The following is a 72089-nucleotide window of genomic DNA, read 5'->3' on the forward strand; positions in this document are numbered from 1 at the left end:
CAAGTTTAGTTTTACTCTAGTTCTCACAAATCTTTTAATATTTTGGATCTTATCCATTCTAATGTATTTGGTCCTGTAAAAGTTCCTTCAATCTCCAACTCTATATTTTTTGTATCTTTCATAGATGATTATAGTAGAAGGACATGGATTTATTTCCTGAAAAATAAGATACAAGCCTTTAGTTGGTTCAAGGAATTTAAAGCCCTTGTAGAGAATCATATTAGTAAGAAGATTAAGTGTGTGAGAACTGACAATGGTGGTAAGTTTTGCTTAGCAAATTTTGAACAATTCTGTAACGAATGACATATCAAGAGGCATAAGACAACTCCTTATACCCCACATCAAAATGGAGTTATAGAAAGAATGAATAGGACACTAATGGAGAAGGCTAGGAGTATGCTTAGGGGAGTTGGTCTTGAACAAATGTTTTGTGCTAAAGTTGTGCCCTTGTTGGTAAGATACCCATGGAGGTATGGTCTAGTAAGAAGCCTTTAATTAGACATCTTCATATTTTTGGTTGTGAAGCTTATGCACATGTTCCAAAGGAGAAAAGATCTAAGTTGAAAAACAAACCTATCAAATGTATTTTCATCAGATACAATGTTGGTGTGAAGGGATGCAAGCTTTGGGACCCTGCGACTAGTAAGGTGTTGTATAGTAGAAATGTTATTTTTAGAGAGATAATAGCTTCTCCTATTGTGCTACAACCAGATGAAAAAGAGAAGAAAGAAGATATTGTTCAGTTGCCTCCTACCCCTGAGAAGACTAAACAGAATAACTATGTTGGGTATAATGATGAGGAGAGCTCTAGTAGCTCTAATAGTTCAGAAGAAGAGGAAGAACAACCTCAACCTCAACCTCAACCCTTGAGGAGATCCATGAGAGTAAGAAAGTAGCCAAAAATGTTTGGTTATTCTATCTTAGATTCCATTTGTGCTTTTTCTTTGATTACTAACATTGATGAGCCTAGATCTGTGAAAGAGGCTTTGGATATGGAAGATGCAGGTTCCTGGATTGAGGCCATGGATGATGAGATGGCTTTATTGGATTAAAAAAAAACTTGGGACCTTGTACCTTTTCCTAAAGGATAGAAACCTACTAGTAGCAAATGGGTGTTCAAGAAGAAATTTTGTGTAGATGGCAGCGTTGAAAGGTACAAAGCTAGATTGGTTTTAAAGGGGTACTCATAGGTAGAGGGAATAGATTATGGTGAAATATTCTCTCCTACTACAAAGTTGACATCAATTAGATTTATTTTATCTCTTGCTGCATCATATGATTTAAAGATAGAATAGATGGATGTGGAGATAGCTTTCCTTCATGGTGATTTGGAGGAAGAGATTTAGATGTCACAGCTTGAGCACTAAATTGTTAAAGGTAAAGAATCTTTGGTTTGCAGATTAAAGAAGTCTTTATATGGTTTGAAACAATCTCCTAGGATGCAGTACCTTAAGTTTGATGCCTTGGTGTTGTCAATTGGATTTGTAAGATCAAAATCAGATCATTGTGTTTATTTCAGAGTTGAAAATGATCGCCTTCTTATTGTTGCATTATATGTTGATGATATATTTTGTTTGAGAAGGGTAAGGGTATGATTTCTGATTTTAAATCTCAGTTGTTAGCACAGTTTGAGATGAAAGATCTTGGGGTAGCAAGGTACATCTTGGTATGGAAATTAGTAGAGATATGTCTAATAGAAAACTTTGGTTGAGTCAGAGTAAGAATGTGAAGTTTGTGTTGGATAGGTTCAGCATGACAAATCATAGACCATTGTGTGTTCCTATTTCTATGAGAACAAAGTTATCTGTAGATGACTGTCCAAAATATCCTAGTGAGGTGGAGGACATGAGTAGAGTACCTTATGCTAGTGCAGTTGGTAGCCTTATGTATGTTATTGTCTGTACTAGACCAAACATTGCCCAAGTAGTGGGAGTTCTAATCCAGATTATGGCTAAGGTGAGCATTCAAATATTTGAGGGGATCAAATTACTTCATTTTTTATCACGGTAACTCTTATGGAGCTCTGCATTCAATTTATATTCATGGGTTTGTAGATTCAGATTGGGCAGGTGATATTGACAGTATGAGATCCACTAGTGCTTATGTGTTCACTATGTTTGGTGGTACCATCAGTTGGATGAGTAAGCGAAAACATATGGTTTCTTTGTCCACTACAGAACTTGATTATATGGTTGTTACTCATGCTTGTAAGGAAATCATTTGGCTTAGGAGATTGTGTTCTGATATTAGTGTTGATGAAGGATAGATTACTATTTGGTGTGACAGGTAGAGTGTTATTTGCCTTGCAAAGAATCCAACTTTTCATGGCAAAACAAAGTACATTGATGTGTAGTTTCACTTTGTGAGAGATATGGTGGAAGATGGAAAGGTAAATTTGGAGAAGGTAGATACTATAAAGAATGTTGCAGATGCATTGACGAAACTAGTGGGCACAAAGAAGTTCAGATGGTGTTCAGAGTCTATGGGCCTTTCATCCTATAGCAGTTAGTTCATGTTATGTTCATGTTGCTCTTACAAGGTGTTTGACAAGTGGGAGAATCTTAGGAATAAGGTGTCTCAACCTTGGATAATTCCTATTCTTATTATTTGTTTTGTAAATATATTTTTTGTAAATAATGTAATTAAGTGTGAGTGTACATGTCTAGTTGGCATGTTGATGTGTCACTCCACTTGCATGTGTTGGCATCTTGAATAGTGCGTAAGGAGATCATGACTAAAATGGTTATGACAGATTCCTATGATGTGTAAGAGCTATCTTTGGAAGATATGATGATGGGTGAAGACGTGAAGAGATTTGATAGTTGATCATCAAGTACTGTACACTCGAGTCTCCATCTAGCATGCGAGGCTCAAGGCATTGCCCCAAAAAAAATTTGGGTTCCTACTTTTCTAGAGAATGGTAAAACTCTAATACGGTTCTTCTTTGGAAGTTTTCCCAAAATGGAAAGCACATGATATAAGTGACTTTAGGGTTACATATAGGAGAGAGTGAAAAAGTGTATTGTTGGTGGCTACTGGATAAGTCTTCCGTGTCCTGAAAGAACTTGCATTGCAAGTGTGTTCTAACCTTTGTGGTGAAGCTAATACATTGTGCAAGTTTTGGAGGGGTGGGGTTATTTTATCGAAAGGTGTTTCCCCACCAGCATATCTTTTTGTTTATGTGTTTTCTTTCTTTATTTATTTTTTGTATTCATGGTTGACTGCAATATTGTTGTTTACATAATATCGAATCTAAAATTGTAAGGATTTAAATAGAATTTGCACAATACTTTCCTTAAGGGATTAGTCTAGGAAGTTGTTTCCATACCTGATTTTCCTTACAAATTGCATGGCTTACCTCAGAGCATCATTAGAAACATGGACAATAGATTTATGAGTCACTTTTGGCAGGAGTTGTTCAGATTGTGAGGGATAGAGCTCACTTTGAGTACTAGCCACTACCTCCAAACAAATGGTCAAACAAATAGTGTACAAATGGGTGGATGGATGACTCAAGAATTATATAGTAGGATAGCTAAAGGCTTAGGTTAAGTGGATATATCTATGTGAGTCTTTTTATAATTTCACTTATCATATGTCTATCCAGATGTCACCATTCATGGCATTATTTGGATATGAGGCACTCAATTTTTTCATGGATTTGTTGCTATCAGATAGTAGAGTGCCCAATGTTGGAGACTTATTACAGGAGAGCTAGGATATTGTAAAGGATCTTAAGGAAAATATCAGTAAGGCACAGAATCAGCAAAAGTAGTATGTTGATCAAAAGAGGCCTGAGTGGGCTTTTGAGGTAGGTGATATGGTATATTTGATGTTGTAGCCTAACATCTAGTCCACTCTTAAAAAGAGTGGTGCTGAGAAACTTAAGCCATGTTATTATGGGCCTTTTAGGGTGATCAAGAGATTTGGAGAGGTGCCTTACGAGTTCAATTTTCTGGTAGTGAGAAGAGTCCATAATTTTTTTCAAGTGTCATGTCTCAAAAAGGTGTTAGGACACCATATTTTTCCTTCTACTATGCTTCCACTCTTGGATGATGAGAGAAAATTGGCATTGGTGCCAGAGGTTGTCATTGATTTAAGGGAAAGGAATTTGAGGCGGCATACTATAAGGGAGTATCTAGTCAAATGGAAGGACTTTTCAGTAGAGGATGTGACATGAGAAAATGAGGATATTTTGTAGCACCCTGAATTGAAGTTGCTTGAGGACAAGCAATTTCAGGAAGGGCAGATTGTAATGTTCCCATATTTTAGATCCTCGGTGGAGTTCTTAGCCTTTCATTCTCTGAAGGCTAAGTGGAGAAATAAGGAGAAATAAATTAAATTAAAGTTAATAAATAAATAAATCTAACAGTAACTTTATATTTAATTAATTCAATTTTCTAGAAGCACAACTAAATATTGTATTGGAAAGGGAGAAGCTTCTAGAGAGTGCAATGAAATAAAAATTTATTGCCTTCTAGAAGGGTGAAGGAAAAGAATAAATAGAGGTGAGAGCTTCATTATTAGGCATTCATTATTTTCTTATTTGGTTTCTTTGAGCTCTAAGCAAGGGTTTCAGCATTTACCACTAAAAAACAAAATACTTTTGTGTGTCTCCATTTGAGCTAGTGAAGTACCTAGTGAATTTGGTATTGCGAGGACATCATACAAGTGTTGTATTAGAGCATATTGGTGAAAGATCTTCTGAAAGGTTGTAGCTATTGGAGAAGACAAATTAGTCTTTTTATTATGGTGAATTTGTGGCCTAGGGCCTATGTGGAGTACGATTGGAGGAATAAGTTAGATATTGTTACACTATTGTCGCTACTACAGTGTGACTCGCTACATGTAAAATCCATATTTCTTGAGCGATTTCCTAGTTCCTATCCATTTCATTTTGCATTGCATGGAGGATAGATTTAAATATCTTAGGGCATGTTTAAGAATTTAGAAATAATTTGTAATCTGATTTATATCATATTTTTACATCAAAATTTATTGCCCTAATGTCTTATTGTTGTAGATGCATATTTTCTCATTTGTAACCAGCGTTATATGTTTCAAAAAAAAAAAACAAGAGCATTTGCATCTTCATTGTTAGATGTGTTGGAGCTCTTTGCAAGCATATTTATTAAAAGTTTGGCATTCAGAAAGAAGTTTGAATTTAGATCTACAATATATCCCTTGTGTGCAAAGTGTTTGACAAAATTCTCAAGTTAAGAAATCAGAAAACTAAAATTAGAATTTCAAGGGATATATGTGTGTGTGTTTGTGTGTGTGTGTGTTGTAGGAGTATCTTGGGTCTTTCAACAATCTCGCATCAACCAAAAATATTTCTTTTTTTTTGTACCATTATGTTGTTCACGAACTAGTCATTGTTGCTTTTTTTTTTCATGTTATGCATAGTTGTCATCATGTCAATAACCTATCCTAGTTCCTTTTCCTAAGTGCACAAATTCTAATGTTATATATTTCTTGAGTTCTGTGTCATTCTTTGATGTCATATTTTCTTATTGGTTTCATCCTACAAAGTGTTTTATCCCAATTGGCATATTGTCTGCTATCTATGTGGCATATTGCACAGTTAGGAGGTGACTCCTAACACACTTGTGGACCTTCCTTGAAGTGTGCATCATTTCATATTGTCATTTGATTAAATCTTGGTTTACTCATATAAGTATGGACGTATATTGTAATTAAATGCTTGACTAGCTAACTTGTAGCTTACCTAGCTATAAAAGAATCTTGGTTAGATGTTGGAACTGGGAATTGAGATAATTCTTAGAGAAGAGAAGATAGAAGCTATGAACTAAGGCCTTGAGATTGTAAAATTCTTATTTTCTAGTATACCACAAGCCAAAAGACCTCATTGTTGGGCATGTTGTGGTTTCTTTAAATGTGAATTGAAATAATTACACCTACAAATATGTTGCATCTGACCTTGTGCTCTATGTGGTTTCATTAATCTATGTGTAAATTCTATTGAAGTTGATGAAAGATGAACCCCACATCTCCCAAGAATCACTTGTGTGCAAACACCTGTCACAGAAAGAGAGAAGAAAAATCTATGCAGGCTCGAATTGCCAGATCCATAGATGAGATTTTCTTGATGAGAAAAAAGAGAAATTGTTATAATCAAAAGTGAACTGATTAATAATTAAAAAGAGAGATCAAGGAGATTGAAACCATAAAAAGGTCTAACCTAGGATGCATCATAATAATTAATAAAAGAATTAATTATTAGATGCCTAAAGTTTTGCTTTAGCAAACTAGAGTTAATTACGAAATATCTAATTACTCTAACACCCCCCTTAAGATAAACTTAGGGAGTAGCCAAAAACCTAGAAACTACTATAGAAATTAGAAATAGGTCTCGGCAATAAAGTCTAATGAGGTATCCAAGCACAAGCAAGTCTCTAAAAAGAGAAGAAATAGAAAAAACCACATGGGAAAAACCCTACTTTGAAAAGAGATGAAAAAAAATGTTGAAAAGAAACTAGTGAAGGACTAAAGAAGCCTCCAAACTAGGGAATGTCATGGAAGATAGGAACAAAAGATGATCATGAAGAACATCACTGAAGCATGTAGAAGTTGCAAAGCTTTGTCAAAAGTAACTACTGATTTGAAGAACCTCCACTAAAATAGAACTTGACCACGTAGAGAAGACTATAATCTACATTGAATTAGGAGACACACAAAGGCAAACAATTGAACTTGAAGATATAGATGGCATGAAACACCAAAGCCTGAAGAGTTGATCAATCGAACATGGAAGGTTGCAACCAAAGTAGGAACAAAAAGAAGAGTCTCTATATGGTAAATGATCCATCTCACCAAAATGCATAGGTACCCATCCATTACATTTTCCTAGTACATAGGAACAAAAACTAAATACATAGCTTACTCCATCGAACCAAGGAAGCATAAGAAATAACAGAAGAACACCCCCTAATGCAGACAAAGGTGAGGTGATAGGCAACTCGAAAAGTGGGCCAAAAGAACTGCATGTCAAGGAACCATGATCAAGATGCACAAAAGAGTACATATGTGTGTACTGAGGTGATCAATCTTAAACACGTCATGAGGCTAATGTCACATAAGGGAATCTCACTGGACAAAGAAAGATGAAAAATAAAGGAAAAATATCAACCCCCCATGGCACTTTAATCATGAGTAGTGCGTGTACAATAAGGCACAAGATATGATAAATCCCAAGAATACAATAATCTATAGGAGTGTTCTCAGATGACATTGGTCAAATCAGAAGGCAAAATAATTGAAACAAAAAAACAGATAAAATATGGCACTTTATCTTAGTGTGTTTTCAAGAACACATACAAGTGATGTCTAAATAGACTAGAAGAGACAGAAGGTTGATATAGAATATAGTTCAACCCATGATGAATCATCTAAATTAATGAAATTGATCCCCATGCCTAAAACAACCAAGGTATCCACCAGAATGCAAAATGTTCCTAGAGAAAAACAATAAACATCATTAAAAAGAGCTCAAAAAGTCCTTTCCAGTGTTATAAAGAATTCTCAAATCTTAGATTGGATGCTCAAGATATGTCTCCTAGAGTAAAAAATTGTACCCCTAACTTTGACAGTAGAAAATCCATCAAAAGAGAATCAAAATTAAAAATCACATATACCACTATGACGGGCTTGGAACCAACTTTCTGATGATATCTCATTTGCAAAAAAAGGAGTCTGTATGCCCAAGATATGAGAAAACAATGCAAAGGTAGGTCCAAATAGTGCTCGAAGGGCAGACAGGCTGATGATGCAATGTTGACATGGCATTGACATCAGCAAGTGACGAGCCCAAATCTGAAGGTCAATTGATTGTTGAAGCAAAAAAATGTTTGAAAAAATGACCCCTGCTAGAAAAAATCTAGCCACCAAAAACAAGACAAAGATGAAAGAAAAAAAGTGTCGTCGGTAAAAAATGTCGGTGCCAAAATAATCCCCTACTCTGATACCATGTTGAAGTTGATGAAAGATCAACCTCACAACTCCCAAGAATCACTTACATGCAAACACCTTTCACAAAATGAGAGAAGCAAAAGATATGGAGGCTGGAATTACCAGATTCATAGATGAGACATTCATGATGAGGAAAAAGAGAAATTGTTATAATCAAAAGTGAATTGATTAATGATTACAAAGAGAGATCATCTTTATAAAGAAGATTGAAACCCTAAAAAGCTTTAACCTAAGTTGCATCATAATAATTAATAAAAGAAATAATTATTAGATGCCTAAAGTTTACCTTAAGAAAACTAAAGTTAATTAGGAAATATCTAATTACTCTAACAAATTTGTGTGTGCATATGTGAGTGGGGAGTGTTGACTGGTTTAAGTTGAGTTTATTCCACATGATATTTCTAAGTCTTTGTACCTCATCACATCAGGTGGTATCAGAGTGATTTCTTTCTTGAGGCTTGGATCATGGAGAACCTTGTTGAATTTGGTTGTTGGGTGGAAGATTTAGATCTAGACTATAACTTGCAAAAGGTCACAATATTGTAGGAACTATTATCAAGATGGTTCGTGGTATAGGTGTTGATAATTGATTGAAAAGAGATTGTTGAAGAAGAAGATTGTTTGAGAGAGATTGTTGAAGAAGAAGATTGTTTGAGAGAGATTGTTGAGAACATACAAGTACGATCAATATGTTTCAATTATTATTTTGTCACTAATGTCAAACCTGCTATTTGCTGGTAAGAAAACTTCTTATATGATTTAAGTACCATCACTTAGTTGATTGATGAAGAGGATTTGATCAAAAGATGTAACAATAGCACCTAGAGGAAAGGTTGAGTTATGATTATGTAAAGTAGTACAAGAATCAGTTAAGATAGTGATAATATGATGTATTGATAATCTATTTAAGATTACAAAAGTTGGTTACACTAAGAAAGTTTAGAAGAACAAGTTGCACAAAGTTTGTCTACCAAGCTTGACTGAGTGGATAGTGGGTGCCAAGAAAAGGCAATGCAAGCCAAGCAAAAAATTAGTCAAAGCCGAGTAAATGTCTATTCTAGTGTATTCCAAGTAGAACAGTGGATGTCGAGTAAAGTTTAGTTGATGTCGAGCACCAGTAAAATTTAGTTTGTGTCGGTTGATTTCACAAAGGATGTCAAGCAACATAGTATTTGTCGAGCATCAAAAGCCAAATAATGTTGAGCTGCTACATTATTTGAAAGATCATGAATTCAATGGATCTAAGCCAACAACTTTGTTTTCTTGGATTATGTGAATCAGGTGGAAGATAAGATTGATGAGCTGGTAGCACAGAATTCAAGGTAAACCAGTTCTAGGTGAATTCAAAGAGGATTCAAGGAGAAGTTTGTAGAAGAGATATAGAATGTGTGATAGATTCATTGTATCCTACCTAATCCATCCTAAGCCTAAATTGGACAATGGAGAATGAGTGGCAAAAGATCTTAATTTCCTATTTATAAGAATGGTTGGTCATAAAGAAAGGTTGTTATGTGCGAGAACCTAAGGAAGTCAAGGAGACAAGGGTTTTGCTTCATCAAGTGACCTAAGAGAATATTTTCCAATGGCATGTTAAGCTAGAAGGCTTCAGGGTATAAATGCTTGAAGGGTGAACAAGCTATCAGAGCTACAACAAGTGAAGGCTAAGAAGAATGGAGGATTGAAATAGAGATCTATAATCTACAATTGGATTTGTAAGTTGTTATTAGATCAAGCCTTACTGTTACTCTCTAATTATTGTATCAGTCTAGGGTAAATCTTTTGAATTAAGGCTGACCTAATAGTCATTTGTAAATCCTTTAACTGGGTGACATTCCAAGTGAATGGTCTAAAGTTCTCTAACTAGGCTCACTCCTAATAGGTGATTGAACTCCTTTAGCAAGGTCACATTTAATAGCAGGTATTGTAACCTTTAACAAGGTTGGCCTTTCACAAGGCATCACTTCAGAAGAGTGAAAAGAGTAGCATGTTACTAGTGGTTTTTGCCAAATTAGGTTTTCATGTAAATCATTATGGCAAGTTTGTTGGTAAATTTGTTATGTTTCATGTCTACATGTTTCATGTCTACATTTCTGCAAGTTGATTTAATAGTAACCTACAAGTTTTAAGTGATTGCATAATCCTAAGGATGCATGCATGAAGTCAAATGTTTTATGGGTTCACTAAGCTGTGAAAAAATTTATTTATACATCTGGACCTTGGATAACTGATTCACACCCCCCCCCGGGAGTTATTCTAAAGTATTCCAACAATAGGAAACATTGATAATTCTATTATGGGCATGTTAAGGTGTGTTCCAAAAAGGCTTGAAGCTGTGGAGACAACATAGAGAAGAGTCTTATATCTTGAAGATGTTAGTGATGATGAAGAGGTAGTACCAAATCTTAACCTTTAACCTAAGGTTGAACAAGATCATGAAAGACTTTTGAGGGTTTTGTCTAGGGCGAATGCTAGACCTATTGTTGAAGTTGCTTTCTATAATGGAAGACTTGAGACTAATGTTGTATTAGATTGAATCACCGAGATGGATAAATACTTTGAGCATGAGGGTATTCTTAATAATAAGAAGGTTAATATAGCAGTCACAAAGTTGAAGGGTCATGTTTCATTTTGGTGGGATCATTTGCAAACTAAGAGACAAAAAAGTGGAAAAGAAAAGATCAAGACATGGACAAAGATGATTGGAAAGATAAAGAAGAAGTTGCTCCCTACTGATTACCAAGTTAATTTATTGAGAAAGATGCAAACTTTGAGTTAAAAGGACATGAGTGTGAAGGAAGATATTGAGGAATTCTACATAATGAATATCATATTTGGACATGTGGATGATGAAGTTGAGAAAGTAGCTAGGTACCTGAATGGTTTGAGAACATCAATTCAAGATCATATTAGCTATGTTAAGATGGACAATGTACAAGAAGAATATCAATATTCTTTGAAGGTTGAAGAAACATGATCAGATACATAGAGGAAGAGGTGGCAAATATTAGAGAAGCAAAAGCAAAATATATGGAGAAGGTATAAGATCTGAAAATGCAATGCAAGATAAAGGAGAATCAAAATGGAAGAACCTATTAGTAGAAGAGGTAATTACATTAGATATATCTATACTAGTTACACTAGGAATAATAATGATGAAAAAAAAAAGATCTTGATTTAAGGGTACTTTTTATAAATGTGGAGAAGAGGGACATAAAGCTTTTGAATGTACTAACTCTGGAAAGTATGTTGGAGGTAATAAAAGAAGCACTTTGGCTTGTGAGAAAGTTGTTGAAATGCCAAATGAACTTGAAAAATGGTGAGAACCTGGTGATAAGAAGGATCTTGTGGAATGAGAAAATTGATGTAGAACCTATTTTGAGAAGAATTTTGTTCAAAACCAGATGTAAGATAGTTGGATAATGTTGCAAGGTAATAATTGATAGCGGAAAATCTTATAATTTCACATATGAGGAGTTGGTTAACAAATTGTAGTTGCGGAGATTGAGACATAGTAAATTGTATTATGTTTCTTGGATCCAGAAGGAGCATAAATTACTTGTAAGTGAGCAATGTCTTGTTAAATTTAAAATTGAGAATTATCATGATGAATTCTTGTGTGATATTATGCATATGGATTTTTTTCTTATTGTTTTGGGTAGACCTTGGCAGTATGATAGAAAATATTTGCTTGATGGTATGTTGAATCATTATACTATTTGGGTTGATAGAAAGAAACAAATATTGTTTCCCTTGGTAGAGAAACCTAAGTAGAATCACTCTACCACAGTCAGAGTATGTTTGGTTGATGGTAATCATTTTTTTTGAGATATGAAGGAACATAGTGTTTATTTTTCTTTGATTCCAAGAAAGATTGAGAAACAAGATGGGTTAGAGCATGCACCTAAGATTGAATCCTTATTAGCGAAGTTTCAAGAAATTATTTCTCATAATGTACCTAATGGTTTACCACCCAGGAGAGAATAAGTCATTATATGGATTTGATACCTGGGGCTAGTTTTCCTAATAAAGCACTAGATAGATTGACACCTGATAAAAAGGTTCAACTGAATAGGCAAGTGTAAGAGTTTCTTGAGAAGGGTCTGATTAGAGAAATTTTGAGTCCTTATATGGTACATTCTATGCTAGCACCCAAAAAGAATGGAGAATGGAGAATGTGCACTGATTCTAGAGCTATAAACAAGATAACAATGACATATAAGTTTCCTTTGCCTAGAATGGATGACATAATGGAGAGTTTGAGTGGAACAAAGTATTTTACCAACGTTGATTTGAAAAGTGGCTATCATCAAATTAGAACTAGAGAAGAGGATGAATGGAAAACTTCTTTTAAGACTAATGAAGGTTTGTATGAGCGGTTGGTTATGTCTTTTTGTTTAACTAATGCACCTAGTACTTTTATGAGGTTGATGAATGTTGTTTTGAAGAGATTCTTGGGTTTAAAAAAATTGTATATCTAGATAACATTTTGATATTCAATAAGACTATGGAAGAGAATCTTGAGCATGTTAGACAAGTATTGCAAAGAAGAGAAATTGTTTATTAACCTGAAGAAATGTTCATTTATGAAGGAAGAAACTTTATATCTTTGTTTTGTTATTTCAGTTGATGGTTTGAAGATGGATCCTAAGAAGGTGGAAGTTATTCTTGACTGGCCTACACCTAACAATGTTGGAGAGGTAAGGTCATTTAATGAATTGACAAGATTTTATAGGAAGCTCATCAAAAATTTAGTTCTATTTGTAATGTTATGGCTGAGACTATGAGAGGATATAAAAAGGATTTCAAATGGACACATGGAGTGCAAAAGAGTTTTGAAACATTGAAATAGAAGATTGTAGAATTGTCTATTCTTTCTTTGTCTGATATTAGTAGAGTTCTTTAAGTTGAATGTGATGCTAGTTGAAGTGTTATTGGAGCTTTTTTGAGTGAAGAAGACCTGTAGCTTTCTTTAGTGAGAAATTGAATGATGATTAGAGAAAATGTTCAGTTTATGATCAAGAATTCTATGCTATTGTTCAAGATTTGAAGAAATTGAGACATTATTTGATGCCTAAGGATTTTGTGTTGTATACTAGCCATAAAGCTTCATACTAATTTGGAAGTTAGAATAAGTTGAATCATAGACATATGAAGTGGGTTGAGTTTTTGCAGAAAAGTTCATTTTTATTGAAACATAAGAGTGAGCATTCAAATAAGGCTTTGAGAAGAAGAAGGAATTTTCTGATAGAAATGAGAGTTAAGGTACTTGGTTTTAATGATTTGAAGTATTTATGGGAAATAGATCCTGATTTTGCAGAACCTTGAAAGGCTTGTAAGGAATAGATGGTGAGAGATAATTAGACTGATTATTTCATGCAGAAGGATATGGTGTTTAACGAAACTCAGTTGTTTATACCTAGAGGATCTATGAGAGAGAACATCATAAAGAAGAAGCATAGAGGTGTACTTGCTAGACATTTTAGGATTGATAAGACAATGAAGTTGACCTATAGTCCTTGATGACTATGCTCATCACAGATACTCCTACATACATGAAGCATCAAGATTTAGTCCAGACAAATAATGGTGCTTTGTACCACTAAATTGATGCACTTTCTGCATCATCTACTCATAAGTAGGCAGGGGCATAACCCTAAGCATACCTCACAAATATTCAAATGTATCCTTAGGCAAAGGCTTCATAAAGATATCTACAATCAACTATTTTATATTCACATACTCTAATCTGATTTCTTTCTTTGTAACTCTCTCTCTCAAAACATAATAATAGATATATGCTTACTTTCAGAATGCAACACAGGATTCTTAGACATACTTACTATACTTGTGTAATCACAATGTGTGAAAATAGAGTCTACAAACTCTATCCCAATGTCCTTTAGCATCTAATTCATCCACATGATTTGATAACAATTGTTTGTTGCTATTACATACTCTGCTTTTGTTGTACTCTGTGAGATACAGTCATGTTTCTTTCTTAGCCAAGAAACCAATCTTCCTCCAAGGAAAAATGCTCCACTGTTGGTGCTCTTTCTGTCATCCATACTACCTGCCCAATCTGCATCAAAATATGCATACAAAGTAAAATCACTTGATTTGTCTTACCATAAACCAAAATCAGATGTACCCTTTAAATATCCAAATATTATCTTTACTGCTGCATAATGTGCTTATTTATGATCTTCTTGAAAGCTTTCTACTATCCCAACTACATTTTATATATCCTTTCTAATGTAATTCATATATTTCAAACCTCCAATCATAGAAATGTACTTCTTCTGCTCAATTGTAGATGTCTCATCTTTGCTAGAAAACTTGTGACCAGTTATCATATATGTACCAACAAATTTACAACTTTCCAAGCCAAATCTTTTCAACAAGTCTTTTAAATACTTAGCTTGAAAATACCATCATTGTTTTGCACAATCTATAGACCTAAGACATATTTCATTTCACCAATCATACTCATCTCAAATTCACTTTGCATTTCATCAACAAATTTGTCACTAGCTTCATTATTTCCTCCACAGATTATTCCATCCACAAATATCACAATAATCAACAATTCACTCTCAATTTTTTTCAAATACAAATTTCTATCTATCCTACCTTTAGCAAATACCAACTTTGCCAAACATTTTTCCAATCTTGCATACCAAGTTCTAGATGCTTACTTTAGACCATACAGTGCTTTCTTTAATCTACATACCATGTCCTTTTCTTCTATCAAAGGAAATTTTTTAAGTTTCTCAATGCAAAATTCTTCTTCAATTTCTCCATTCAGAAATGGTGACTTTGCATTCATCTAATACACTTTGAACTTCTTACTTGTTGCATAAGCCAAGAACAATCTTACTGCTTCAAGTCTAGTAATAGGTGCAAATGTCCCTTCATAATCTAGACATTCTTGTTGTGAATATCCTTCACATACCAATCTTTATTCATTTCTTACAACCTTACCTTGTTCATTCATCTTATTTCTAAAACCCAATTTAGTTCCTATAGCATTCTTGTCTTTAGGTCTATGAACCAATTCCCATGTCTCATTCTTCACAATTTGATCTAGTTCTTCCTTCATTTCTTGAATCCAGTTATCATCATTGCATGCCTTGTTTGCATTACTTGGTTCAACTTGATAAATCAAGCACAGTTCATCATGCACTGTGTTTCTTGACATGACTCCTTTTTCTTTGCTTCCAATGATCTGATTAGAAGGGTGATTCTTTGTAAAATTCATGTTCAGTGTAGGTGTTGTTTTTTCAACTCTTGTTTCTTCTCTAGGTTCAAACCTTGATTCTTCTCTTTGTTCAACAATTTGAATATTATTTTGCAAATCATTGTTAGTCTCAAGGAAAACTTCAATATTTCCTATAACAAGTTTGCGATTATCTTCTTCTTCATCAAAATTATAATCTAACATTCTTTCTTTAACTCCAAATTTTTCATCCACTTTTACATTTGTGTACTCAATAATAGTTCTAGTTCTTTAATTAAAAGTTTATAAGTTTTTTTTTCTATGAATGGATAAAGAACATGCCTTCATTTCTTCATGCATCGAACTTACCAATATCATCATCTCTCTTTATGTAACAATTACTTCCAAAAATTCTAAAATATTTTACTAAGGGTGCATGTCCATAAGCACAATTCATAGGGAGTCGTGATTGTACCTTTTCTGATTTGCACTCTTTTCAATGTGTGTATTGTTGTATTGGTTTCTTCTCTCCAAAATATCTTTGATACATCATAGCTCTTAGTGCTTCTATTATAGACATGTTTCTTCTTTCAGCGATCCCATTTTGTTCAAGGGTCTTAGGTGTTAACAGTTGTCTATTGAGGTCATTCTCTTCACAAAATGTGTTAAACTCTTTTGAGATAAACTCACCGCCTCTATTTGATCTTTAAAAAAAATTCTTTACTCTAGATTTATTCTCAACGCTGGTTTTAAATAACTTAAAACTTTTCAAATGCCTTAGACTTTTCTTTAAGAAATGCTACCCACATCATTCTAGTGAAATCATCAACAAAAATCATGAAGTACCTTTCACCATAGAATCCTCTTGTTATGGTAAGACCACTCAAATCGGTATGAATAATCTCCAATTTTGCTATGGTAGTGAACTTTTTTTAAAGGAAAGGAGACTTTCTTCTACTTAGCCATAACACATTCTTTGCACACAACATTAGTAGGCTTTACAATTTTAGGTAAATCTTTGACATCAAATGTACTACTAAGCCTTCACTATATTATCAAATTTTGTATGACAAAATCTTCTATGCCATAACCAATTGTTATCCACCTTTGGAGCCAAACAAGTCATCTTTATAGGGTTCAATTGAAAAACATTACCTTTGTATTTTCTACCAATGCCAATCAACTTACCATATTTATCCTTGATAATCCATGTCTTCTCTGTGAATTGAAACCAATAACCTTTATCAACCGACTGTCCAACACTCCATCTATTATGCTTTAATTCAACAACAAAATAGACCTCATCATTAATACATAGTCTATATGACCTCATTCTTTGTCTACTACTATGTTAGTCTCCACAGGAAACAATACTATGTTGATATCAATGACAAACATGGTCATGAATGCAACATGTCAATCATGCTAATAGTCTATCTAATGCTTAGGATACTCCCCAAAAAGAATACCATCAACATTCATGCTAACATTGTTTAGTGAAGACAGTTCAAAAAAAGAAAAATAAAAATAAATAAATTGGATAATTAGTTTACTCGACTTTCTATCAACACCTAATAGGGTTGGAACAACTCCTAACTAGATTGGAATCTCCTAACAGCGATTCATAGTCTACTGATTGTATTGAATTGACTCCTAATAGGGTCACATCCTTTTGCAAGGAATATTTATATTTGTACATCATCTTGTGGGCATTAATCCCACCGAGGTTTTCCCTCTAATCAAGGGTGTCCTTGGTTAACATATCTTGTGTCATTGTGCATGATTATTATCTTATGGTTGCATCTATTGGCTACACGTTTTGGGTTTGATAAAGTTATAAAAGTTGTTTAAGCCTTTACTTTCTAACACCTCTTCAGTCTCATGCAACACTTGCATATACCCCCTCCCTCGTGCTACTCAAGGCCTCTACAAGGACATGGTCTTGGGCATCATCAAACATGCAATATTGAGCCTTCTAAGGAGCTCCTAGATGCCACCAGATGAATATATTTGTTTAATGGTTGCCTACTACTTTTTGCTCCAACTTGTGGTCTACAAAGGTATCCAATCCCATGAAAATTTTGGTGCTCAATTTTTGTTTCTATGTGTATGTCTAGAATAATTTCTTAGGTTAGCTCTAGATTACAATACTCATTCTTTTGTATTGTCTTTGGCTTTTCAATCATTTTAGTCACTTTGTTTTAAACAAATGCTTTCATGATCATTTTGTAATCAATATTTTCATATTAATATATAGATGTATGTCTTTTGTTATATATTTGTGTGTACGTGTATGTATGTATGTACATACATACATACATATATATAATGTTGATAATTTTCAAATTATTTATTCCAATATGATCAAATAACTTGTTCCTCTAATAATTGCAATAGGGGAAACAACCTAGTAGTGTAATGACCCTTTCCAATAGGCCACTAAACAAAACCCTAAATTTAATACATTGTTAAAATATATTGCTAAAATAAGAAAATAATAGTGCCAAAGTATTCATTCAATGAAAACCAAATATTTTTACAAATGATATGGCAATTTTCAGCACTGAAACATTATGACATGGCACATTACAGACAAACCCTAACTGGCTGTATACAATTGAGAACTTGTTACAACTACAAATTGAAATGAAGAACCTGAATTGATCAGATATTAGAGACTTACTGCTGAAGATGATATGGTGAAAGTGCAACTCCACTTGAAACTCCAAACCAGCAATTAAGCACAAGTGAAAGGACTAAAATATCCTTCCCACAGCTACAATAATTCAGGTGATCTTTCACACCCTCAAAATTGCGTACCAATTGAGAGTTTTCGTTTTCAATGGCCAATTGTGACCACTTGCAGAAACCCTAGGCTCCACAACGCACATTAGCAAAAATCAATAATAAATCTTGATGATAGGCAATGAGCTCTCAATGCCTATTTATTCTTTTTTCCTTGATAGGTCGGCCTCTTTTTTTAATTATTTCTCTGCTCCTTCCAACAACCTCTAGAACATTATTTTATTTAATGACTTTATAAGATACATCACTTAATTAGATATTAAGTTACCTTGTAATATTTTTTTTTATCGATAACTTTATAAATAATTAACTCCTCCAAAATGGGGACATTACAAGTAATTGCCCAGACTAACTTCGTGCACCTACAGTTCCTAATTTGTATTTCAAAATTTATCATTTTTTGGTAAACCTTCATGAGTGAGTGAATTGGTCTTCCAATTTTACTTTTTGCACAAATGAACTAATCAACGACCAAGAAATTTTTTAAAATATCAATTATTGCTAATTGTGTGATCAACTATTAATACATTTTTTGGAGCTTCTTATGATCAATAATTAAGCTTTTGACATAATAGTCATTCAAACATGAGCAACAATTAGATCATTTCCCCTAATCCAAATCTTATATTTTACAAAATTCTTAATATTCAATTCAAAATATATATTATTCAAACCTTCTAATAATTTGACCAAATTATTTGAAACCTAAACAACTCAACACCAACCAAAAAAAAATAAACTAGTATAAATATCTTAAATAAATCTATCTAAAGAAATGTCGATAGATATCCACTACAAAATAATTATAATTTAATTTAATACATGTAGAATTATCTCCATTTATTTAGTTTTTTTGCTAATTTAAACTTTTTTATTTAATTTCTTAAAAAATGGATGATTTATATTTCCAAATATAATAATTTATATGAACATTTTATGTGGTATTTATTAAATTATTTTTAAAAGTTCATTCTATGATCTGAAGCACCTATAGTAGTTGAAAGGTTAAAATGGAGTTGAAAGGTTAAAATGGAGAACTGGAGTTGCCAACCACAAATATTTAATTTCCAACTACAGTTGTCAGCCTAAGTAATATATGTCTAACTATAGCTGTCAGCAAGCACTTATTTCCAAAGAAAGATCATTCAAAACTGTCAAACAATAGTTTGTATTTATTAGAGAACAAGATCAATGAAAAAGTCAAACTGCAGTTGTCATTGGCAAATATGTATCGCTGAATAACTATTGTATTTAATGCAAAAAGATGAATTGAAAAGTCAAACTTATATTGTCACCAACAAGTACTTATGAAGAGAACAAGATCAATGAAAAAGTCAAACTGTAGTTGTCATCGACAAATATGTATCGCTGAATAACTATTGTATTTAATGCAAAAAGATGAATTGAAAAGTCAAACTTATATTGTCACCAACAAGTACTTGTGACTGAATAAACATAAATACGGATTTTTGATGATTCTTCTTCCACTATAGGAAATGCCTATCGACGTAATTAACACAGTCACACCATCTCACTCCCCCATTAATTAATTAATTTAAGATTAACATGATAGACATACATTTTTAAATACACCAAACTCATGATACCCACCCACCATCTACTATTAGAATATTACTCTTCTATCATACAAAATACACTAGAACCTTGACATTCTATTACATGAGAAGTGCTATTTAATATTAACAATAATAATAAATTAACAACTATCCACTGCCATTAAAAGGGATATCTTTCGTTGCGTGGCTTGTTGCCCACCCTACGTTGCCTTAAGATGGTAGACGATGAAAAGGTCACATGGGCGGTCGACCCATAATAACAAGACATTTAAATGTGAGGTCAAAGGGGTTTTTTTTTTCGACAAGCTAACTAGAATTCCACAGAAAGAAAAACATGGGGCCATTCCATCAACGAACCGAGGAACACTAAGGTCCCAACGCTGGCCGTGCTCTACAAGCCTCATTTGCAGAAAATGTAGATTTCTCCTCCTCCAAGAAAAAACAAGAATGTGCATGTGGAGAAATAAATTGTAACATTTTTTATTCTTTGTATTTATTTATTTGTTTATATGGGTAAGATAATATTTTTAATAAAGATTATAACTATCTATTTTAGCTAAGTATTATTGTAATGAAAATAAAAGTTTCTAAATTTTTTATATCAAGTCAAACTGATAGGTAATTTTTAAAATTAGTTTATAATAAATTAAGAGGATATACAGGAGAGCTAATTTTTAGAATTAGCTTATAATAAATTAAGATGATATATAGAGGATTTTTTTTCACAGCAAGTCAAATTGTGATACTGCTATTACAATTTAAATGTGTAATTTTTTGGTCATTGACTATATCCTAATAGCAATATCACATGATTATATGCGCTATTAAGACCTAAATGTATTATTAAACTATCTTTTCATTGAATATATACAGCTTCGCTTTGACCTCCCAATTGAAATGCAATTTGTCCAAAGTGCCATGCCACAATAATGCAATTTTTACAGACACATACATATTAACTTGAGCTTAATTTCTCGCCTCACCAAGTGCAAGTGGGCCCTTAAATCATCATACTAAATCCACTAATCCACTTGCTTTTAAACTGATTTACACTACGAGAACAACCAGAAGCTTACATTAGATAAATTGCAAATAAGACCAGGAAAATGGCAACCTCAGATCTTGAAAGGGTAAATTTCACATTGCATGGCCCCTTCTATGAGAATAAGTCCAATAGTCAAGTTACTATTAGATTAAAATACCCTGTGAAAACAACCAGAAGCTTATATAGATGGAAGCATATTAGACCCGATGAATTTAAAAAGGGCAAAGTGAGTTCTCTACCTGGCTGAATTTAAATTGCATTGAATCTTTGACCAAAGCATCTCGTGCGCAGTCAAGACCATGGATCTAAACACGCAGATTGCACCAAATATGTTAATGAAAACTGTATATTAGGAAGCTTTCACCTGTAGAATATTTCTAATTTTTAAATTTATAGGCTCTCATTTACTAGCATGGGGAAAGAGGTCACAGCGACTTCATCAGAATTGACCAATAACAGCATAATTTTTCATAAATCTAACAATAATATCGAATTTTTCATTCAGTGTGTTTTTAAAGATATTTGTTAAGAAACCTTATCTTGCATAAAAATTGAATTTTATCAAACATTGGAATACAATCCTTATGCATATTTCCATTATAGGTATTTGCGCCATATTCATTACAGACATCTTTTAATATGAAGATAAGTAGGGCAGACATGGGGGCACCACGCGAGAGAGTGCTCATATCAAACCAACAACACAGAAGTGTCATTATCAATCCAACAAACCAAAAGTGCCATCCAGAGCCTCTGAACAAAGAATCACTGCTATACATGCAAAGAAACAAGTTATGTATCTCGAACGTACGGTGGACGAAATATCTATTACAACACAGCTTCCATATAAGCTGATAAAAGCAGCATATCCTTCTCAACTTATAGAAATCATCATGCCTAGAAATTTCTTTCACATGCATATTTTGATATAATACAAATAGTATAAATACTAAAACCAGACAAACCCTACAAGACAACATATAACCCTTGGAACGTACATGACTGTTGCTTGCATAGAAACATACACTTCTTAAGGAGATCGAAGATTTCCCCATAACGCCAAGATACAACAAGAACAATGGAACATTCTTTACCTTCTTCATTTTTGTACATGACGTAAAAAATAATCTCCCTTGTGTTCATCCTCATTTCCAGTTAGCCTGAGACTGTCCAGCAATTCATTTCTTCCATTCAAAACAATCTGGAAGAAGTCATTGACCTGTTTGGTAAGTGGATCTAGTCCCTGGGCTAGCAATTGCACACCATGTCGTAGCTTTTCTGTAGCAATTCTTATTTTCTCATAGTTGGAATCCCCTGTTTTTAGACATGTGCCAGAAGGCAGCTTCTCCACAACAGAGTACAAGCTTTCAATGGGAGCACCCAAGATCTCCAAATCTTTCAAAACTGCTGCACCTTCCTTGGCGAAAGAAGCCTTTATTTCTTCATGGACCTCCTTCTGCAAACTCATGAAAACAGCTGCCCACAAGAATTGATCAGGTACCTGCACTTCAGTCAACGGAGCAGCAGAGCCAGAGAGTGCTGATGCCACAACACTGCAGACAAATATTGTTATGGCCTTTACTCCATGCATAGCCCTCAGAAAAACCTTGCCCTTTGTGGAAGATTTGACCTTCCCAAACTGAAGCCCATTTCTCAGACCCTGTAACATGAGAGTGCAATTTTCAATCTTACAATTTCTATTTGAGCTTGCACCATTTTCCTTTTTCCTCCTCCTATCGGATTTTTCCATCAAGTCACGTAGAGAACCCTTGGCCCGATCTAGCTTATCGGGGCAAGGAACACCACCTTCAGAGACAGCCAAGATGTGCAGGACATACTGGGCAAGAAGCTGGGACTCCTGGAGCCTTGAGATTTCTCCGTTTAATGAAATACAAATGTCCATGACCTTGAGAGTATCATCCAAATATTGGTCCATCCATTTCTGCTCCCACTCTGTTGCAGGATATTTAAGATCCCCAATTAGGGTCTTCAGATCCTTGTGCGTTGCGGATAATGCTTCCATGGCCTGCCGCATCCATGATAACGTTAAGAAGCCCTCGCGGTCCTTATTCTTCAGATGATTCAATCTTTGTGTCAAGGCAGTCTCAAAAGCATTTAATGTTTGATCCATGTTTGAAGATTGATTCGATGGTCGTTTAGGACCGACCATTCTAAAGGGACTGGAGAAATATGGAAACATGGAATGACCATCATGTGGACGACTCATGACTGAATCTGTCACAAGCACAGACACGCATACAATAAATCAGAACAAAGAATCATATAACAAAAACAAAGCCTTTCTAACCAAGCATCTGGACTTTAAATGCAAGAAAGCTTAAAAAGATAAGCGACAAAGCCTTCAAAATATTGAAAACTTTACCTAGCACAGGTTGCGCAATCTGTTTTTCTTATTGGTTATAATAAAAACTCTTCCTGACCGCAGTTTAAGCAAAACTCTCTGATTTGTCGATGTCCACACCTACCGAAACCTAACGTGTTAGTTTCGCACAGATATTTCCACGCCAAAAAATCTGGATAACCTTCTTAGTCGAAGAATTTATTACCTGCATCCAAAGACAAGATACCAAGATTGAGTACTATATAAAAATTTGGACGAAGAACAACTCTCCGAAGTTGACTATAAAACTAACCGCAGTAACTCTTTTAATCACGCAAACCCTACAGTTACACGCATGCGAGATCTTTTCACAAAAAACGTCACAAAGCAGCATTAAAAAACCCCAACTACAAGATGGTATCCACCAAAAATTTCTCACAATTAACACTAATGGCGGGTTGTCATTGAAGCATCGATCACAGGAATGGCTTCAAATGCAAATCAAAACATAAAAAGAATTATAAAACCCTTAGAAAAGGCATTTGTTGTAATACAATGTTAATCCGCCTCTCGCCAAGCAAAGCCGTAGGTTTTCAACATACAAACAGCTGTCCAACAAACTTGAAAACAATATGTATCCGGCAGAAACACAATAGAAGCCTGGTTTTGATGCAAGATTGCACTCAAGCGACAATATCCAAGAACCAACTCGGCTATTTAAATTTCCCTTGCCACGACAAAATTTAACAAAAGCTACGCTACATCCAGAGGTTATACTGGATGCAAATAAGCCGATGCCCGTAACGGCTATGAAAAGTGCAAAGAACTGTAAAAGTTTCAGAAATCTCTCCTGACGGCACAAAGATAAATTTCCAGAGGCAATTAAAAACCACACTTGTAACATTCAAATCACTAAAAGAAAAGCTCTAATTTCGACATCATCCGGCAAACAAGATGTGCAATAATGAGATGCAAACGATTAACGACTTCTCAAAAATTCCTTACCATTGAAAACTTTAAACTCGCTGCAACGACGAATAAACATATGTGCACGACAAAAACATAAAAATCGCAAAAATTTGCAAAAGATTCAGAAAATATCTCGAGACGACACAAAAATTAAATTCCCAGAGGCAATTTAAACAGTACTTTTACATTGAATCGCTAACAATAAAGCTCAATTTTCATCTTCACCCGGCAAACAACATGCGCATTAAAAAGGACACAAAAGATTCACAACTTAAACAACTCTTTCCCACTGATCACTTCAAACACACTGCTACAACAAAATACGCAAATTCCTGCAAATTTGCAGCAAATAGAAACAACAATGTCTTCCAAATCCTACACTAAACTCTCTGAATCTAAATTCAACCAAGGAAAAGAAAATAATCTTAACCAACAAAAAAACTTCAACTTACCAAGATTCTGAGAAGTTGAACACAAGATTATTCTTCTCCTCTTCTGAAGCGTTCAAAAATTCGCTCTGAGAAGACTCTAGAAACTGCCTGAATGTGTGAAAAGAGCTTGCAAAATGCTGAAGAAAATCCCAATCTGTATACTCTGTAACCGGCTTTCTAGGATACCATTCCTGGTATAGCGTGTAAATCGTGCGCGGATAATCTCCTGTCTAATGGTTTGCTTTGTGGGAAAAATACCAATTCGAATTTCATCTTTTCTGTGGGCCATTCATTACTCTACATGTGAAACGGTTTCATGTCCACGTCAGCAACAAGAAAAATGTTCGAGCCGGTCCTATCATGTGACCTTCCAGCTATAACACGCAACGTCCAGATTTTTTTGATTTCCGGAAGTTTCCTAGAACTAATTTTAAAAATAGAATTAATTCCTTAAGCCGGTGGGGTCGGTGACTGGGAGAACGCGGCACGGTCACCTACCGGTCACATGGTTAAAGGTCGGGCATGATGGAAGAGTCCGATGGATGAGATTGGGTTAAGTGAAAAAGAAACGGCATCTACGAAATCGTATCCAACAAGCCTTTTGTATGTTAATGGGAGGCGGTGTTGTGTGGGAATGTTTTTTGCTTTTATAAAATGGTGGGTTTTGCCGGATTTGATTTAATCTGGATAAAGCAGAATCGAGATATTAAATTAGAATTTATTTAAAGCGGCGGCCTTTCCCACTGTTTTGGAATTAAGAAACAAATTACGCGTAGTTTAGTGGGATGTCGGTCATCCCAAATGCGTGGGCACCCAATACAAAAGGATTTTCTTTCTTTTAAACATAAAGAAAACAATTTCCTTCTTCTTCTTCTTTTATAGAGTAGGTACTTTGTCAATAGTTCACAACTGGCAATTCATCTTCAATGTCCAATAGACATTTAGCTTTTTTATTTTGTTTTTATAGTTGTTTGGTAATTTTTAGGAATATGAGAAAAATCTTTAAGAGGTGGAGTATTTCTCTTGATTAAGCTTAATAACTAAAATTCCAATCAAGTCATACATAAGCATTCTGTGTATTAAGGAGATCAAAATTTCACATCCATGAAAGTTATGGTGCTTCGTTTCTAGATTAGATTGTGTTGAGATTTTTACCATCAATGTTTCGAATCACACTACGTGATCCATCATTAGGACGAGATCAACATTTCGAATCACACTATGTGATCTATCATCAGGATGAAAGCTTTTGAAAATGATCACATAGTGTGATTCAAAATGTCGATCTCGTCCTGATGATGGATCACATAGTGTGATTCGAAATGTTGATGGTAAAAAATCTCAACACAATCTAATCCAGAAGCTAAGCACCATAACTTTCTATGTATGACAACAACAATCGCACCTTTTGAAAAAAAAGGGAGGTTTAAATGGAGAGGAGAAAATTCAACCCTCATATGGATGTAGAAGACAAGTGTTTCTCATGTTTAAAAGTTAATTTTATGAATATTTTATTAACTAGTATTTGTACTTCATAGGTCTAAGGGTAAGTGATTGTCAAACCAACCAATTTATCACTATTTCAAAGATTGTATTTGATTTGGACGACTCCAACCAGATAAAAGAACATATCACACCTATCTAGATATACAAAAACATTTTGTCACTCAAGACCATTTATTAAATGTTGATATTGTGGCTACTAATCATGTAGTGGGTCAATTTTAGAGGTTTCCCTAAAATGTTGTTATAAGCGGTTTAGATGCATAATGCATTGTAATGTTGGTGTACATTTTTGTTGGATAATAGAAAGGTTGAAGGCTATGTAGGTGGGCATAGCACAGGCCTTGGGTGAACCACATTAAATTTGTGTGTTATTTGTGCTCTTTGTGTATTCTTCTTGTGTTTATGCATATAATCGTTTATTCTTATATTGTTTTGGAATTGTCAAACCCTAAAATTAAAAACTTGAGCATCAAACATTTTTTAGTGAATAGATATGATGTTGTCTTGCTCTTAAACCTGAAAACCGATGAATTTCAATGTCTAGTTGTCAGGGTTCACTTTGGAAGAAACACCAAATATGTTGTGGAATCATTGGTGATGGTCAGTTCGTCAAATGCCAAGACTCTGGATGAAATGGTTGATTACAAAAACTAAGACTCTCCAACATCCAATGGTAATTTGGAGATGAACACAAAAGTTATTTCTAAAGAGAAATCGTGTTTCATCGCATGACTATAAAGCTAGCAAATGGCATTAATATTGATAGTGAGGAGCAAGAAGTCGTACAATCAAAGCTTAGTAAGGTAGGGTTCATTTCTAAAGTATGGTAATATAATTGTCTACTTTGAACCACAAGAAATATTAACTAAAGTTATCTTGGCTTCCTTAATGCTATGGTTTTAACGTGAAAAATCTATTAGAATGAAAAACTATCCATTAGAATGGAAAACTATGATTGCAAATGTACATTCTCTATGATAGCCATGCATCTAGAAACGCTAATATTGTTGAAAGATAATATATATGTGTAAGTTTTTAATTTTGTAGTTGCAACTTAACTTTAACCATGTCACGTATCTAGCCTCAAAATTTTTTGAATAAGCATAAGGGTTTCCATTATCCCAATGTGAAATGAACAATTCTTTTAGTCACATGTCACATATAGATTAATAATAGATATCTAAAATATTGATGTACAACCTACACTGACATTTCAAGGTTAACTTGTCTAAGTAAATCTTAATGTATATGCAATTGGAAAAATGATTTATGCATGTTATCCTATTAAGTACCTTGCATAAGAAAAATGTGTGTTGCCTTAGAATTATAATATTACATGGTGAATTTGTTATTGCCAATTGCTCAAATGAATTGAAAGAAAATTAAAATGGGAATCATACAACAAAAGTAAAACTCAACAAAAGATACTGCATTGGACAATCAAATGTGGGGAGACTATGAAACTAAGGAACTACATTGCCTCATTTGAGAATATACATAAAATATATACAAGAAGCCTAGGTAAATGAGCCTAGTATTCTTGAAACTTATGTAATAGTCGTGTAAGCTTTCCTTAATTTGAAACATGCTTCTCTATCTCCCTTTTCATTAATTAGTTGTACATAAATGTTGTATCTCTGAAACACTAAACTAACATGGATTGCATGTTCCTTAAAATGTTTACCTGAACTCAATGATTAGACCAAATAAGGACTTGCTTAAAAATATATTGAGCTATTGTTACTACTCTTCTTCCAGCACACAATTGCTTAGAAGCAATTAAATAGGGCAAGGAGATAGATTCTCAAGATCGTGAATGTTGATCTTGTACATAATGTTACAGCAGGTTAGGGGAATGAGATTGACTAGTTTTTCCAATACATAATCCACAAAACCCTTTTCATTTGATGTTAAGAGCACAAAATGCAAGACAAGATGAGTAAAGGTATTATTAGATGTATGCAAATTGTTAGGATTAACCACAAACAAAAATAACAATTACATGTAAATATAATTAATATTATGAATAATAAATCACATAGAAGAGAACACAAGACACAAAGATTTAACATGATTCACCCAATCTCTAAGCTATGTCCACCAACAGCAAGTCCAATATTATTATCATCCAGTGATTACAATCCATAATCTCTTATAGCTCAATACCACTACAAGAAGTTATAATGTCATCATACAAATTATGAAATCCCTAACCGTAAGCTATTTTATACAAGCTTTGTGTTGCTTACAAAATTAGGGCTAGAATAAGTTGTCTAATAGAAAAATAGTAGGTGATACCTTTTACAATCATAAATTCATTTGAGCCTTTGAGAGCGGTGACCCTGAAAATCCCCATAGGGGTGTTTCCCCTTGAGCCCACCTTGTATTGCGACAAGGAGCGCACTTGAGGCTCTGCCCCAGGACCCTGCAGGGGATGCTTCCCCTTGACCCCGTAGTAATAATTTGGGGGGAAAACACGTCAATTAAAGTGAGAGTCCAATTATCCTCCAAGTTTGATAAGGCTCCACATCACAACACAAATTCCTCTAAGTTTCTTGTAGAAACACCAAATAGTAAGTAGACATGTTGATTCTAATAGAATCAAAAGTGAACAATATATAGATGTTAATAGTCATGTCATTTCATTCATTATTGTCATGTAGTATATACATTAAATATAAACAAGTATAACTCACAGAAAACTCAAACACTTATATTCATGCTCCTTCAATTTTGAGTTTTCACGTAGGTGAAAAAATTACATAGCTTGTTAATGTTTAGTAAAAAATGAATTTTTTTTGGGTCAAAAACTAATTTTCCATTCATAAGCACACAATTGCAGACATGTATATAGCATGGAACTAGCACCCAAAAACCCTCTTTCAACAATGTTTTTATATTTGAAGTATTTAAATAATTAGAAATAAAGCTTTCATGACTTACATAGAGTTTGATGGAATCAAATTTTGGTGAAATTTGGGAAATAGATGAGAACAATAAGTTGTGTTCTAGTGCTACAAGGCAGAGGGATTCCGAGTCTAGCCTCCAAAGGATTTCTTCCACAACAAATTTTGAAAATATTTTTTGAGAAGACTTGTGAAATATTTGGTGATCATTAATGTCTATGAGACCACATTTCTTTGAGACATTTTGTCAACTAGCTCTTGGACATTCTGCATACATGTCTAGAAGGATAGCAATCTTCAAATTAAAAAATTGATTAAATATTATAGGAAAATATTAATAAATTTAAGTAATAGTGTGGATGCTTAATGTGTCTATTGATTGTTGAAAGAAAAATATTGAATTCGAGATGATAGTGACTTTGTTTTTAAATTAAAAAGAAGCCAACACAAGGGGGTTGGCCCATAAAACAGTCAAACTGGTGAACCACTAGTAGATTACCACCTACCAAAATTACCCCCTACCACTTTTAACACAAAAACATTGTTTGGAATCACAAAAAAAAAAAAGTATCAATAGGCATAACATAGCTACTACATGTACTAGAACTAATAAAACTAAGAAAACATAAAAACAAAGGCACTACCACCTTAAACTTAGCAAATTTCAACAACCAACAGGAAAAAAAAATAAGAAACTAGGAGGAAAGGGTCATAAGGCTTCTTGGCATCCTTCCTCCCCAGGAGGATTTTAGCTCAATCTTCCATGAGGAAGTCAAACAGTATCCTGGAGTCCTTGTTACTCAAATCACCCTCCTGGTCCTTTAGCAGATGTAACATGGTAGCAGCAACATGCATCACCTTGATTGTAAATTTAGTCAAGAGACACATTCTTTCCTCCAAAGAATAGATTCTCTCCCATAGCTCATTGTCAACCATCTTCCAAACCTCTTCGATGACCTCCTACTTACCACAATGGTAGCCATCCACCTACTCCTTAGTGACATCCTACACAATCGACATAATGACTTTGTTATGTTGGTTGAATTAATTCTTGATGGGCGAAGTAAAAGCCTGGTAATAAGCCCTAGTTCATAGGATCACTTATTAATTCCATATTTATCAACTAAAAATAAAAATAAAATAATTGACATGAAATGAGCCAATTTTCAAACTCTTGAATATCAGGAACTCTCCAAACATAATTCAAGCTACTCTAAATATTTAATGTGCTTTTAAAATCAACAATTAAGTTTAAACTAGTTAGTGATTAATTTTATCGAACCATCAATATGATTCCTCTTCTCTTTATGCATAAAAAAAGATTTATGGGTTGAAAAAGATCTCTAGATTTGGGTTAAATGAGACAGCCATAACAAACTTGGGGGTAGAAAGGAGTATGGTTGCAAAGTGAGATCAACTACGACACACACATGTTCATCGTCAACATCTCCATTATCACATCCATCATGTCCTTGCTCAAATAGTCTCCCCTTCCTCTTTCCATACTCACATTTTTCTCTTTCTTCCCCCTCTGTACATTGTGATTGAACAATGGAGATTTGAAAGAAATATTTTCAAGTGTAACTCAACAAAATAAAAGGTTTTCTATAAGTTTCTCACTTTCATTTGCAATCTAATCATTGCCCATATTGTGGTGTTGTTAATCCATATATCTAAATAGTATCACTAATCCATAGTAATCGACCACAAAACTTTCTTGGTGTCCAAATAACTCCTTTTATGTTGTCGCTTACCACGAAGCAACCTTAGTTGGGTTTTGTCAATAAATTAAGAGTTAAAAATTAAGGTTTTTTAAAGGATAGGAGTTTATTGAGCATAGTATTAACATCTTGTTGTAATATAATATTTGCAATCAATTTTGGTATTTTATCTAAGACTGATTTTTTTTTAAATGTGAGGCAAGCAAGGATGGATTCAAATGTGCTAGTTGAAACATTAGTAGTCAATATTGTGAGTTCTAATTGATGGATCATGAGTCTATTGCAAATTAACAAGGTACAAAAAAATGGTCAACCAATACTATGGTGAAAAACAGGATGAAGAAATTGCTAGACTAGACAAAGAAAACCTTGAAGAATGACATGAGAAATGGAGGTTGTTATTTAAAATTTTAGTTATCAAATGATATAATGGACTTTATTGTTGAATACTAAATTCTTTCTATGTTTTCTTCCTAAAGAGGTTACCCACTAAAATAAGTTTATACAAATACACTAAAAAAAATTAGGAGAAGAGGAGTTGGAAAATATTGCACATAAAGGAACAAAGAATAAGCTATTGAACATGCATATTTAAGTCATGCTAAAAAATTCTTGTTATATGATACGAGGATTATTTATCTATGGACAAGTTTGATATCTTTGACTCTAAAAATTTAAGTTTCATCTTAAAGATCCATCTCATTTACACTATTCCACTTGCTTAGAATTTGTGCACCTAAAACCTACCATTTCATTCATGCTATAAAGATATTATAACCAACTTAGAAATATCATTTGGTGAAAGCATAATTCAAATATATTTTTTTGACCCAAGAGTGCAACCTAGGATTAGCATGGAATTGATTTAGAAGAGCCTTTACTAAATGGCTTTGTATTAAAATGACTAGGATTTAAAAGGGGGAGTGGGGGGATTATTTAAATAAGCCAAATGCATGTTTCTCTTGAAAAAGGCATTTGATTCATGATTGCCTTGACAAGAAAAATATATTTACTTAGTTCAATGCTATTTCATCCCCCTAATTCCAACCTAGCATCCTTCTTCTCAATTCTCTTCCTATCATTTAATCATGATCTCATCAATTATTATGTCCCTATTAATCAAAGATTTTTAATTATTTAGTTGAGCTCTTCAACTATAATAATTAAATAATATATTTAAATATCCTAATCATCTTATATATTAGTCAAATATTTTAATCATTTAATTAACTTGTCATTACCTATAGTATTAGTTGAATAGTTTTATTATTTAATAATTAATTAGCTAACACTTATTCCAAAACTAAATAAATTTCAAATTTCTTTAGTTTTGTTTTAATTTATTTCTCCAACCATAATCTATGAATTTGATATCTTTTAATTTGTCCATGTCATTAATTTATGCTAATTTAAGATCCCACTCTATCTCAAAAAAACTATAGATTAACCTCTAATTAATCTTTGCCTTTGATCAAATGTTAAGCGAAATGTATAAACAAAACTCTTCACAAATTACTTCACTCTAGCTACATTTTATCTATAGGAATTCATCTTGAGCATCTAGATCACTTTACTATCAAGAGAACATAATGATTATCAAGTAACCTATTATTTGCAAAGTCTGAAGCATCAATCATCTATTATCAAGCATTAAGTTATCATCACATACTCATATTATCATGGTTACACTATTTTGAAGAGAAACACACATTTTGAGTATTCAAGAAAATGTCAAAAGAAACAATGGAACAATACAAGGTCTTCTATATGTATTTATTGTTCCTTATTTAATTGTATACATAGATATTACACTTTATAACTGGGTGAAAGTGCAAATTTTGGTTTTTTCATAGCATTCATAACTAAATAATTGTATACTTTATTTAATATAATTGTATACATAGATATTACACTTTATAACTGGGTGAAAGTGCAAATTTTGGTTTTTAATTGTACTTCTGCAACAACAAAAAAAGTTTTTGAGATTTCATGAGAAGATAGGTGTATTTGATTCATCCTATAATGTATTTAAGTCAATATTCATCACATTTAAGTTAAATTTCAATGCAACTAATTTAGAAAATGGTGCACCAAATATATTCATCATGCAACATTTTGTTTTCAAATATTTTTCCATGGATCTATATAATTGGTAATACTCTGATTGGTATATAAACAAGGTGTTGAGTAAACTATCACCTCATCCCCTCAAGCTTGGGTGATGTGTTGTAATCTTAGTATGAGGTAGGTAAATATCCCTATGATTATGGCACGATCAAGTAGGCTCTTAAGTGAGTGTTGCATGTACAAACTGATTGGGAGGACTCTATGTTGACATATTAGTCAAGTTTTTTATTAGTGACACACACTTATTCAGATTTTGTATAGCTACCAAGCTCATTGAATAGTTGACAGTGTTTGCCATGTAATTCAGTAGCCACCAAGTTTTATAGTTCCTACTGAGTCTTTTGGACTAAGTGGTTATTGAGAAAATTCAGTCAATGTGAAGTTCAATAGTTCAAACAATGTATTACAGTGTATACCAAGTTTATCAATGGTTATTGAGTTCGTAGTTCATGTGATGTGAAGCCTATGTTTACAAAGTATTGCAGTATCTACTAAGTTCACAGTTCAGGTGATGCGAATCCAGTGTTGACTAAGCTACTTCATGGTAACCAAGTGATTCAGTGTTTTCCGAATTGCACAATATCTACCGAGTCACCAGTGTAGACTAAGTTCAAGACTACTTAAAAGTGATTAGTATGGACCGAGCTTCTACGTCTACCAGGAGCATGACGATGTTGAGTAGTGACCATGGATGCCAAGTATCAGAACCTCACCAATTTAGTCTTCAAAACCCATGCATCTTCATGTGGGCCGACATTGTAATATTTGTGTTAACTTGTGTCATGGTCGACTTTGTAATTTTGTAATTTGGATTGGTATATATATGTGATGTATTGTATCATATCCAATGTAAGAAAGAGAGTGAATATGAAAAGTTCAAGTTAAAATAGAAGCAAATAAAGAATTATAATGCCATAATAGTATAAGGAGTAGTAGTGACAAATCTATCATAGAAAGGTGACCAATACACTAAGGAATCTCTATCAGCAAACTCAGTTGCAAACCAGAGATCTATTGCTCCATTCGAATAGGTGAACCAGTCAAAATCCTCTAACAAGGTAGACCATACAGTCTTATATAAATATCTTTACTAAGTGCATACTTCATTGTATGTTTGTAAATCCTCTCACAAGGTGGACCTAGCAGTCTTATTTTCTCCTAACAGGGCAGATCATCAGAAGTGATCAATGTAAGCCTTAATAGGCCAACTTTATGCTATAGTACTAAAGTTTGTGGGTATCATCCCCACCCCAGTTTTACTTTCTATTTGGAAGGTTTCTAGGTCACCAAATCTTTGTGTTCAAGTGTTGTGCATGCTTTCATGTTTTTAGTTTCTCATGTATGCAATTAGATCAGATGTGATGAATTAAGTACTAATTGATTTATTGGATTATGAATTGAAATTGTTAAAGTTTTAGAAGTTACTGATTCACCCCTCCCCTCTTAGTAACTTATCATAGTCTTGAATATTTCCAAAAATTGGTATCAGAGCTTTGTGGTTCTCAAGAGAAAGTTTAATAGCTTGAGCAAAGATCAAGGATATGGAGATATTCAAACTTGACAAAGCTATTGATAGTGAAAAGTTGGATCAAGAAATGGCCATTGCCCAACTTAAGAAAGCTAAAGAGAAACTTTCCCAATCCCTAAAAAGAAGAAAGGAACTTAAAAATCAAATGAATGATCATCTCTACATTGAAGAAAGAATTGAAGACTTTCACCCTTCAAGCAATTCAAATGAAGCAAATGATGCAATCAAATAACTCCTAGAGAAGAATGGTTCCCTACAAGAAGAAGTAAGAAAGCTAAAAAGAGAACAAGAAATTTAGTCAGTAAGGTTATGTGAAGTTTTGGAACAAAGAAACAAGATAAAAGAAGAGATGGATGGAAGGAACAATGAAATCCATAACCAATCCCTTCAGCAAGCAGACCTTATTGATCAGCTCTCCAATGCAAATGAGGAAATCATGAGCCTAAGATTTGAAAATGAAAGAATGAGGAATTATCTAAATTCTAAAAGGAAAATCAATGAAAGAATTAAAAAATGAGCTGAGACCTGAAAGATAAATTAGTGAAAGATTGAGAAATGATCTAAACACTGAGAAGCAAATCAATGAAAGAATGATGAAATCTCAAGCAGACATGGATCAACTCAATGAGAAAAACCTCTATAGGCAAAAAGGAAAAGCAGGAATTGGATACAAAGAAGAAGGTGAATCCTCCAAACAAGGTGCTCAAAAGAATCAAAGACCTACTTGCAATCACTATGGTAAGATAGGTCATACATCAAACAAATTTTGGAGTAATGGAAAAGAAAAATTCAATGGAAAATGCTATAATTGCAGTCAGCATGGACACACAGCTAATGAATGCAAAGAGAAACCAAGATTTGAAGGCAACTGTCATAAATGTAAGAAACATGGACACAAGGCATCATAATGCAAAACAAAGACACCGAATCTTGTAGAACAGATTGTGAAAGTAATATTTGGTTGGGATTACAATGCCTAGTGTAGATGTCATTACTATAGATAATTTGAACACATTGGTATGAATTGTGTTAAACATCATATGAGAAAAAGAGATACCACTAAAAGATGTTTCATTTGTACAAAACTTGGTCATCTTGCCAAGAACTGTGAATACTGGTAAAATTGAAGATGAGAAGAAAGCAAAGGCTGATAACATTTGAAAGCAGATGAGACAACAATAGATTCCTAAATCTATTGAGGATACTGGTCCAAGTAATGATAGTCAAGTCAATCTAAAATTGGGTGACTCTACCATTTCTAATTAAGTTCTCAAGGAAGAACTAAAACTAGGTTATCAAAGAAGACATCTAAATCAGTTCCAGTTGAAAGATGACAAAGATCCAAATCTATATACAAGATACAAAGGGATCATTGAGCAAGATCAGTATCAATTATTATCGAGTTACCTTCTCTACCGAGTGAGGTTAGGTCATAAACTCTACCGAGCAAGGTCGGGAGTAACAATGGCACTTATGATCACTGAATCATGGAGATGTTGTCGAGTGATCAATGACAAATAGTGGATGACAGACTGCCTGCATAATGTCAACTTTTCTACCTTTGTACTTAGCATTAATGGAAAGTTTTTAACAAAAGGCATGGAATCAAATTCATTTCTTACTGTGAATTTTTAAGTGCTATTGCAAAGAGCTATTTTTAGTGCAATCAAGCGACTTGAGTTAATTTTTTGCAAGAAAAATTTGAAGTTCTCTCAAGCTACCAAGTGAAAATGGCATCCAACAGCAGCAAGGTTAAGAAAGGTTTGGACATGTTGGTTCGAGGTGTTGAGTGAAAAGTGTCATATTTCAAGCTCATGCTCGTGGTTGTTGAAACCCTACACCCAAGTGAAGCTCAATCTCAAACTCCTCCCAAGATACTTCTTGTTAACAACATTCATACTCATTTTAAGTGTGTTATTCAAGAAATTAGTACTCTAGAGATGGATGATTCCCTAGGTTAGATATGTGTTGATGGAACCCTAAAACTCAAGCATCAACATTTGGAAGCAAAAGGATTAACACATTTTCCCCATATGCCCCAAGAGTTTCAAATTAAATGGATTAGGTATATCCTTAATTGGGTACATAACAGACATCTATGGTTATAACAACCAATTTTGATAAAAAAGAAGATGATTCATCAAATCACTGACCTCCCCAAGCTTGCCAAATCCAAAACAAGTAAAACCCTAGATCAGGCAGAGTTGGAGAAGAAAACCCTAGCCGAGTGGGATGACAGAGGTATGAAAATAAGCAGTGTTAATGATGCAAAGTTGGAGTTTGGAATTCATGTTCTTGCTAATAAGATATATAGTTCAAGCTGTCTTAACAGCATGTCATGTGAAGCCATGGACCTGGAAAATAAAGTGGCGAAGAACAACCTATCTTATGACCTTGTCGAGTTATTGTTGAGGCAATTCAATAAGAATATGGAAAGTATTAGAACTTCCAAGAATAACCTGTGCAAATTTGGTTCTCTGTTAACCTATTTGTTCTTCTGTGTCCAAAAGTTCTTCCCTTCCAAAGGCACTGTAGTCTAGAGAAAAGATGTGCCTGTAATTTACCAAATAAATGAATATATTGGAGAAATGAGTGAGAACTATGCCAGCATCATGGACAACTACTTCAATGTGTTCAAAGATAAAATGAACAATAGGTTTAGAACACCAAAGAAGTTAGTTGAAGACTACAACGATGATGTGTGCTTCATGGTGGATTGTGACAAGGTATATATCCATGCAGTTAAGCCTAGAGTTTTGTGGTTCAAACCTCTTGGCTATGAGGTGAATATTGATGAGACCAAGGATATCATTGAAGCCCTTGTCAATGAACCTGTTGATTCCAAGGCCCCTTATTTTGGAACCTATGATGAAGCTAACGCAAGAATAGAGCTAGAGATAAAGCTCCCACAAGTGGTTAACAAAGGGAAAAGAAGGATAGCCAAACTGAAATCTAGTGCACATCTCTTGTTAACCAAGGGCAAAGGTGATGATGAGGAATAGGCAGAGGATGAAAAATAATCTGAGAAAGAAGAACCTTTGAAGAAAAAGGGCAAGGTGATCATCACTAAGCCTACAAAATCATCCACTGTAGTCTTCACAAGGAGGTCACAGAAGAAAGGAAGTGACATTGTATTCAGCAAACTTCCATCCACCTTCCAAGAAAAGTTGAAGCAATTAGAAGGAGCTGGAATTAAAAAATTTAAATCTTTGAAATATGAGACTAGGATAGAGGTAGATCAAAAGTAAGTTGAAGAACTGGTGCTGAGAAAAATGGGTAAGTGGAAGTACTCACTAGACCAGATTGCTTCTCAAGTCTCTAGTGAATTGCTGGAGAAGATAAAGCCAAGATGGGATTTTCTTGTGCAAATAGTCAAAGAAATATATGCACAAACCCTGAGGCAGTTACTATCAAGCATATCAGATGCTGAGGTGAAAGAGTCTTTAAAGAAAAATGAAGAAAAATTGGTTCTAAGGTTTAATACTTGTTTAGTTTTGATTAAATACGTAGAGCATGTTGTTAAAAATGTTAGAAACAGTTTTAAAAAATTATCATCTTCATAAACCAAGTGAATATCCAATTGAAGTAAAGGATGTTGATGAAGAAGAAGATAAGGAGAAAGATGAGGAGGAAAATGTTGAAGAAGTGACTCATTTTGATAATGAGGAAGATGAAGAGGATCAAGGCAAAGAAGCTATCGAGGAAGACAAACAAGATGATGAGGAGATTAACCTAGTCAAGATAGCTGCTACAGTTATTGCCTCACTTCCTCACTCCCCGAGCAAACCATTAACTACATCAAGTATGGCAATAGCTTCAACAAGTTTGGTTGTGACTACTACTAATACATCAAATGTCCAATCACTATTTGCACCAACTCAGCTCAGCATATCATTGACAAAAGTGACTTCCACTTCATCAACCATGCTACAGACTCCTTCATCTACCAAGTTGAGTTCTTCAGTCTTCACTCCTCCAATTTTGACTTCTTCAATTTTGAGTACATCCATGGTAAGCTCTCTAGTTGTGTTCACTTCATTTTGGATTCTACAATTTTGACTTCATCAATTTTGGATTCTTCAAGAATTTCTATAAGTATTCCATCAGTCAGTACTATATCAATTTTTACTACAAGTTCGAGTATATCCACTATTGTTTCCATTTCGGGTACAAAGGCAATAAGTACAAGGATAGTTGAACCTAAGGTTCAACCAAGTATAAAATTTTTGAAAGGAAAGGAGATAGAGGAAGATATAGATTTGGATTAGGAAATAGAAGTTCCCAAATGGGATATCTACAATCTTTATGAAGATCAAATGCACATATTTGGTGAACTCCTCTAGAGAAAGGTCAAACAACAAAGATTGAGAGAGGAAAGAGATAGAGAATATAAGATATTAGATGATGCCAAGAATATCTTGACCAAAGCAATTGGAATTGAGATTGATTCTTCTCAACTATTGTGTTTTAGCTTGGAGAAGTAGTCCAAAAGTTCAATGAGGACACTGAAGGTCAAGAAAAGCTAGTTGAAAAGGCTGAAAAGAAATTCAATAATAAAGTGCTAGAGCACATTACTCAGCAAATAGCCATTCATCAAGTTGAGCTTTCAACAATTTTGGTCAATCTTGAGGCATCCTGTTCAAATGTGTCATCACTTTTTGCAAAACTATGTGATGTCGTTGAGTATACAAAGGAAGTTCCAAAATTGATATAGATCTTAAAGCAAGTGCTCAACAGATGCAAAAAGTCCCTAGTTCAAGCTCTACACATTTCAAGAAGATCAAATTTTTGTCAAACTTGCAAGCTGAATTGTTAAGAGAAGAAGCAAGGATCCGTTCAACATTGGTTGATATACAAAATATAATCCTTCCAGTCATGGATGCTATGCAAAAACACATTGTATATTCAAAGACTCTGATCCATGATAACTATTGTGGTCCCACAACACATGCCCCATTCCTTAATAAAGAATGGGACCCCCGTTTCTTTCTCCAATTCCTGAACAAACCATTCGGGAATCAAAAAATTTTGAAGTCAAAAATTTTTAAAAACCCAAAAAATTGAAAAAAATCCAAAAAACTAGAAAAATGTAAAAATTATAAAACTCAATATTAATAATAATAATCGCATGTGTGCGAACTCGTGAGGTGCACACCGTGCAAGGGCGTGCCACGCACCTCGTGGCAGGGTGGGGTTATAAACCACCCCCACCCCCCCCACCCCTCACCACCTCAAAACTTCATCATTTTCCATTTTCAATTTTTTCTTCGCCACAACCTCACTAGGTAAGCACACTCTTGAAATGCATGCCAAGTGACGCACAGTGCCTAGTGCGCCAACATGCGTAGGACATGTCACGATGTGCAACACTATGCCTCAACACGCACGCACCCGTGTGCGCTCTGTGTGGCCGCGCGCACGTTGTGTCGCGCGCTCGCACTGACACATTGCACTCTCGCACTCCTATCTTCAACACACACTTCCATGCTTCCAAAAGACACACTTTTTTTTTTGCGTATTTTTTTTGTCACTAATTGGTTAATTAATTAGAGAAATGCTTTTACGTTTTGAAGTTTTTCATTATTTTTAACTAATGAATGCCTTTTCTTGTGTCGTGTAGAGATTAAATGGCATCCACATCTGGAATGACACCCAAGCCCGTCATATTCAAGTTTCAAGGTGTACCCTCAAAATTGAGGTTCCATGACAATCATGCAGAGATCAAAGACACTAACTTTGGGCACATAGATTTGGGAGAACTCCTCAAAATCTACAATAAACCAACAAAGAGATCGACACTAGTATCCTCACTAATTTGTTCTAGGTTGGTGAACGTAGCTTCACATCTTGTATTAGTGCAGTCAGCAGAACTAATTATGACACTAGCGCAACATTTTATGCCTGAAGAAAGAGTGGTCAAGATTGTCACTAGAGAAGCTGTGTTGGACCTACGACCTGACGACATTGAGAAGTCTTCCATCTCCCAAAGGAAGATCAATTCATTAGACTCTCATACGAAGCAGTAAAGAAATGGTACAGGGAACATCAGAAAGAGGCAACAGAAATTATACAATCATCCTACCTCATTGACAAGCCTCCTTAAGGAAGGATAACAAGCAAGGTGGATATGGCTTGGGGATACATGAAGGAGGGTATTGGCTATTCCATCTGTATATGAGCAATGTTAGTATGCTAATAGAAACCAAATTTAAATAAAGCTTCTACAAACTAAACAAAATTCATAAACTTCAAGATAGACTAAGATGAGCTCTCAATTGAGAATATGAGCCATTAATGGGCTCTCTCAATGAGAAGCTCTCTTGTTGAGTAGCTTTGTCTAAATCGATAGGATGTATGCTCAAGCTTTATGCTTCAAAAAGAGCTTCAAATAGAGTTGGAATTTGGGTGTGAGTGTATGGTTTTGATGTAAAATGGCTTTTCAAAATGGCATTATGACTTTACTTCATGGATTGTGTTATTTTGCAAAGGGGAAAGATCCAATTTATAGGCAAGAGGCTTGAGGGATTGAGGGCTAAGATGCAAGGATGGGAAAAAGCTCATGGAGGGCTTAGATTGCATGAGAGGAGAGCACATGGATTGTGCTTCCTTACAACCAATCAAGGAGTGACACATGTCACAGGGTGAGAGGATGGAGGAAAGGGCAAGGATGAGTCAACAAAGGAGGCTCAAGAGATAAAATCTTCATAAAGACCCTTCATAAGTGCTTTGTAAGAACATTTATGACTTTGTGGGCTTTATAAAGTTTTGTGGTTGAAGATATTTGTGAGAGATACCATGAAATTCGAATTTGAGGGTTTAGGGGGGTTTTAAGCTTGCTTAGGGTTGTAAAAATGATTAGAGGAAGGGTTAGAGATGGCTTAGGACTAGGCAAGTGGATGGCAAGTGGATTGCAATTAATGAGGGTGGGTGAAGGAGGAGATATTTGTTAACTTTGGCTTGAGTTAGCAAGTCTTAACCCATGTTTAGGGAATGTGACAAGGTTAGGAGGGGATTAGCATTAGGGTTAAAGACATCTTCTAGAAGAGTCTAGGCTTTGGATGAGGATGAAGACTTTCTAGAAGAGTCTAGAACTTCCTAGGATAAGATTTTATGAAATAAATAAAGTTTTATTTATTTCAAGGGTTTGGGTTGAAGAGATATTTATTAAAATATTTTTAATAAGCATGAGGATTAATATTTAATCTTGATTAAATATTTTGAGTTGGGATTAGGGGTAGGAAATGATGGGATTAGCCTTTAATCAAAATTAAAGAAGGATTAGAAGATTTTGGAAGAGGTTAGTGGTTTTAAGGAAATTGGCCAAGTTTTGGACAAAAAATAATTTTTTTATTTATTTTAGGATTTTTGGTCAATTTATTAATTAAATAATTAATAAATAAGGAAATAATGTTTAAATAAGATTTAAACATTTTTGGGAGGGATTCCTTAATTAAATATTTTTAATTAAGATAAAGGGATTTAATGGCATAAAAATTAATTAATTAATTAATTAATAAATGATGATTTCATCAGGGATTTTTTTCAGAAAATAAAAATATTATTTTCTAAAGGATTTTTAGGTGTCTACACCATCATTCTCTTGACTAGAGTTATGGGTTTACCTATAGCGGGTCACCTCAACACTTTCATGGTCAACTTTATTGAAACAATCAGGGCAACAAAGATACCACTAGACTAGGCCACCACACTAAGTGAAAACTTGTGTGAGCAATTGAGGGCAGTAAAAGACAAGAAGATATTCTATATGACTTCTTACGTGGTATAACTACTTGTAGCAAGGGTGACAAACTACCCTAGTTTATACAGGAAAGGCAGTATGTAGGATCCTAATGCATGGCCTTACATTGTCTACCCTCAACTGGTGAAGAAGAAGCTCTCAGCACAAAGCAAGGAGTATAGAATCATGAATGATGCGTTCATTTTTGCGATCATCTGATTCATCAAAGGAGATTATGGAAAGAGGTTATCTAATTAAGCAAAAGCACAGATAACAATTCTCGAGCCCTACTTCATCAAATTCAAGACATTCACATATCTGTTAATAGTTGGTGCCTCGATCAACCCTAAGAATCTCCCTAGATACCTTAGTAATAAATTGGTGTTATTAGAGATTGCCCAAAAAATTGAGTCAGCATATGAGAAGGTGGAGAGATAATAGAGCCCATCTAGGCATGGCCTTTGGTCATAGGACCATACCAGGTGAAAGAGAAACAAGATATTTTTTCCTTTGAGTGGGAGTGGGAGAATTATCCCCTTGAGGAATACAACTCTTCCCGACCCTATTTTGATAATATCAAGAAAGTGGAGAGTCTGGCAGGAAAGGAGTTCCATCATGAAGATGTTGTTGAAGATCACTGGATGAACACAACAAATGACTACAATGTCCACATAAGGGACTATTGTAGAATGACTTTGTATCTAGAAGAGAAGGCTCTCAAGCTAAACATTCGAAAGGAGATAAGGCAACAAGATTCAAAGGAGCTACTGGACCCCCTATTCAACTCAGACAAAATAGGAGAAAGGCCCATTATGAATGCTGAGGTTGACAGGGAGGAGGTTGATGATATTAATCATTGGGCAAGGCATGTCATTAGAATGATGAATGATTGGATCAAGAAACCTTTTCCACTTGATCCAATACCTGACACAGTAAACTTTCACGCACATGCCCACCCAAAAAGAGGTAGAGGGAAGAAAGTAACAATTCCTACCTTTGTGGCCTAGTCTCCTATCAGGCCAGAGACAGTATACCAACTTGATTGCTCGGTTGGATACTATCACCCTCCAGAGAGGAAGGGAAAAAACAAATGGAAGAGGACCTCCCCTTAAAGGATTCAAACAGAACAAGCTAAAGAAGAGGCACCTCCCTAGTAGCAGGAAGAGAGTGTACAAGGGTCTGAGGATATTGGAGCTACACAAGTTCAAGATGACCCTCAATTACCTCCTATTATTTCTAGCTAATCAAAAGAGGGAGAGATTCCATAGGTTTCCATTCCTCCTTTGCAAGAAGAGCCAGATTCTCCTTCTGTCTCCAAGAAATGAAAGAAGATTAAGATCCAGATGAAAAAGAGACAAATGATCAATAGAAGATTAGTGCCTTCCCCTTCTATTCTTGAAACCATTTCAGAGGGAGATGAAGAGGAGGAGGAAGAAGAATTAGAAGAGGAAGAGGAACAAGTGCCCCTATAGGGAAGAACTCAGCTAGTTAGAGCCGCTGAGCTACAAAGGAGAAAGAGTGCCATGGGTACCTCGCCATCCACCCAAGCAGAACCCTTGGAAGTCTCTTCTTCAGAAGATGAAGTACAATAGTGGGTGGATGAGAAAACTGAAGAGGGTGATGACATTTTTAAAATGTCAGATTTTGATTTTATGCCCGTCGGTACAGAGCTAGTTGGGGATAAGATCACGAATACCCCTACAGGTGAACTTCAACAACAAGACTAGATGCAAATGCCACCAGATTCATAGGGTCTTGATCTTATTTCCACATCTCCACCACAAGTCACAATGGTAGATAAGGGCTCAGTTACTCCTTCACCCCAGAGTTCAGAATAGGAATAAGTTCAAAAGGAACCATCACAAGGGGAGGAACTAGAACAAAGGGCCACTGATGAAGTGGCAAAGGAGGGACAAATGGTGGAATATTCTCAATCACCTTCCCAAGACACTAAGGTGCAAGCTACAGGGTCCATTGAGACAAAGGCCATAGAAAAAGAGCCATCATAGAGGGAAACAATTCCAATGAGGAGCGATAAGGGGAAGGAGGTAGTAGAACACACCCCTTCATCTTCAAGAAGGTCTTTAGCTAAAAACATCCCAAGGTGGCTCCAAAAAGAAGTAACGAGGAGTACCCGACCTCAATTCCATGCTACTGAGGAAGACATTTATGAGATTGCTGAAATTTTGAATAAACCTGAGTCCCCTTCACATGAGGCAAGACCGTTGGCATTTTTCACCAATACACGGGGCCAAGAATTGTTTGCACGAGTGGTTTTTCCTCCTAAAAACATGGATGTAGAAAGCCTTGGTCCCAAGGATTATCAATTGAAAGAGGTTATGTTGGGAAGACCTACACAGGATACAACCTAATTAATGATGACCATGGGAGTCAATGAGGTCCCCAAGAACATGGAACAGGATGAGGTTGAACTCCAAACACTTCAAAGGCAGGTTGAGATCCTAAAGGGATATTTAGCCAAAGTAGTTGGTCCTTTGGATTCTGAGCGCCTCGAGTAGACTTTGAATACTATACTTAGAGAAGGGGGAGGTGTACATCTTGACCCATTTTTCAAAGCCTATCAACAGTGGCTAGAAATTTTTTAGGAGAAAGGTGATCTGATCATCATAGGGAATTTGAAGTTACTGCATGCTACGTAGGAGAATTTGAATAAAATCGTAGCGATTTTGAAGCAGGACTTCAGTATTATGGATGAAGTAAGGGCCTAGAGTAAGGATTTACAAACTCTGCAAACCATAAAGGGGCAAAGGTACCATATTTTTATTGATGTATATACAGGAGAAGAGCTAGATATGATTGATGACTAGATAGAGAAAATAGTGGATAGCAATAAAGTAATGGGAAGGTTACATGAGGAAATTCATCGGCTCAAGGACCAAGCCCAAGAGAAAATTTTGGAAGCAGAGAAACACTATAGCGATGCATGCTTGGATATTTTATAAGATGAGGAACATGAAAAGTTGTTTCCTATAGAGACAGTGGTAGAGAATTTTAGGAAGATTTTTGTGGAAGTTGCTAATGATGAAGACATCTGAAAAGCCTTCATGACTGAAGAAGCATTGTTAGAATTGGATATCAAACTCAGGGATTTTGCTAACACCTAAATTGAGGTAGACAATTACAGACAAAAGGTCAAGGAAAAATATAAGGCTTTGGATTTACTAGATGCAGCTAAAATTATTGAGATTATAGAGAAATTCAAGGGAAAGCATCCAAACATAGCTTTGGGATGAAGAAGGACAAAACCCAGATGCCAGAATTTCAGTTTTGACACTTAGTAAAATTTTGAGATTTTTGACCATTTTGAGGTGCGCAGCTCCGTAGGTTTGCAGCTCCATAGGTGCACATTTTTAGAAAATTTCCACTGACAGTTAACTACCAGTTTAAAAAATAGAGCTTTCCATGCATCAGAAACACATTCTGACGGTAGTTTAACTCCTAAAAACACCCTGTAAAGGATCGACTTCTATTTTTGGCACTTCTAGACACTTCCACTTCAACTCAGAGCTTTCCCATTCTTTCTTCTCTCATAATTTCTTTGTTTTTAACATGTAGAGGCTTATGCATCCAATTAATGAATATAAAATGGATGGAGTCCTACTAAGCACCAATTAGATTGTAGTTTGTATATAATTAGTTTGTTTTATTGTTTAAAAAGTATTTTATTGCATTAATATATCTCTCACTCTTAATACAAATTGAGGAGATGATTTATTATAAATACCTCATTGTAATATGTAATCAGGGTCGTCGTTATTTTGCAATAAAATTATGCTTTCGGTGCTCGCATTTGGAGTGTAGTAATTGTTGCCTGAATGTGTCATTATTTTGTGAATTTTGTTTATGGAATCGTGATTGAGCCAAAGGTTTATTGCTTTGTTTTTGGTTGTGTAATCTTTTAGTTTTAGTGTTTTCTACAGTTTGATGAATTCTACTGACATAACGAGCTTGAGAAGAAATCATCAAATTGTGCTTGCATAATTTTTCGTCTCGCATGAGCGCACTTTCCATGGCCTTGTGATTTGATGAAAGGTGAAATATCATATGATCATTAAAGTTTCTCATCGATGATTACATCAATGGAATTGAGGAAGCATTGCTCCTACTTTCATTAGTTACCTACCAATCTCTTCGAAAGCTTAACTTGTAGATGTGTTGTTTTCTATAGCTTATGTCTGTTAGGATTTCACTTTCACACTATTTGCTTTGAATTTCATGTTATTTGATTTAAAGTTATTTTTATTTGCTTTATTAATCCCATTGATTAGAATAGGATTTCATACTAGCTGCACTGTTAGATTGCATTCATAAAAAACATAAAAATACAAAAACAAGTTCTTTTTTAGTGTTATTTTTGAAACAGTGTGCAGATTCTTCATTTCATCCGAAATCAAAATGAACCAGCAAAGGTCTCCTTGTGAACATTCACATTTATCTTCAACTAAGTAGATTCCAGTAGGTCACAAGATCACCTAGAACCTTGGAGTCAATTCACAAAATCAACTTTTCAAGAGAGGATTTCACAAGAATTCTTGTCATTTAGCATCGTATAAAATGACAGCTCAACAAAAGTGGCATAACCCACTTTGCTAGCCGACCTATGAGTGCTATTCTAGAGAGCATATACTTGAGAGGATCAATTTTGGATACTAGTTGGATGGTATGACTTAGCATGTAGTGGCGAAGCTTTTGAGTTGAGAAAACAACTGCCAAACAAGCTTTTTCCATAGGAGTGTAATTGAGTTCATAACCAACTAGGGTTCTACTGATATAGTAGATGGCTCTTTCTCTACTATAATCATCATGTTGTGCTAGAAGCACCCCTAGAGCAGTAGGTGTTGCTGATATGTACAAGATCAAGGGACGACCAAGAACTAGGGGAACCAAGATAGGGGGATTGGCTAGATACTGCTTTAGCTGATCGAAGCTGCACTGACATAAAGGATCCCACTTGAAGTTCTCATCCTTCTTTAGTAAATGTGAAAATGGTGTACACTTATCTGCAAGCTAGGAGATGAAGCATCGAATGGATTGAAGCTTTCCCTGAAGAGAGCGAAGTTGTCGTAGTGTGTGGGGAGGAGGCATGTCTAAGATAGCCTTGACCTTCTTGGGGTCGATCTCTATACCTCGTTTAGAAACTATGAAGCCTAGAAGCTTGCCAGATGTGACCCCAAAGACACACTTCTTGGGATTTAGCATGAGATGATATTGGGCTAACCTATCAAAGACTTTCTCTAGGTCAGCGAGATGATCCATGAAGGTGTGAGATTTGACTAGGATATCGTCCACATAATCTTCCAAAATGCTATGGATAAGATCATGGAAAATGGCTGTCATAGCTCTTTGATAGGTAGCCCCAGCATTCTTTAGGCCAAAAGGCATCATGGTGTAGCAAAAGGTTCCCCAAGGGGTAGTGAATGTTGTCTTATGTTGATCCTCTTCTGCAATCTTGATCTGATTATACCCGAAAAATCCATCCATAAGGGACAAAATTTCATGTCCAGCTGTAAGATCTATAATCATATCTATGTTGGGCAAGGGAAAATCATCCTTGGACAAGCTTTATTAAGATCTTTGAAATCAGTGCAAATTTTGATGTCACCGAAAGGCTTAGTGATAGGGACCATGTTGGAGATCCACTCTGGGTAGTCGATAGGTCGGATAACCTTAGCAGTTAACATTCTTTCTAATTCAGCTTTGACCAGTAATGCCACCTTGGGGTGCATTTTTCTAAGCTTTTGTTTGACAGGCTTGATCTTTGGATCAACTGCAAGATGATGAACTACAAGCTTTGGATCAAGTCATGGCATGTCCTGATATGACCATGTAAATCGGCCAATATTCTCTCTTAAGACCTCAAAGAGGAAGTCAACTTGGTCTTGTGATAGGGATGCAACAATGTGAACAAGTCTGGGGATCTCTAAAGAACTGATGTTGACTTCCCTAGTATCCTCAATTAGAATAGAAGACACCTCTGGTCAATTATCTTGAGGAGGCAATGCTAAATCCTCATGTTCTGCTTGTGGCTCTAGATTTTCTTGCTGAGGGGTTCTCTTTGCTACCTTAGCTAGTCCTAGATTCACCTTAGTTCCAGTTTTGGGTGTATCGGAACTAGGTTGGGGATTTTCTCCAAAATACCCCTTGGGATCTAGCTTATAGATATAGGAAGAATCTGGCTTTGTCTGCTTGTGAGGTGTTTCAGCTCCCATGAATCTTAGAAGCGCTTCCTCTGATGCGAACTCATCAATGTGTATGATGCTTGGTTGGTCCCAATCTATGAGTTTTGGATGAGTGAGTGGTAGGTTAATGAGATGGATGGATAGTTCTCAGAGAACAGAGTCTCCTAGGAAGATTTGGTCTGGGATATCGTTGTAGGCTCTGTTTTCAACTTCCTCAGGAATGTCTTCGATTTTGACAAGGTTGCGATGGATGTTCGAAAAAGCATGACCGTTCTCATTGGTGCCCCTAGTTGTGGGTATGCCAAAGCCAAGACTTGACTTTGTTTCCCACTTATGTGCTTCGATGGGGCACTACATGCCTCTTTCTTCTGGTCCTAGACCACCTCCTTGATAGTTCCATTTTTCAGTGATGAGCTTATGTTCTTGGGGATACTTCTGGCTGAAGTGGTCAAGGCGTACTTGATTTCTTGTAGGTGCATCCTTATGTAACCAATTATTGATATCTGGAGTGAGCTCTTCATGAAGAGGAGTTTTTGAGGATACAAAGGTGGTTGGGCCAAACTATTTGTATTGAGAAGGTGGAATCTCCTTAGCATTGTGATATGTTGATCGTCCATGGGCATGTGGATCAAGTGGGAGTGCCCCGACAGCAAATGCATCTGACAGACTATACTCTCCATAGCCTTTGTTATTGATCTTCAAGGTAGATAGGGTGGAGGCGAGGATGGTTTCTGGGTCATTACAAGTGTGGGATGAGCTGGCGATGGCTGTACCGATATCAATTCCAGGGCAATGATTTGTATATGAGGCTTCAACCGCATTACAGTAAGCAAAGGGTTCTGGATCGGCATGGATGGTCACCTCAGTGCCCTGATGCAAAAATTTGATGCACTGATGGTACGTGGATGGAATGGCTTTCATGGCATGAATCCATGGGCAGCCGAGGAGGATGTTAAATGGTAGGTTTAGATCAATAACATGGCAAACCGTCTCTTGGATGACCGGCCCAACCTTGATTGGCAGAAAAATAGTTCCTTCTGTGGTTCTTTCCAAGTTGTCATAATCTTTGATGGTGATAACCTCACTAATCATATCTGCCTCAGTATATCCAGCTTGTTTTATGAATTTTAGGGTGCAAATATTCAAGGCTGGTCCATTATCTATCATTACTCTTTTCACGAAAAAATTGGATACCATGATGGCTATGCAAAGCGGAAGGGTGTGATCTGGCTCGACCACGGGTATGTCGGTGGGTTTGAATGATAGAGCGCATGAGGAGGATATGTGTCCAACGAGATTACGAAAATAAGTAGCGTTGATATCTGAATGGACACGAGATTCTATGAGAGCACTATCAAGGATGTTTTTGTACACAGGACTAGTGCGGAGAAGGTCTAAAATGGAGATTTGGGCTGGCATGTTCCCAAGGTATTCCAAGATATTGTACTGACTTTTTGATGGAGCTAATGGTACTGATGAAACTGGTGGGCCTGCGATGTTAAATCGTGCTCTTCGAGTGGTGACTACACACTCATTGTCTGGTCCTCAGATATTGATAACATTGATAGAAGGCTCTTTCTCGGATATACAACGTATAAGGCTACCATAGTCTATATAGGATGAAGTGTGGTCATTGTTCTTCCCATGATTTTGGTATGGTTGACGGTTGTTGGTGTTGTTGTTGTTTTGGATAGGTGCTTTTCTAGGATTTTGGTTATTGTGAGGAGGAAACACATTTTGATAGATCTGCAAGCCTACATTGGGAGAGGTTTGTGCTCCAACTGTGATTTATTTTTGATCAATGAGGTCTTGCACATAATCTTTCAGTTTCATGCATCTGAGGGTGGTGTGACCTTTTACCCTATGAAATTTGTAGTACTCGTTGTCTTTGTACCATGCAGCTTTGGATTAGCTTGGGTCAATTTGCTGGGTAGGAGGAAATTGGATGAGGTTTTCCTTGACTAATTTCTCAAAAATGACATCCAATAGCTCACCAAGGGGTGTATAGTTTCTAGGTGCAAGTTGGAATTTGGGCTTTTGCCCTATAGCTACATTGATGGCATTAGCTTGATTGCTAGATCCTTGGAAGTTGGGTCTTGGATTGTGGTTTTGATAGCTTTGGTTACTCTGCTGTTGGTAGTTGATAGCTTGTTGATTGTTTGTTTGATATGGTGGGTTAGATTGATTTTGGGAAGGACCAATAATATTCACATGTCTGGTGTCAGTGACGCCATCTGTTGCAACATGCTTGTTTTTGTTCCAATACCTAGACTTGTCATTGGAATGTCATTAATTTTGTTTGGTTTCCTTGTAAATCTTGACTACACCATCTTTAATGAGTCCTTGCTCAAAGATCATTCCTTTCTCTTTGATATCTTTATAGGTCTACAAATAGTTCATGGTCATGTGGTGAGCCAAGCTGGGATGGGCATTATCAATAAACATTTTCACCACATGGCGCTCTGGCAAGGTGCAGGATATGCGGGTGGTAAGGGTTTGCCATCTTTGCAGGTATTCAGCAAGGCTTTCTCCACCTTTTTGCTTAGTGTGGACAAGGTCAACTATTGATAACTCTGTTTCAACAAGATGGGCATATTGGGCTACAAGTGCCTCAGACAATTCAGTGAAGTTTTTAATTGTTCCATATGGGATTCTATAGAACCATTCAAGAGCTAGCTCGGCCAAGCTTTTGGGAAAGAGGTGTAAGAGGAAGACGTCACTATATACCACTTCTTGGCAGTGCATGTAAAATTCTTTGATGTGGGTGACTGAGTCTCCTTTTCCTCTAAATTTGTCAAATTTAGGTACCTCAAAATGCTTGGGGAATGGAGTCATAGTAATGGCTATATCAAATGGATAAGGACACACAGTCTCAAACTTGAATGTCTTCGGATCATTCCCTTCTTGGATGGCTTTCAGAGTTATCTTCATTTGCTCCAATTCTGAATTGATAGGCGATGGTTGGGGTGCCCCCAATGTAGGAGTGCCTTGAGGTAGGTATGCGCTAGATGGGGCCACTGAATATGGATGGCTGTGAGGGATTTGCTGATAGGGATTGTACATTGTTTGGGTAGCTGCATGGTGGATGACGGGTTGCTGAGGTGGAGGTGGCACATATTGTTGCATGTGCTACGAGGCTTGCTGTTGATATGGGATTTGAGGTTGGGATTGAGGAACATAAGCTGGCTGTGGGATAAATGGATTTCTTTGTGAAGGTAAGGTATAAGATGGTTGTGAAGCTTGGGGAAAGGATCGGGGGGCTTGTGGGGTTTGACCAATATATGTGGGTTGCACCCCCATTTGGGATGGTATTTGCAAATAATTGGTGGTTGGTTGGGGTGGTGGATTACCTCCTAGAAGTGGCATTCAAAAGTAGTTGGTAATAGGAGGTAATGGATTAGTTGGTGGTGGAGGTGGTGGGAATTGAAAGCTTGGGAATGGAACTGATGGGGTTTGATAGCTTGGTAGCTGGATTTGAAAGCTTGGTAGAGTGGTAGCAGGAGCTTGGGCCACCTGATAGCTTGGCAGAACATTGGTGGTAGCTTGTGGGGTTTGATAGCTTTGTGGAGTGAGGGTAGTAGCTTGTGGATTTGTGGCTGATGGCACTAAGCTCCAAGGACCTAATGGAAATGATGGGATTGTGCTTTGGGCTGCGGTGAACAAGCTGGGGGTGATGAAAGGTTGATTACTTGGCCCCATGGGTGGCATCCCTGTTGTATATTGCTGAGGTTGGCCAAAGATGCTAGCACTGATTTGGGAGATGGGTGAATTTGGAAGGTTGGGTTGGGGAGCAACAGCAGTAATAGTGAAGGGAGTGAACGGTGAGGTGTTTTGGGTAAAGGGGGTTTGGAGTGGAGAGGTATGAACCAAGGATGGCGTGGTAGTGGCTGGATTGGCTTGCGGAATGGAGATTTCAACTTGGGTGGAGGATGGTATGTTTGGGTCTGTTGGATCAAAAGGATTGGCTTGAGGCTCTTCTTTTGGCACATATTGAGGATAATTTGGATCATATGAGCCTATGGGTGGTGGCAGCTGCCCAAACAACGGGTGAGATGGATCTGATAATGGAGGGGGTCTTCCAAAGTCAAAGGTTCCTACATTGTCCCTTCGAAAATTAGCCATGATTGTCTCTTTGTGCTTGTCTATAATGGCGTTTACCAACACTGCATTTCCTGGTTGGTTCATGAAAGCTTCAATGTCAGTAGGTGATGGCATAGCTTTCTTTGGGCTGAAGGATGGCTGAGTGCTCAAGGGGGGTGATGCTATTCGATCCAAATGATAGGGCTTCATTGTTTCTTTCTTCTTGGCTAAGCGAGTGACGGGTGGCATGAAGATGCAAAATATTCCTAGGGATGAGATGCAACAATGCTGATGGATGCAAAGGGGGAAGGCTTCTCTATGCAAATTATTTCCTAGGTTGAGGCAAAGCTATATCCCAAACCTAAGTGAGGATTGGGTTGGGAATTCTAACTTTCAAAGATATGTTGCCAAAGTATGAAAGGTCTGCCTTCCTATGTGTGAGCTTGGTGGTGATTGTGTCAACTTAAGGATAGACTAATGATCCTTTAGGAAGAACACGAGATTGACCACTTGTGGATCCCAACCTTTAGCTCAAGGTGATGAGGGATAACAAGTGACAAAGCTAGATTACCCTAGACAAAGCTCTGTCAAAGGGATAATCTTGGTGAGATTGGTGGATTTGGAAGATTTTAGGAATGGCAAACTTTTGGCAAGGTGACAAAAATTTGTGAAGCTTAGATGTGAAGTTTTTAGATTGCTGGCTAGATGGTTTGGTTCTAATTGAGATGGATGAGCTAATAATGTTTAAGGGGATAACCTAGGATGGCTGGCTTTTCTACAAAGATGACTCTAAAGTGAAGCTTATCCAAGAAGATGTGGAGAAACAAGGGTTTCTAATCATAGAAATCATGCCTAGTTGGTAAGGCATAAGCAGGATCAACTCCTGGATGTTGGCTAAATTTGATGGTGCGCTCTAACCAGGCCTCTTGAAGTGCTTCGTCTGTAGCTTTTTCCTCTGCTTTGTGGAGTTTGGCAATTCGCGGTCTCCGTGTTATTTCTTTTCTCTTGGCTGAAAGTTCTTGGTATGCCAGAGATGGCTTGAGTTTGACTTTGTGAAACTTTTGTTTGGGTTTGGGTTGTTCCAACATAAATTCTTGAATCTGCTGAGCTTTGAGAGATCTCAGTTGTTTTGCTTCAACTTGTTCAACTTCTAAAATAGGCAGTGACTACGCTAAGTGTGCCCTAAGCTAGGGTTAACCAAGTTTGGAAAACATTCATTCAACAAGTAAAATAAAATCAAGCAATAGATAGGAACACCCAGATAGAAGTTTGTGGTTCTCAGAATGTGATACTTGCACTGAGGAGTGTGTATGTTCTACAAATGTTTCGATCAGTCACTTCAAACACATTAACATCCTAGATGGTTGTCTGCAAGGCTGACAGTTGGTTTAGCCAGGGAGTCCTCGATATACCCAAGGTATGTGAGGCCCAAATTCGTAGATGAGACCAAAAAGATGTCACACAGCCGAGAGGAGCGGTAACCCACTTCTCCTCTTTCACTTCTCAAGGGTATAAAGTTCTTTGAGGCTTAGCCCGAGTGACAAAATCTTGATCCCAAGAGAGGTGTCTTTCGATTCACCTCCCGGTTCTTATACTCCGTCGGAACGCTGGAGTTGAGGTCATCCAAGTGGTGATGAAATCCCCAAGCTGGCCTCCTAAAAAGAAACAAGGTTTTGGATCCTAATCTTATGCACCCAAGATGGCCTCGAAAGACAACAAGGAGAGAGAAGACTTGGATGACCTTGGGCTAAAAAACACGCTTGTTCTTTTACCAACTGACTTTTATGTGTGCTAATCTAGACTTTGCAAGCACTCATGTTTAAGAGACAATGTTCAATTCCAACTTGAAGCGCCAACAAAAGTAAATTGATCGAAGAATGCAAACAAGAAGAAGATTTAGGGTCAACAAAAGAAAACTCGCACGCTCGAAGGCCCTCCACGTCAAGTATCGATTAATTTTCTTTAAGGCATTCAAGATTGAGTGTGAGTTTGTTTTAAGCCCAAAACAAAAGTGTGTGAGATTCGATTTCAAGCACGCGCCCGGAGGCTCTCCACATCAATTGTTGTTCAATTTTAGTGCCCAAAATTGAAGTGTGATCGATTTAATCTAGAGTTTTGGTCATTTAAGAATTTTGATAAAGTTAAAGCAAACGTTCAAAGACCAAGTGAGTTAGTTAGATTGTGAAACATTTAACACCTTTTTCAAGTAGACCCATCCCCATAAATGGCGCTGAGATTGCAACCAATGGTTGAATTGATGGGTGATTAGAAAAGAGGTGAGTCCAAAGAACTACTCAAATTGATTTTTGTAAATTTGTATTTAACTTAACAAAGTTTCTTAATTGTCCAAAAATCAAACTTTGCCTATATTGTATGCAAAAGAGAGATTTGTTTGTTCTTTTTAATGCACCAAAAATTGAAGTGTGAGATATTGTAATGGTTAATTGATCTTTGCATTCAAGATTGAGTTGTTTGTTTTAAGCATGCATTCCAAGAAAAATTGATTTTAATCCATGGCATTCAAGAGTGTGTTTTGAATAACATATATTCAATGAAAAATGTGTTTAACCATTCAAGTTCATTTTAGCAACATGCATTCAAAGACAAATGATTAAACATTCAAGTTCATTTTAGCAACATGCATTCAAAGACAAATGATTAAACATTCAAGTTTATTTTTTAGCAACATGAGAACCTGCAAGAAACATGGTTAGTGGTTTCATATGTGCTCTAACCTACAATGAGACAAAAAAAAGCAATTTGGTTAGTCACCCAAAATCTTTCAAAATGAAAGCTTAACTATGGAAAAAAAAAATTTAACTTTTTTTGCTATTTTTCTTACGCATAAAAATGCTTAGAATGGTCTAAATCCTACGGAACCACTAAAATTCAAATTTTGATTTATACTCCTTTTTTTTAAAAAAAAAATAAAAAGTGCAGGAACTAATATGCTAAAATAGAAATGTAACATAAACAGGCAGAGACGACATTTCATCAAGCAAAGACGCCAAAATTTGGAGACGTTGATCTGCGAAGACGCCAATATGCGGAGACGTCGAAACTCACAGATGACAGTCTAATGAAGAAGGTAGCTAGCAGCGTTGGAGATGACAGTTTGTCTGCAGGCGGCGGCGGAGATGACAGTTCTAGCTTTGGAGGTGGTGCAGACAACAGAAGTCAGGCAGAGACGCTGAAACTTGTAGACGCTGATCTGTGTAGATGCCAAAATTTGCAGATGACAGTTTAGGTTTCGGCGTAGACTACCAAAAAACAGGCAGAGACACTGAAATTCATAGATGATAGCTTGAATTGGCGAAGACGACGGTTGAACTTTTGCAGACGACGTTCTGCGAAGACAACAGGCATAGACGCCAGTCTACGAAGACGACAAGCAGAGAGGCCAATCCGCGGAGACGACACTGCGTGAAGTGAACCGATGGACACGAGTTTTTTCTAGAATTTTTTTGTTTTCTTGGTTATTTTCAGATTTTAAAAAGGTACGTCTATCTCTCTAGTGCGTCCTTCAACCTGCAAAAATAAGAAAAAGCACCTTGCACCCACTCAAATCTCAAAAAACATTAGATGGTTAGTTTGTAAGCACAAAATATGGATTGAAAAAGATTAAGGAATGACCCATAGTGGGGTCCCATCAGGCGTGCCAAAATGTAGAACTAGATCTTAGTGTGCATGGAACATTAACATTAAAGAAAGCATTCACAAACCAAAACTAAGTTCACATATATTCTTAGACAAAGAAAACAAACAAGAGATGCAAACTTCAAAAGATGAAGCACTTCATTGCTTTCTTGATTTTGTAGATGCATCCTTTGATGTGGATGTATGCTCAAGATGCTCAAAGTTGCTTCAATGGTGGAGATGGGTAATAGAAAATTGGTAGCTTTGTGAGCTCTCAATTTGGCATTATAAGGGTATGGGTATGGATTTTGGCTCTCAAAAGGGCATGATAACTTTAGCTCAAGGATTGTTATTAAAATGGCTGGAGATGAGATTCAATTTATAGGCTAAAGGCTTGAGGGATGGAGGGCTAAGATGCAAGGAGAGATGAAGGCTTAAGGAGGGCTAGGATGCACTCAAAGGAGAGCACATGGATTGTGCTTGTTCAGCACCAATGGGAAGGTGACACTTGTCACAAGGAGGATGAGTGTGAGAGGGTAGGGTAAAGGGTTGGTTAAAGGCATGATGAGTGGGGTTGAGTATGTAAGAGAGATGTAAGAGGAATGAGTGTGGAAGAGGGAAGAGTGTGGAAGATGGATGTAAGAGTCATGACTGGGCTTGTAAGAGTCTTTTATGTTTTGTAAGAGCACTCATGACTTGGTGGTTGAGATTCTTCAGGGGAGACTTTGGTTTGGTTTAGGAAAGTCTTAAACTTGCTTAGGGAATGTGACAACATTAGGGGGTGGATTAGGCTTGGGTTTAGGATTAGATTAGGAATGTTAGAGATGTGCAAGTGGATGGTATTAATGAGGATGGGTGAGTTAGTGGCTAATCTTGGTTAGTATGGGTGGATGGGGTGGATTAGGCTAAATGGAAGATTATGGATAAGTTAGGGGTTTTTGGATTTGAGGATTTTATTTTATCAAATAGATTTATTTAATAAATGGGGATTTTTGGAATTAGATAGGAGGATAGGATTTAATTGATAAATAATAGGATATTTGATTTATCAATTAGGACTATAGATGATTAATTAAATTAATCAGCTAGGGGATGGCAAAGGATTAATTAAATAGGAATTTAATTAATGATGCCTTTAGAGATGGTTAAATTAGATTACCAAAGCGGTGTAATCAAATTTAGGTGTCTACACCTGGAACAATTCAAAACATTCATCAACCCAACTGTGATACATCAACAATTCATATCAATCAAAAGGGACCCAGCAGAGATGGTTTCTCACTTCAACCATTGCTTTCATATGGCATATTGCAAGCTAGAGGCATCATACATCAAACCAGTTTAAGCCGCTATTCAGATTTATCTAAATGCTATGGATTATCATACTACTATTTTCCTGAGAAGACTTCCTACAATAGATATTGACACATTGGATAAAGTCTTTGTAGAAGCAATTACCTTCACTAAGCAAGCTAATCCTAACGGAGGAGGATTAATGCTTACAACTCCACCTATTACAACAATGCCCACATACCCTACCAGAGTACCAATGATGCCTAGTCAATTCATACCTATAAATCTAGTTCCATTACAATATGTACCCACTCCGCAAAGACCCACTCTAATGTTTCCAGGGTTTGAACCTCTGAAAGATGCCTTCTTTGAGCAAAAGCCAACAACACCCGTTGAAGCAAATAATGGTTTTGTTTCTGAATTTGGTCAAATGAAAAGGACTCTGTCCCAAATGAACAATGAACTAACTTGTCTTAGGTTGTCTCAAGGATAAAACAACAACTTCCAAAGGAAAAACATTGGTCCTTACAACAACAATTATGGCCAAAATTATAATAGGAACTTCGGTAAAAACAACAACAATAATGCAGGAAACAACAATGGGGGTAACAATTTTAATCCTCCTGATCGTAATAGTGGCTTCCAAAGATAGAACTGACAATGGAACACTTGGCCAATAATAGAAGAATTCCTATTGACAACAACAATAACAATGTTCAACATGCAGATATTAATCAATACGACAACAGTCAGAATGCACCCAACAATAATGGTTCATATTATAATGGGAATCAAGAGATGAATCAAAGCTCACAAGAAAATGGCAATTCTCCTCCTATACAATTTAATGCTATGCTACTAGAATCCTATGATTCTACATAGAATGTGTAGGTAGAAAAACCAGCTAGTGAGGAGTTCTCTTTTCCATTCAGTCAGGAACCTGATCTTTAGCATGATGAGATATTTGCTTTTCACAATGGAAATCGAAATACATATAATCTGAGAAATAGAAAGGAACCTTTGATGGATGGGATTCCTCCAGCTTTACAACCAACTCCTCCTGATCCGAGAGTGAGTAACAATCCAACACCAAATAGGCCACCATATAGAGGACAACAGAATCAGAATCAATTGAATGTACCAACAATATTGAAAAATCCTGCTTGGTCTACTGAAAAGTATAGTGTTGTCAAATACTTGAAATGAACCAAAGCAAATATGTCCATGTTTGACATGTTGCAAAATTGTCCACAATAATGAGAAGTGCTCATGAAGACTCTGGATCATACAAAGCTTCCCCACAATACGAATATTGTCCCTCAAAAGACAGTGTCTCAACAAGTCAATGTTGTAGAAGCAATGCCTACTATGTTTAAAGAGAAGGTTAAAGTACCACTATTTTTTCTTAGCATCAGGATATATGGAAATAATTTCCACAATTGCTTGATTGATTCGAAAGCTTGATGTAATGTCATGCCACTATCAATAGCACAAAGGTTAGGGGTATGTCGTCAACCTTCCAATCGGATAGTGATATAGTTGGACAAAAAAGAAGTAAAAGTCATCGACGTGTTGAAAGACATTTGAATACAGTTGGCAGTCAATCCCTGAATTCAAGATATCATTGATATACATGTGGTGGACATTCCAGAGATGTATGGGTTGCTCTTGAGTAGAGAATGGACAAAATTTCTAGGAGGATGGTTCTCTACGAATTTCACTCAGCTATGGTTAACATGGAAAGGATTGAACAATCAAATCAAGATAGATGAAAAACCCAAATTGAAAATGATGATTATAGAATACAATGTCCCAAATGAGATAGAATTCTTACAATCATATTTGGGTTCATACAAGGTGATGGCATTCGACACTATTCCAATCAAAGCAACCCAAGATAAGGATAAGGAACTCAAGATATCAATCCCAAAGGATGAGATCGTGACACAATTCATAGATAGCATGGTGACTAATTTGCAATGCTTGGGAGAAGAAGTTGATCCTAGTATCTTACTCCTCCCAGGATTTTTCCCATTACACAAAGATAGCCACTCTGAATTTGAATGCTCATCATGCCAAGAAGAAGTCGCAAAGGTGTTAACACATATGATGTAAGGCAAGGACAATCAAATTCAAAAAAAGAGACTCATGGTAGATCAAATCCCTATAAACTCAATTGAGTCAACAGAGAAGATCAAAGAGGAAAATAATGATCTAAATTTATTATATAGTGATACCTCTTCAGATGGTGGAGGTTTTTCTTCTCCTCCCCCAAGAATGATCAAGATTCAAAGAAGAAGACAGTATGTGAAAGGCCAAGGGTGGACTTCGATTTTCATTCATCCTGAACCCAAAATAGATGATATTAAAGAATTGATAGAGGAAATTCAAGACAAATAAGGAAAACATACATTTCCTCTATCAACTTGTTACAATTGGGAATCATCAAGTCCACCCCGTGAGAAGTTGCAATGGGTTCCAAAGAAACAATTTTTTAACTCTCAGGTGAAAGAAAAGTGAAGAATGAACAAACACAAGCTTAGAAAGCCCAAGGAAGATCCAATTTGGACACTTTTCTTTGACGGTTCCAGATGCAACTTAGGGGCTGGAGCAAGTGTAGAATTGGTTAATCCAAAAGGTAAGTCCTTTTACACAGCATATCGATTATAGTTTAGATGTACTAACAATGTTGCAAAATACAAAGCATTGATCCAAGGACTTCTCTTTGCACTCGAGAAAGGAGTCATGGCTCTTGTAATCGAAGGAGACTCTTAATTGGTTATTTGACAAGTAAAATCATTATACTCTTGCAACGACAAAAGGTTACTTTCTTACAGGAAATGAGTATGGGATTTACTGGATGATTTTAAAGCTTTAAACATAAGGTCTCTTCCAAGGAGGAAGAACATGGTGGCAAATACTCTCGCTATTTCAGAAAGTGCATTACAACTAGTTGACAGAACAAAGTTGAAAAGATTTTCAATAGAGTTGGTTGCTGCCCCATCTATTTTGGACAATATTACAAACTTTCAAGTCTTTCAAGAAAATCAACACATACTTGAATTTATCATGTGTAATGGCCACTTTAAAGGGAAAGAAATTGATGACACTTTGGATGACAAACCTGAGGATGACGAACTTGAAGATGAAAATGGGATCCTAAATTTAAAAGACTAACACTATTCCCAAGGGGATGGTTGAGCTAGAATGCACTTTTTATTTTGATGAATCAATGCTTAATAAAAGAAGATTCCAAGAAAAGGGGATCAAGGAGTGTGATTAATATAACTTAGGAACTGAAAAAGATTTGAAGATGGTCTAAATAGGGAAAGAATGCAATACACAAGAAAGGGTAGAAATGCTTAAGTTACTTACTGAGTATAAAGATGTTATTTCTTGGAGCTATGAAGAGCTAAAGACATATGACCCTGAGATTATAACTCATGACATCCCATTGAAATTAGATGCCAAGCCTTTTCGGCAAAGACAAAGACTTGTTGATCCTATCATTGAACCACTAATAAGGAGAGAAGTTAAGAAATTATTGGATGCCAAGATCATATTTCCCATTCGCTATTCTACATGGGTGGCTAATTTGGTTCCCATGTGGAAGAAGACTGGAGAGATTTTCCTTTGTGTTGATTTTCGTAACTTGAACCTGGCATCTCAAAAGGACAACTATCCTCTACCCTCACTCGATGAGGTTCTACAAATTGTAAATGGTTCAAAAATGATGTCTTTCCTAGATGAATATTTAGGATATAATCAAGTGATGGTTGATGAAGGAGATCGACTAAAGATAACTTTCACAACTAAATGGGGAACTTTTGCCTATAGGAGAATGCCTTTCGAACTGATTAACATAGGGGCTACATTTCAATGAGCCATGGATGAAGCTTTTAAGGGATTGGTAAATAAGTGTATAGTCATCTACATGGATGATTTAATCGTCTTTTCAAAAGATTGAAGCACTTACATTGCTGATTTAAGGTGGATATTCAATAGATGTTGTGGGTACGACATATCCCTCAATCCCAAGAAATGTTCATTTGGGATTACTAAAGGAAAGCTCCTAGGTCATATCATTTCTAAAGTCAAAATTGCCATTGATCTTGATAGAATTGAAGCTATTCTAAAATTTTCACCTCCCCATAGTCAAAAGGAACTCAAGTCTTTCTTTTGGAAGATAAATTTTGTACAGAAATTCATAAGAAGATTTGTATAGATAGTTCGTCCCCTTAATGATTCACTCAAAAAGGGGGCTAAGAAAGAATGGGTCCCAGAGATGAAGAAATTATTTGAAGATATCAAAGTCACCATTTCTACGGCTTTGGTCTTAGTAAGTCTTGATTATGAGTAACCTTTTAAAATGTATTCCTTTGCTTTAGAACACTCTTGTGCTAGGATCTTGACACATAAGAAAGAAAAAGAAGATGAAAGACCAATTACCTTCATGAGTTGACCTCTAAAGAATGCCGAGTTGAATTATTCAAACCTTGATAAAAAAATCTTTTGTATTAATCAAGGTTGTGAAGAAGTTCCGACATTATATACTAAGAAGTAAGGTGTATGCAATTATACTTGATCCAGGAGTAAAGATGCTTTTGATACAGAATGAACTTGGTGAAAGGAAAGGTAAATGGATGGCCATACTTCAAGAATTCAATCTAGAAATTCACCCTATGAGATTAATCAGAGGTCAAGGATTGTCAAGAATGATAGTTGATTAACAACTAGGACATAAATGAAAAGGAGTTCAAGTTTGACAGTGAAACAAATGAGGATGATCAGGATAAGAGGATTGTATCTCAAGTTGATATTGGTCAAGGTGTGGTGACAGATGTTCGGTATCAAGACATTGTTTATTATCTTCTATAGGACTAATGTGCAAGTTGGATGAATAGTTCACAATGTAGGGGACTCAAAATGAAGTGTGAATCCTACATGCTACGTGACAACAAGTTGTACAAGAGAAACTATGAAGGGATTTATCTGAAATGCTTGGGATGTGAAGAAGCAAAGGAAGTCTTAGAACATTTTCATGACAAGTATGGTATGGGACATGGTTCAATAGAAGCAATGGCTCACATGGTTTTAAGATCAAATTTTATTGGCCCTTGATATTCAAGGACACTTTAGAGCATGTATGCTCTTGCCATATCTATCAAACCAGTGCCAATAGAGAAAGGAATCCAACAATGCCATTATAGCCAGTATATGAGGTGCACCCCTTCACAAAATGGGAGTTGGATTTTATTGGTCCAATCAATCCACAATCATCAACTAGACATGCATTTATTCTCACAGCTATAGACTATTGTACACGATGGACGGAAGCAGAAACATTCAAAAATTGAACTACTAAGGTAGAAATAGACTTTTTGGAAGAACACATTGTTACTAGGTTCAGAATGCCATTCACCCTTGTGTGTGATAATAGGTCTACTTTTGTATCAGCATTCTTGACCTAAGGGGCATTTGAAAATCAAGTCATTATCAAGTTCTCTTCAAATTATTACCCACAAGGAAATGAGGTAGCAGAATCTACAAACAAGAACTTGATAACAGTAATAAGATGATTGTTGAAAGAGAATCCTAGGGATTGGCATACATAGCTCAAATATGCTTTATGGACAGATCAAGTAAGAGTCAAAATGCTTTGGGAACTTCTCCATACTTGCTCGTTTACGGACAAGAACTAGTGTTCCAACTTAACCTCATAATTCCTATTTTGAAATTCATGAGTGGGTATGCTGAAGATGCTAACAAAGTATAAATAAGGTTGATGAATCTTTTAGAGATGGATGAAAAATGAAGAGATGCATTGGAGCATATGTTTAAGCATCAAGCTATCATGAAGAGATGGTTCGATAAGAGAGCCACGATAAAATCATTCAGGATTTTTGACCTTGTTCTACTATGAGATAAGGCAAAAGAAAAGTCAAGCATTCATACGAAGTTTCAACGCTTGTGGATAGGCCCTTATCAGATCGTGAAAATTCTTAGAGAAAACACTTTTAGGCTCAGTTCCTTACAAGGGGAATTTCTTCCCTTACCCGTAAATGGGCAGTTTTTGAAGCATTATTTTGTAGCCTAAAAGACCAAAAAGAAAAAAGTTAGATTTCATTTTTGCATTTAGCTTAGATTTTTATTCCTACAAGTGTGTTTATTTTCTGCAAATTTATTTTGCTTTCATGTTGTGTGTTTTCTTTCAATTGTGTGTTTTCTTTTCAAAGTTGTGTCAGTCTTGGGGGGTAAGGTGTACTTGAGATTTTCTCTCAAGATTTTACTAACCACTCTTTGGTTCTAATTTCAAGAATAGGTATTACTTTTTCAAAACATTTGGACTATTGTGTGTCTTATACCAATTGAGCAACATACATTCCTTGCAAAAATACGAGATTTCTAGTTTAGAAATCAAGAGTCTAGACCAACAAGTTCTCCACACTTTGCAAATTCAAAAAATTGATTGTTTTAGGTGTTGTCAAATTAAAGTCAAAGATGACAAGGGACGATCCAAACTCCAATTGGTTCAAATAGGAGGGGTCTTTTTGAAAGGTTGCTAAGATCATTGTTTGGTGTGAGAGTTTCTAAAAAAAGTTCTAAAAGAGGAACGCAAGGGATGTTCACAAAAGATTGAATCCAAGAAATGACATTAATGTCTTGGCTACACAGTCTAAGCATAGTCAGGATACAGAAGAAAAAAAATAAAAATAAAATGAAAGTACGGTGTTAAGACTAAAGGATTCTAAAGATTTGAAATGGCAAAAAGATATGTTTTCAAACGAAAGTATCTTGTATCCAAAACATTTCTTCATCAAAGAATAACATTCTGAACTACATGAAGCAATTATTCAAATTTTCCAGAAAGCTAAAAGAATTTGCCACCTCGCCAAGAGCCCTCAAACTAATTATCTCATCTGGTCAAGCAAATGATCAATGAATAACCTTCGTAAAGATTCTAAATGAATAAGCTAGGAGGAATGGAAGATCATTTCTGAGTTGTTAGAAAACTTTGATAGACTGCATCTTGAGAAATCAAAGGGAATGAACACATAAATCACACACTAAGCTTGAAGATTTTGAATTCTAGAGTTGTGATTGCAAAGTCATCTGAAATATGCTTGAGGTGTTTGAAGTTTGGATGGTGTTTGATACACGTCAAAGAATGCTTGCTGATGAAGAAATGCCTTGGTCATTTCTTCCTTTTTTTGGGGCTATTTGTTGTGGTTCCATAGCACACACCTCATTCCTTTTCTTCAATTCCCAAACAAACCATTCAGAAATCAAAAAATTTTAGAGTCAAAAGTTTTAAGAAACCCAAAAAATTGAAAAAAATCAAAAAGGAAAAAAATTTGAAAAATCAAAAAATGTAAAAATTATAAAAGTCAAAAAATAAAAATAATCGTGAGTGCATGAAACCAGCGAGGTGCATGTCGAGCACCTGTGCAGGGGCATGCCATGCACCCCGCGGGTGGGCGGGGTTATAAACCCCCCCTGCCACCTCAAAACTTCATCATTTTCCATTTTCAATTTTTTTCTTTGCCACAACCTCACTAGGTAAGTGCACTCTAAAAATGTATGTTGCGCTTGTGTACGTGCACTTGAGCATGCCTCACACTGTACTTGAGCATGCACGCAAAACACAATGACGACATGCGTGCACACCAGCATGCACGAGACACATCGCGATGCACAGTGCTGCACCTCAATGTGAGCATGCCCACTGACATGCACGTACCACGCACCTACATCAATAGATTGTGCTCTCACACTCCCATTTTTTGCACACACTTCCACGCTTCCAAAAGGTGCATTTTTTTTGCATATTTTTTCGTCACAAATCAGTTAATTAATTAGAGAAATGCTTTTATGTTTTGAAGATTTTTCGTTATTTTCAACTAACGAATGTCTTTTCTTGTGTCATGTAGATATTAAATGGCATCCACATCCGGAACGGCACCCAAGCCCATCATATTCAAGTTTCCAGGCATAGCTATTCCATGATGATCATGCAGAGATCAAAGACATTAACTTGGGGCACACAGATTTGGGAGAACTCCTCAAAATCTGCAATAAACTAACAAAGAGATCAGCACTAGTATCCTCACTGATTCATTTTAGGTTGGTGAATGCAACTTCGCATCTCGTATTAGTGCAGTCAATAAAACTGAGTATGACACTAGCGAAAAATTTTTATGCCTAAAGAACGAGTGGTCAAGAGTGTCATTGGACCTGACAACATTGAGAGGGTCTTCCATCTCCCAAAGGCAGATCAAGTCATTAGACTCTCATACGAAGCAATAGAGAGATGGTACAAGGAGCACCAAAAAGAGGCGATAGATATTATACAATCATCCTACCTCATTGACAAGCCTCCTCGGGGAAGGATAATAGGCAAGGCAGATATGACTCAGGGATACATGAAGGAGGATATTGGCTATTCCATCATTCTCGTGAGCAGAGTTACGAGTTTACCTACAGCGGGTCATGTCAGCACTTTCATGGTCAACTTTATTGAGACAATTAGTGCAGAAAAGATACCACTGGACTGGGCCACCACACTAAGTGAAAACTTGTGTGAGCAATTGGGGCAGTAAAAGACAAGAAGAAGTTCTATATGACTTCTTACATGGTATACCTGCTTGCAGCAAGGGTGACAAACTACATCGGTTTGTACAAGAAAGGCAGTATGCAGGATCCTAATGCATGGCCTTACATTGTCTACCCTCAATGGTGAAGAAGAAGCTCTCGGCATAGAGAAAGGAGTATAGAATCATGAATGAAATGTTCATTTTTGTGATCATCTAATTCATCAAAGGAGATTATGGAAAGAGGTTATCAAAGAAATCAAAAGCATAGATAATAATTCTTAGGGCCTACTTCATCCAATTCAAGACATTCACATATCAATGGATAGCTAGTGCCTCCATCAATCCTAAGAAGCTCCCTAGATATCCTATTGATAAATTGGTGTTATTAGAGATTTCCCAATAGATTGAGTCAACATATGAGAGGGTGAAGAGACAACTGAGACCTTGCTACGCATGGCCTTTGGTCATAGGACCATACCAGGTGAAAAGGAAACAAGATATTCCATCCTTTGAGTGGAAGTGGGAGAATTATCCCCTTGAGGAATACAACTCTTCCCGGCCCTATTTTGATAATATCGAGAAAGTGGAGAGTCTGGTAGGAAAGGAGTCCCAACATGAAGATGTTGTTGAAGATCACTGGATGAACGCAACAAATGACTACGATGTTAGCATAAGGGACTATTTTAGAATGATTTCGTATCTAGTAGAGAAGGTTCTTCTGCTAGACATCCCAGAGGAGATAAGGCAACACAATTCAAAGGAGCTACTGGATCCCATATTCAACTCAGACAAAAAAGGAGAAAGACCCATTATGAATGCTGAGGTTGAGAGGGAGGAGGCCGATGATATTAATCATCGAGCAAGGCATGTTGTTAGAATGATGAAGGATTAGATCAAGAAACTTTTTCCACTTGATCCAATACCTGGCATAGTAATCTTTCATGCACAGCCCACCCAGAAAAAGGTGGAGGGAAGAAACTAACAATTCCTACCTTTGCGGCCCAATCTCCTATCAGGCCAGAGAAATTATACCAACTTGATCAATTGGTTGGATACTATCACCCTCTAGAGAGGAAGGGAAAGAAAAAAAGGAAGAGGGCCTCCCCTCAAAGGATTCAAGCAGAACAAGCTAAAGAATAGGCACCTCCCCAACACAGGAAGAAAGTGTACAAGGGTTTGATGATACTGGAGCTGCACAAGTTTAGGATGACCCTCAATTTCCTCCTATTATGCCCATCCAATCAAAAGAGGTAGAGATTCCATAGGTTTCCATACCTTCTTTGTAAGAAGATTCAACTTCTCCTTTAGCCTCTAGGAAACGAAAGAAGATTAAGATTTGGATGAAAAAGAGGCAAAGGATCAATAGAAGATTGGTGCCTTCCCCATTTGTTCTCAAAACCATTCCAAAGGGAGACAAAGAGGAGGAGGAGGAAGAATTAGAAGAGGAAGAGGAACAAGTGCCCCTACATGGAAGAACTTAGCTAGCTAGAGCCACTGAGCTATAAAAGAGAAAGAGTGTCATGGGTACCTCGCCATCCATCCAAGCAAAACTCTTGGAAGTCTCTTCTTAGGAAGATGAAGTACAACAGTGGGTGGATGAGCAAACTGAAGAGGGTGATGACATTTTTAAAATGTTAGATTTTGATTTTATGCCCATTAGTATAGAGCTAGTTGGCGATAAGATCAGGGATACCCCTATAGGTGAACTTCAACAACAAGACTGGATGCAGATGTTGCCAAATTCACAATGTTCTGATCTTACTTCCCCATCTCCACCACAAGTCACAGTGGTAGATAAGGGCTTGGATACTCCTCTACCCTAGAGTTCAGAAGAGGAACAGCTTCAAAAGGAACCATCACAAGGGGAGGAACTAGAACAAAGGGCCACCAATGAAGTGTCAAAGAAGGGACAAATGGTGGAATATTCTCAATCACCTTCCCAAGACACTGAGGTACATGTTGTAGGGTCCATTGAGATAGAGGCCACAGAAAAAGAGTCCTCATAGAGCAAAACAACTCCAATGAGGAGCGATAAGGGGAAGGAGGTAGTAGAATACACCCCTTCGTCCTCGAGAAGAAGGTCTTCAGTTGAACACATCCCAAGGTGGCTCCAAAAGGAAGTAATGAGGAGTACCTAGCCTCAATTCCATGCTACTAACGAAGACTTTTATGAGATTACTGAGATTTTGAATAAACCTGAGTCCCCTTCACATGAGGCAAGACCATTGGCATTTGTCACCAGTACACGAGGCCAAGAATTGTTTGTACAAGTGGTTGTTCCTCCTAAAGACACGGATATAGAAAGCCTTCGTCCCAAGGATTATCAATTGAAAGAGGCTATGTTGGGAAGACCTACATAGGATACAACTTGATTAATGATGACCATGGGAGTCAGAGAGGTGCTCAAGAACATGGAACAAGATGAGGTTGAACTCCAAACACTTTGAAGGTAGGTTGAGATCCTAAAAGGATATTTAGCCAAAGTAGTTGGTCCTCTAGATTCTAAGTACCCCAAGAAGACATTGAATACTATACTTAGAGAAGGGGGAGGTGTACAACTTGACCCAGTTTTGAAAGCCTGTCAACAGTGGCAGGAAAGTTTTGAAGAGAAAGGTGTTTTAATCATCACAGGGAATTTGAAGCTACCACATGCTACGCAGGAGAATTTGAATAAAATCATAGCAATTTTGAAGTGGGACTTCAGTATTATGGATGAAGGAAGGGCCTGGAGTAAGGATTTACAAACTTTGCAAACCATAAAGGGCAAAGGTACCATATTTTTATTGATGTATATATAGGAGAAGAGTTAGATATGATGGATTACTGGATAGAGAAAATAGTAGATAGCAATAAAGTAATGGAAAGATTACATGAGAAAATTCATCAACTCAAGGACCAAGCCCAAGAGCAAATTTTGGAAGTAGAGAATCACTATGGTGATGCATGCATGGATATTTTTGAAGATGAGGAACGTGAAAAGTTATTTCTTGTAGAGATAGTCGTAGAGAATTTCAGGAAGATTTTTGTGGAAGTTGTTGATGATGAAGACATCTGACAAGCCTTCAGGACTGAAGAAGCATTGTTAGAATTGGATACCAAACTCGAGGATTTTGTTGACACCTAAATTGAGGTAGACAATTACATACAAAAGGTCCAGGAAAAATATGAGGCTTTGGATTTATCGGATGCAACTAAAATTACTAAGATTATAGAGAAATTCAAGGGCTTTGGATTTATCGAATGCACCTAAAATTACTGATATTATAGAGAAATTCAAGGGCAAGCATCCAAACATAGCTTTGGGATGAAGAAGGACAAAACCCAGATGCCAAAATTCTAGCTTTGACACTTAGTAAAATTTTGAGATTTTCGACCATTTTGAGTTGCGTAGCTTTGCAGTTCCATAGGTACATAGCTCCGCAGCTCCATAGGTGCGTATTTTCAAAAAAGTTATGTCAACAATTCACTGCTAGTTTCAAAAATAGAGCTTTCCATGCATCAAAAATGCATTCTGAGGGCAGTTTAACTCCTACAAATGCCCTGTAAAGGATCAAATTCTATTTTTGGCACTTCCAAACACTTCCACTTCGACTTGGAGCTTTCTAATTCTTTCTTCTCTCATAATTTATTTGTTTTTAACCTGTAAAGGCTCATGCATCAAATTAATGAATATAAAATGGATGGAGTCCTACTAAGCACTAATTAGGTTGTAGTTTGTATATAATTAGTTTGTTTTATTGTTTAAAAAGCATTTTATTGCATGAAGATATCTCTCACTCTCAACACAAATTGCGGAGACAATTTCTTATAAATGCCCCTTTGTAATATGTAATCATGGCCACTATTATTTTACAATAAAATTATGCTTTTGGTGCTCATATTTGGAGAGTAGTAATTCTTTCCTAAATGTGTCATTATTTTGTGAATTTTGTTCATGGAATCGTGATTGAGCCAAAGGTTTATTTTTTTATTTCTAGTTGTGCAATCTTTTAGTTCTAGTGTTTGCTATAGTTTGACGAATTCTACTAATGTAATGAGCTTGAGAAGAAATCATCAAATTGTACCTGCATAACTTTTTGTCTCACATGAGCACACTTTCTGTGGCCTTGCAATTTGATGAAAGGTGAAATATCATACAATCATCAAAGTTTCTCACTGATGATTCCATTAGTAGAATTGAGGAAGTGATTCTCCTACTTTCATTGGTTACCTACTAATCTCTTCAAAAGATTAACTTGTAGACATGTTATTTTCTATAGCTTATGTCTGTTAGGATTTCAATTTCATTTTATTTTCTTTGAATTTCATGTTATTTTCTTTAAAGTTCTTGTTATTTTCTTTATTAACACATTTGATTATAACAGAATTTCATACTAGCTACACTGTTAGATTGCATTCATAAAAAACATAAAAATACAAAAATGTTGTTCTTTTTTAGTGTTATTTTTGAAATAGTGTGCAGATTCTTCATTTCATCCGAAATCAAAAAAAACTAGTTAAGGTCTCCTCATGAACATTCACATTTATCTTCAACTGAGTAGATTCCAGTAGGTCTCAAGATCACACAAAACCTAGGAGTTGATTCACAAAATCAGCTTTTCAAGAGAGGAGTTCACAAGAATTTCTGCCATTTAGCATCGTGTAAAATGAAAGCTCAACAATAACTTCTCTATTGTGGATCACATGATTGAACTCTCAACAAAAGTGCAAATTGCAATTCATACATGCAAGGTCTTACAAGATAACTAAGATAAAACCTTGGCAATCACCCTCAAGGTACATTATGAATTCTTATCTCATTTTGGTGTCTTTGTGTAAATATGTTACAATAAATCTTTGGCATTATTGTCAAAAAGGAAATGTTACCTATATATAAGACAAGAGTTACAGGGGGAGATATGTTATTACATGGGAGAAAAGTTACATTGAAGAAATGTCATATGTATATAAGAGAAAATTTATATGTACATAATGGATCACATAGTATGGGGGAGAAATATGCTATCATGGAGAACTATACTGTATATACCTTAAAAAGATTAATTTTGAAAAATTTCAAAAATATATCGAGCTAGTATCACATGGTGATGAATACAAGGTATTTAGTTTTGGGCTAATAAGTGTTTTTCTCACTAATGCCAAAGGGGGAGATTGTTGACATATCACTCAAGTTTGTTATTAGTGATACACATTTATTTAGATTATGTACAATTACTAAGCTCATTGAACATTTTATAGTGTTTTCCATGTAATTCAATAGCCACTGAGTTCTACAGTTGCTACTGAGTCTTTTGGACTAATCTCAGTGATAACCAAGTAGATTCAGTCAGTGTGATGTTCAGTAGTTCAAACTATGTATTTTAGTGTATACCAAGTTTATCAGTGGTTATCGAGTTCGTAGTTCATGTGATGCAAAGCCTATGTTTCCCGAGCATTGCAGTATCTACCAAGTTTGTAGTTCAGATGATGCGAAGCCAGTGTTGACCGAGCTACTTCATGGTAACGAAGTGATTCTATGTTTCTCAAGTTGCACAATATCTACCGAGTCACCAGTGCAAACTGAGTTCAAGACTACTTGGAAGTGATCAGTATGGACCAAGCTTCTACCTCTACCAAAAGCATGACAATATCAAGCAGTGACAGTGGATGTTGAGTATTAGAACCTCACCTAGTCAATCTTCAAAACTAGTGTATCTTCATGTGGGCCGACTTTGTAATATTTGTGTTAACTTGTGTCATGGACGACTTTGTAATTTTGTAATTTGGATTGGTATATATATGTAATGTATCATATCCAATGTAAGAAAGAAAGCGAATATGAAAAGTTCAAGTTATGATAGCAATAGATAAAGAATTATAATGCCATAACAGTATAAGGAGCAAGGAGAAATAGTGACAAATGTATCATAGAAAGGTGATTAGTACACTAAGGAATCTCTATCAACAAACTCAATTGAAAATCAAAGATCTATTGCTTTATCCTGACAGGTGAACCAGTCAAAATCCTCTAACAAGGTAGACCTAACAATCTTCTATAAATCTCTTTGCCAAGTGCATACTTCATTGTATGTTTGTAAATCCTCTCACAAGGCAGACCTAGCAGTCCTATTTGCTCCTAACAAGTTAAATCATCAGAAGTGATCAATTTAAGCCTTAATAGGCCAACTTTATGCTACAGTACTAAAGTTTGTGGGTATCATCCCCACCCCAGTTTTACTTTCTATTTGGAAGGTTTCTGGGTCACCAAATCTTTGTGTTTAAGTGTTGTGGATGCTTTCACATTTTCAATTTCTCATGCATGCAATTAGATTAGATGTGATGAATTAAGTGCTAATTGATTTATTGGATTATGAATTGAAATTGTTAAAGTTTTAGAAGTTACTGATT

General features: G+C 36.0%; 1 protein-coding gene and 1 long non-coding RNA gene across 2 annotated transcripts; both read right to left on the reverse strand.

The window, feature by feature from the left end:
- Positions 1-20536: 20536 nt before the first annotated feature.
- Positions 20537-20990, reverse strand: LOC149553527 (uncharacterized). Its single transcript, XR_016353084.1, has 2 exons — positions 20872-20990; positions 20537-20790 (listed from the first exon to the last, which is right to left on the reverse strand). It is a non-coding gene; the product is annotated as an uncharacterized LOC149553527 (long non-coding RNA).
- Positions 20991-21386: 396 nt separating this feature from the next.
- On the reverse strand, positions 21387-24599 carry LOC149553528 (protein BPS1, chloroplastic-like). The gene is made up of 3 exons (XM_089788939.1): positions 24395-24599; positions 23016-23199; positions 21387-22867 (listed from the first exon to the last, which is right to left on the reverse strand). The coding sequence occupies exon 3, from the start codon at positions 22857-22859 to the stop codon at positions 21732-21734; it is 1128 nt and encodes a 375-aa protein (XP_089645065.1). The 5' UTR covers positions 22860-22867; positions 23016-23199; positions 24395-24599; the 3' UTR covers positions 21387-21731.
- Between the last annotated feature and the right edge of the window lie 47490 nt (positions 24600-72089).

This window comes from Cupressus sempervirens, chromosome 6, assembly GCF_028749045.1.
Source record: "Cupressus sempervirens isolate cs-2001-9-10 chromosome 6, ASM2874904v1, whole genome shotgun sequence".
Classification (NCBI taxonomy): Eukaryota; Viridiplantae; Streptophyta; class Pinopsida; order Cupressales; family Cupressaceae; genus Cupressus; species Cupressus sempervirens.

Coding starts and splice junctions, on each gene's coding strand:
- LOC149553528 (XM_089788939.1), bottom strand. CDS start 22,859: ATGAGTCGTCCACATGATGGTCATTCCATGTTTCCATATTTCTCCAGT.